This window comes from Thalassophryne amazonica, chromosome 9 (assembly GCF_902500255.1).
Source record: "Thalassophryne amazonica chromosome 9, fThaAma1.1, whole genome shotgun sequence".
NCBI lineage: Eukaryota > Metazoa > Chordata > Actinopteri > Batrachoidiformes > Batrachoididae > Thalassophryne > Thalassophryne amazonica.
In genome coordinates, this window is record NC_047111.1 from 153,055 (window position 1) to 225,143 (window position 72,089).

The following is a 72,089-nucleotide window of genomic DNA, read 5'->3' on the forward strand; positions in this document are numbered from 1 at the left end:
ATTTAAGCAATACCGTCTAATAATACTGCCTAAGGGAAGCATGTATAAAGTGAATAAAATTGGTCCTAGCACAGAACCTTGTGGAACTCCATAATTAACTTTAGTCTGTGAAGAAGATTCCCCATTTACATGAACAAATTGTAATCTATCAATCAACTTCAATCAACTTTTTTCTTGTATAGCGCCAAATCACAACAAACAGTTGCCCCAAGGCGCTCCACATTGCAAGGCAAGGCCATACAATAATTATGAAACACAGTCTACGTCTAAAGCAACATAACCAAGGGATGGTCCAGGGTCACCCGATCCAGCCCTAACTATAAGCCTTAGCGAAAAGGAAAGTTTTAAGCCTAATCTTAAAAGTAGAGAGGGTATCTGTCTCCCTGATCTGAATTGGGAGCTGGTTCCACAGGAGAGGAGCCTGAAAGCTGAAGGCTCTGCCTCCCATTCTACTCTTACAAACCCTAGGAACTACAAGTAAGCCCGCAGTCTGAGAGCGAAGCGCTCTAATGGGGTAATATGGTACTATGAGGTCCCTAAGATAAGATGGGACCTGATTATTCAAAACCTTATAAGTAAGAAGAAGAATTTTAAATTCTATTCTAGCATTAACAGGAAGCCAATGAAGGGAGGCCAACACGGGTGAGATATGCTCTCTCCTGCTAGTCCCCGTCAGTACTCTAGCTGCAGCATTCTGAACCAACTGAAGGCTTTTTAGGGAACTTTTAGGACAACCTGATAATAATGAATTACAATAGTCCAGCCTAGAGGAAACAAATGCATGAATTAGTTTTTCAGCATCACTCTGAGACAAGACCTTTCTGATTTTAGAGATATTGCGTAAATGCAAAAAGGCAGTCCTACATATTTGTTTAATATGCGCTTTGAATGACATATCCTGATCAAAAATAACTCCAAGATTTCTCACAGTATTACTAGAGATCAGGGAAATGCCATCCAGAGTAACGATCTGGTTAGACACCATGCTTCTAAGATTTGTGGGGCCAAGTACAATAACTTCAGTTTTATCTGAGTTTAAAAGCAGGAAATTAGAGGTCATCCATGTCTTTATGTCTGTAAGACAATCCTGCAGTTTAGCTAATTGGTGCGTATCCTCTGGCTTCATGGATAGATAAAGCTGGGTATCATCTGCGTAACAATGAAAATTTAAGCAATACCGTCTAATAATACTGCCCAAGGGAAGCATGTATAAAGTGAATAAAATTGGTCCTAGCACAGAACCTTGTGGAACTCCATAATTAACTTTAGTCTGTGAAGAAGATTCCCCATTTACATGAACAAACTGTAATCTATTAGACAAATATGATTCAAACCACCGCAGCGCAATGCCTTTAATACCTATGACATGCTCTAATCTCTGTAATAAAATTTTATGGTCAACAGTATCAAAAGCAGCACTGAGGTCCAACAGAACAAGCACAGAGATAAGTCCACTGTCCGAGGCCATAAGAAGATCATTTGTAACCTTCACTAATGCTGTTTCTGTACTATGATGAATTCTAAAACCTGACTGAAACTCTTCAAATAGACCATTCCTCTGCAGATGATCAGTTAGCTGTTTTACAACTACCCTTTCAAGAATTTTTGAGAGAAAAGGAAGGTTGGAGATTGGCCTATAATTAGCTAAGATAGCTGGGTCAAGTGATGGCTTTTTAAGTAATGGTTTAATTACTGCCACCTTAAAAGCCTGTGGTACATAGCCAACTAACAAAGATAGATTGATCATATTTAAGATCGAAGCATTAAATAATGGTAGGGCTTCCTTGAGCAGCCTGGTAGGAATGGGGTCTAATAAACATGTTGATGGTTTGGATGAAGTAACTAATGAAAATAACTCAGACAGAACAATCGGAGAGAAAGAGTCTAACCAAATACCGGCATCACTGAAAGCAGCCAAAGATAACGATACGTCTTTGGGATGGTTATGAGTAATTTTTTCTCTAATAGTTAAAATTTTGTTAGCAAAGAAAGTCATGAAGTCATTACTAGTTAAAGTTAATGGAATACTCAGCTCAATAGAGCTCTGACTCTTTGTCAGCCTGGCTACAGTGCTGAAAAGAAACCTGGGGTTGTTCTTATTTTCTTCAATTAGTGATGAGTAGTAAGATGTCCTAGCTTTACGGAGGGCTTTTTTATAGAGCAACAGACTCTTTTTCCAGGCTAAGTGAAGATCTTCTAAATTAGTGAGACGCCATTTCCTCTCCAACTTACGGGTTATCTGCTTTAAGCTACGAGTTTGTGAGTTATACCACGGAGTCAGGCACTTCTGATTTAAAGCTCTCTTTTTTAGAGGAGCTACAGCATCCAAAGTTGTCTTCAATGAGGATGTAAAACTATTGACGAGATACTCTATCTCACTTACAGAGTTTAGGTAGCTACTCTGCACTGTGTTGGTATATGGCATTAGAGAACATAAAGAAGGAATCATATCCTTAAACCTAGTTACAGCGCTTTCTGAAAGACTTCTAGTGTAATGAAACTTATTCCCCACTGCTGGGTAGTCCATCAGAGTAAATGTAAATGTTATTAAGAAATGATCAGACAGAAGGGAGTTTTCAGGGAACACTGTTAAGTCTTCTATTTCCATACCATAAGTCAGAACAAGATCTAAGATATGATTAAAGTGGTGGGGGGACTCATTTACTTTTTGAGCAAAGCCAATAGAGTCTAATAATAGATTAAATGCAGTGTTGAGGCTGTCATTCTCAGCATCTGTGTGGATGTTAAAATCGCCCACTATAATTATCTTATCTGAGCTAAGCACTAAGTCAGACAAAAGGTCTGAAAATTCACAGAGAAACTCACAGTAACGACCAGGTGGACGATAGATAATAACAAATAAAACTGGTTTTTGGGACTTCCAATTTGGATGGACAAGACTAAGAGTCAAGCTTTCAAATGAATTAAAGCTCTGTCTTGGTTTTTGATTAATTAATAAGCTGGAATGGAAGATTGCTGCTAATCCTCCGCCTCGGCCCGTGCTACGAGCATTCTGACAGTTAGTGTGACTCGGGGGTGTTGACTCATTTAAACTAACATATTCATCCTGCTGTAACCAGGTTTCTGTAAGGCAGAATAAATCAATATGTTGATCAATTATTATATCATTTACCAACAGGGACTTAGAAGAGAGAGACCTAATGTTTAATAGACCACATTTAACTGTTTTAGTCTGTGGTGCAGTTGAAGGTGCTATATTATTTTTTCTTTTTGAATTTTTATGCTTAAATAGATTTTTGCTGGTTATTGGTAGTCTGGGAGCAGGCACCGTCTCTACGGGGATGGGGTAATGAGGGGATGGCAGGGGGAGAGAAGCTGCAGAGAGGTGTGTAAGACTACAACTCTGCTTCCTGGTCCCAACCCTGGATAGTCACGGTTTGGAGGATTTAAGAAAATTGGCCAGATTTCTAGAAATGAGAGCTGCTCCATCCAAAGTGGGATGGATGCCGTCTCTCCTAACAAGACCAGGTTTTCCCCAGAAGCTTTGCCAATTATCTATGAAGCCCACCTCATTTTTTGGACACCACTCAGACAGCCAGCAATTCAAGGAGAACATGCGGCTAAACATGTCACTCCCGGTCTGATTGGGGAGGGGCCCAGAGAAAACTACAGAGTCCGACATTGTTTTTGCAAAGTTACACACTGATTTAATGTTAATTTTAGTGACCTCCGATTGGCGTAACCGGGTGTCATTACTGCCGACGTGAATTACAATCTTACCAAATTTACGCTTAGCCTTAGCCAGCAGTTTCAAATTTCCTTCAATGTCGCCTGCTCTGGCCCCCGGAAGACAATTGACTATGGTTGCTGGTGTTGCTAACTTCACATTTCGCAAAACAGAGTCGCCAATAACCAGAGTTTGATCCTCGGCGGGTGTGTTGTGGAGTGGGGAAAAACGGTTAGAGATGTGAACGGGTTGGTGGTGTACACAGGGCTTCTGTTTAGGGCTACGTTTCCTCCTCACAGTCACCCAGTCAGCCTGCTTTCCCGGCTGCTCGGGATCTGCCAGGGGGTAACTAACGGCAGCTAAGCTACCTTGGTTCGCACCGACTACAGGGGCCTGGTTAGCTGTAGAATTTTCCACGGTGCGGAGCCGAGTCTCCAATTCGCCCAGCCTGGCCTCCAAAGCTACGAATAAGCTACACTTATTACAAGTACCGTTACTGCTAAAGGAGGCCGAGGAATAACTAAACATTTCACACCCAGAGCAGAAAAGTGCGGGAGAGACAGGAGAAGCCGCCATGCTAAACTGGCTAAGAGCTAGTAGCTACGCTAAGCTAGCGGATTCCTAAAAACACACAGTGAATAATGTGTAAATAATTTAGTGGTGATTCAGCAGAAGGAGTGCTTTAGTTAAGGCACGTAAAGATTACACTGGGAAACAAATCGTAATCTAGATAACTAGATCAATCTAACTGCGCAGATTAAACAGCTAACAGATACAGAAAAACACCGCTGTGCTCCGGAACAGGAAGTGATACAATACCGCAGTGAGAGCCAACCACCAGTAGAGGCAAGCAAGAGGGGGGTGATCAAGGTGATCCAGCAACAAACTAAGTTTTTGCAATGTCTGAGAGTTCTTCAAATGACCTCTTAAAAGTTCGATCAACAGGAAACAGGACTTTTTACCTCGATCTGATACCAAGTAAGGATTGTATTGTACCAAGGCCAGTATCACAAATACTGATATTTTACTTCTAAATGCAGCATATTTACTTTGATAGGGGATAGCGGCGAGTCATGATATACAAGGTGAATGCATCTTTAATATGCTAAATCTGAAGACATTTTCATGGCCACTGAGTGATTTTGTCATTTTTGCTTTCCACTGTTAGTCAGCTCATCTTTGTGTGTGTGAAACCACCATTCAAATCCAGTCAGTCACACTTTCAGCAACAAAACACATCTGGCGTCGAAAACAACACGTTATCACCTCAGAAACTGCTTCTCAAACAGATATTAAAGGATATTGGTTGAGAAAATAGATTTGAGAGGCTTTTTTCTTTAATTCCTAAACTATTCACAGCTCAGTCCAGCGGAGGGCAGTAATGCACAAAGACTGCAAGCTGCCAATCAAATTAACAGAAGTTAATTTGCACTGTTGAGCAGACAGTGGAGTCCGATGTGTTTCTCTGGGCTTCCACCGACCCTTTGCTTTTTAAATTAAATATGCACCTTTGCTCAAGAAATATCAACTAATCTTCGTCGTAAGAACGTGTATATAAAAAAGAGGCCAAGTGGAACCCAAATGGTTACAAAGCACTGTAAAAACAAGAATGAGGAGCCGGCGGCTAAGCTACAACCTAGCATAGCTTCGATGCTAGCTACCACTCCTGTGGACTCTGGCCCAGAAATAAATGCTAAAACACGAAAATTGGACTTCTTGCTTTCACTTAAAGTTGACATTGCAGATGTTATAAAGACAGAGAAGAAAAACATAATTATGGCTGAGTGTAACTCCCTGAAAAATGAGCTAAGTGCACAGGTGAAACAGAAAATGCAGATTTTTTTGTACATTCTTTTAAAATGATTTCTATTGGTGCTCTGCTTGAGCTCCAGCTCCAAACTGTTCCACAAATCCACCCCACAGATTGATGTGCACATCCTTCTCTTACTAATTTGACTTCTATTCTTTTTGAAATTCAATTCTCCTCTCACATTATAGCCACCTTCTCCTTCCATTCATAGACTTTGTATTTTTTGACAGTAAATTGTTTCTGGTTTTGTACATGTTTTGTGATGTTTTAAATTTGATCAAATCCACAAATAGTGGGTTGGTGTGTTCTCTGTATCCCCCTTTATTTATGATCCTTATTCCTCTTTTCTGTAGTCTGCAGAGTGGCTGCAGGGTGCGTCTGTAGTTGTTTCCTCATCCTTCCACACAGTAAGACAGATATGGTAAAAATAATGAACAGTGGAGTCTGTGCGTAAGACTTTACAGTCCAGTATGTATTTTGTCCTCCCCAGAATTGCAGTGCATTTTTCCAGTTTTGATGTAACGTGGCTTTCATGAGGTTTCCAGCTGATTTTGCTGTCTATGATCACTCCAAGAAATTTATTTTGATATACTCTATGTGTGTATTGCTTCTAATCAGTTCTATTTGAACATTCATGGCATTTCTTCCAAACAGCATCATCTTTGTTTTCTCTAAATTCAATGATAATTTGTTTTTGTTCAACCGTAATTTTACTTTATTCATTTCTGTCATGGCCAGCTCCAAAATCTGCTGCAAACTCTCACCAGAACAAAAAGTATTTGTATCATGTGCAAACAGTACAAATCTCAATAACTTTGAAACATTACATATATCATTGATGTATAAAATAAACAGCTTAGGTCCTAATATTGACCCTTGTGGTACCCCGCAAGTGATATCCATGTAGTGTGATTTGTGTTCACCCATTTGTACATATCGTTTCCTGTTTCTTAGACAGCTCCTCAGCCAGCTCAACCCAATCCCTCGAATACCGTACCTTTCCATTTTATCTAATAATATTTTATGTTCAATAGTGTCAAAAAGCTTTGCTTTAATCAAGGAATATGTCCAGAGCAAGTTTTCTATTATCAACATTATTTGTGATTTCTTCTATTAGTTGTATGATCTGCCAATGCTGTTGATCTGCCTGCTCGGAATCCATATTGATTCTCGGTCAGTAAATGATATTTTCAATAAATATATCCAGTCTGTCAAAATAGAACATAGAATAAACACGTGATGAAAATAAACAACTAATAAATCAAAGTGGGAACAGAAGATGCAGCAAAGAAAAGGGCAAAAAAGGGATCAAAGCCTGGATCAGGGCTGGGCATGACAAATTTAATGACATCTTGAGTTTCTGAGAGCTCCAATGACAGATGACGACTTATCAATAGATCTGTCAGGGGAAGACCGTCAGAAAACATGTTCTGTCTCACAGCAGATCCATGAACATCTGCCTCCAACTGACACAGTTTAAGTGGCTGATGTGGATGAAGGTGACACCACCAAGATGTATGTTCAAAATGCAGAACACAGAGGGACACTGACACACCGTAAAAAAATAACACTGTTTTGGGAAGAGTTAAAAGACGTGATGGAATAGATTCTTTCCAAACGTGTGGTAATGGACCCGAAGTTATTTTTATTTGGCCTCGACCCTGAGAAGCAAAACTACATCATTTGAATGTGTTCACCCATAAAACATGATTCTGTATCGTATGTTTGACTTACGTTCATGTAACAAACACCAGCAGCACCCATGTAGGGTTTTTTTTTTTTTTTTTTTTTGAGTGCACTCTGGAAATCAAAATGTCATGTTTCTACACGCCGTCACGTCTGATCTCTTTTACAGACACCTTAAACTAATAGTTTGACATGTTGAAATGGTCAAATTAAATGAAGTGAAACAACGCAGAAGACAAAGGGAATGAGTTACTAGATATGAATCAAACTTACCCACTAACTGAACCTAAACAAAGAGCAGGCGTGTCAGTGAACAGAAAATGTGTTTGAATGAACGCGATCTGATCTGATCAAAGCATTTGGTAGCAGCACAGACTGTGGCCACTGGAAGGCGCCTTGTTGGAAAAAGCAGACGTCAGGGCGTTTTTTTTTCTGTTCTGACTCAGAACAGTCAGTGTGTTTTCTGACTTGCAGCCTCACGTGCTAGCTGGAAGCAGCAGACGGAAACCTTCCACCACCTCTGACGCTGTCCTGAGTGATGTCTGCTTATTTCCCCTCAGCTCTATTTATTGACACAGATGACCTCCTGCGTGACTCTGAGCACACTCAGGGGTCACATGTCATGTCTTCCTGCTCCTGTCCAGTTTGGACTCACTCAGAGGTATTTGAAACAGTTTTTCCCTCCAGGTCATCTGTGTGGCATCTTGACTTCTGGATGCTTGATCTCCGTGTTTGATGGATTCATGTCCTTTCAAAGCCCCTGAAAATGTCTTCAAAGTGCTGGATGGCAGCTTTTTCCCAGTGTTCACTGACCTGTGTGTTACTCTTAATTTTTAAATTTAATTTTACCTTTATTTAACCAGGTTAGTCCCATTGACATCAAAAGACCTCTTTTACAAGGCAAATCTGGACAATTTAAAGTTTCCAGTCCACCTGCAAACTAAAACAACAAACCAACAAAAGAAGCAACCAAAACATGCATAAAATTAGGCAAAACTCAGCCAAGGAGGAATAAACTCCGCACCCCACCATATTAATCACATCAGGCAAAGTCAATATCGTGTAGTGCACCAACCGCATCAGCAAGCAAGGAGCACAGCCGTTGATGGCCAACAAAAATGTGAACAAAGCAACGGGATCCGAGGGCATTTTTTGGCATTTAATCATTAGTGATTGATCTCTGCTCCCCTCCACAGCATGTCTTTCTCCTGGTTCTCTCCCTCAGCCCCAACCAGTCCCAGCAGAAGACTGCCCCTCCCTGAGCCTGGTTCTGCTGGAGGTTTCTTCCTGTTAAAAGGGAGTTTTTCCTTCCCACTGTCGCCAAGTGCTTGCTCACAGGGGGTCGTTTTGACCGTTGGGGTTTTTCCGTAATTATTGTATGGCTTTGCCTTACAATATAAAGTGCCTTGGGGCAACTGTTTGTTGTGATTTGGCGCTATATAAATAAAATTAATTTGATTTGATAGGTTACTCACCTGGCATAAATGTTTTATTACTGCTGTTAACAGCTCTCTCTGCATCCCACAATCAGGTTTTATGTCTCTTTTTTTCAGGACAACCTGTGCTTTCAGAATATATATGTTTTTGTTGTGTTTTATAAGTGTAATAAAGGTTTACAATCAAAAATAAGAAAGGAAAAAGTAAAGCGGAAAATAATTTTCACACATTTATTCAAAACACAGCAAACTATAATAAACAACTGTTTTGACACTTTATAAAGGTAATTTGAGGTCTTGTGTGAAAGAGTGTACAACAAAAAGGTTCAAACAATAAACACAAATGCACATTTTGAACAATATATACAAAATAGTCTATGCGCTTTGTTGTCCATTGATATGGTAAACAGTGCTTTACCATATCAAACAGTACAAGGGCCAGTGGTGAGCACAGATAACCAAAAATTAACTTCGATAACAGATAATCAGATAACTGAAAAGTTATGTTTGATGAAGATAAAATGATAAACCACCCAAAAATGTAACAGAAGTTACAGATAACCGATAAATTCCAATATTGTCTCTGGTACATTTGCAACTACTAATAAACTGAGTTTTAACACCACAATGGCTTCTACTAGAATTAAAAACGACAACAGACCCAAACAATGAGCCCACACTTCTGTCTTTGAACATCCTGTCCTCTGCTGGAAGCTCTTGTTTACTGCACAGCTTCCAGCACAGAAGCACTCTGAGAGCAGCCATAAACCAGCTCTCTATCAATCACAACGCTCTGGTCAGGCGGAGGTCTTGGAAAATAAAGCAGTGCTGACTTATGGTTTTGATTTATAAATAAAATGAATACTGATAGAATAACTCCATTAATGTCAATTCTGTCATTTGTACAAAGTTAAAATATAACATATCTTTTAATGTTGAATAATGCACTAATTCTGAGGTTTTGTAACAAACAGATCGCAAAGGATTCTGGGTAAAAGTGCCTCTGCTAAACACTGATTGGTTCAGTCATTCATTGTGTAAACCAACACGTTAATGTGACGTGTCGTGTGTTGGTGTTTACAGATAAATGTGCTTTTGTAAAATATTCCATTTTTTATTTGTAAAAACAGGCATTTCTACGGAGCCCTGCAAGTGTCATCGTAAAATGTTTTGCATGTGGAGAGAATGTACGCTGAATTTATTATATTGTGCTGTGCGCACGTTTTATGATGTTGTAAAACGTGCACTCAATATTGTCTTGACACATAAATGTTGGCTTTACACTGTGCGAGTTTTGGCCCTTTTTCAGATGATTTTTCATTCGTGTGACAATATTTTGGACCGAGTTTCAGGTTAATCGTGTGTCCTGCATTGTGTAGTGTACATGGAGTAACAAGCCTTGTTTAACTTCTGACGACCACCTCCTGATCGCCGATCGTATGGTTGAATGAAAATCAAACCTATTTGATATTATTCTGGTCAGCCATCGTGAGGTTATCTTGCTGCTGAGGGGCTACAAGCCGCTCGCGCTGTGCAAACACCGCAGAGCTGTCTTGTAATGTTTTTTTTTTTGTTGTTTTGTTTTTAAACTTAATTTGTAAAAAAAAAAAAAAAAAAAAAAATACTGCAAATACTGCCATGAACACTACTGGCCAGTAGATGGCAGTAGAGGCCTTGAAAACTTGCCAAAACAAAATTCCAGATAATCCATGTCTGCTACATTTAAGATGTGTGGAATTTAACAAACGCAAATACAATAAGTCTATAAACCCAAAGAACATATTCACGAGAATTTTAGGCACTAGAGTTTAATGCCGTTGTCCGTGGACTCTGAACAGTGTGTCTGAAATGCATTTGTCCTGTCGTGACGTACTGAGATTACCCTATCACCCATAATGCACTGCTGGGCACAGCATGTGCTCACTAAAACCTTAAAATTAGCACATTACTTTAAAACTAAAACATATCTGATATTTTCACTTTATAAAACTTCAGACATGACAGTAATTTTAAATAACTTGTCCAAAATTAGTTTGGTTAAAATTTGAACCACAAGTTAAAAATGTATGTCTCTGGATGACTTGGGTGATATTGCCAGTGTATCAGTATGGTGTTAAAGGAAATGTTTTTTTTGGTGACCAGTTCTCCTTTGCCTGCAGAGGATAGAGACATTTTTCATAGAACCAGCGCTGTTTGCAGAGGGTAGAACTGTACATCTGCTACAAAACTTTTAACAGGTAGGTGCTGAACTGATTTTAAATTTTAAAAATGCTTGTCGCTGTTCAGCTTTGTTAATCGGTCTAAAGGTTATCGGACAAAAATTAATCGGAAGATAATAGGTCTGATAATGGTTTTTAAAGTTATCTAAAAAGATAATCCGATAATAAAAACTATCTTCGATAATTATCTGTTATCGGATTATCGAAACTGTGCCCACCACTGACAAGGGCCCACTGCTGACCTTTATTCATTAGAATAGAGGATCCTCTGTTCAAATCCCTGTAAGGTCCCCCCCACCAAAAAAAGACACCCCAAGGGCCCTTGCTCAAACTCAAATCCTCAAGTTGCTCCTGATGTGCAGCTGAGCACACTAACAGTGGGTCTGTGTGTGAATGGCTGAAAGTGAGGCATCTTTGTGAAGTACACAATGCAGTCATTTTACCTGACCTTTGATCCTCACTGCTGACCTTTAATCCTGATCATGATGCTCTCATTCTGAGGACTTATCTTTGATCCTCATTGTTAAAGATTTTGTATATATGTTATCACTGTTAAACATTTGTACCTTTGTCTTCTTTCTCATGAGAACGGTGTTGTGCTGTTTTGCACCTAACCCTGAGAATGTACTAAACTGAGAACCTAACTGTCAAAAAGGTGGGGTCTGGACCAAAGAAGAACCCACTCAATTTTGATGTGGATCCAAATCAAAGGGTGAATCGTGTCTTTGATCCTTTAATCAGGGTTAAAGAACAAGATTAGGGATGAGTCAATGTGTTTTCTGTCAGTGAAACAGAGTCATTAGAAAATGAAAACCAAACACTCCTGGCATGTAAAGGAAGGTGAAGTTTACTGCTTCAGGTTCAGACACACAGCTGTTCACATGTACAGATTACTGTGGACATCAGCACCATGGAGAAGAGGCTGCAGGACATCTAGGCAGGGGGATGCCTCCACCTGAGGAAAGAAGTCCACAGCATGAGATTTACACACACAAACATTGCCCACCACCAGCTCAAGATTTATCTTTGCCAAGTTTTCTCTTCCAGAAGGCATCCCGAGGTTCTTGGTCAGAGGATCCAAGTAGGTCGACAAGTGGATCGGTTTCATTCCTTGAAGACATTTCCTCTTGCCAACCCCAGTCTGGCCGGGGTCTTGGAGGTCCACTTTATGGGTGGGGTGTGTCATGTACACAGCCCATCCAGAAAGTACTCACAGCACTACACTTTTTATGTTATAGCCTTATTCCAAAATGGTTGAAATTCATTTTTTTTTCCTCAAAATTCTACAAAAAAAGTTTTGAGATTTTTGCAAATTTATATATATATATATAAAAAAAAAAAAAAAAAGGTAAATGGACTGCATATTTATATAGCACTTTTCCATCTGCATGAGACCACCACCTCCCCTAAAAAACAAACAAACAAACAAAAAACAACAAAACTAAGAAGTCTTCACAGGCTTTACCATGAAGCTCAACACTGAGCTCAGGTGCCTCCTGTTTCCACTGATCATCCTTGAGATGTTTTTCCAGCTTAATTGGAGTCCACTTGGGGTAAATTCAGTTGATTGGACATGATTTGGAAAGACACACACCTGTCTACATATAAGGTCCCACAGTTGACAAGAGCACAAACCAAGCATGAAGTCAAAGGAACTGTCTGTTTCTGTTCTCATCTTGTGCTCATGTACTTCCTTTTGGGTTCGGCAGGTAGAACGGCGTTGTACATACACTCCATCACAACAGGCTACCCAGCGCACTTTAAAAGAAAACAGCAGTGGAGATGATTTTGGGTCATCAGTCATGAGACTCAGCAAATAATCTGCTTGGATTATTTTTCTTTGTGAAATAACAGAATGAGTCTGCTGTCAGTGGAGCTGAGCTGTGCAGCAGGGCTGCCACGACTAGTCAACTAGTCACAGCTACATCAACTACCGAAACCGTCGACAGCGAGCCGACCTGTCGTCAATTGGACATTCAAATTTTGAAAAAGACGGCTGATTAAAACAGTGGCTGTCTTGTTTATAGCTGTCTAAAATGTGCAGTTTACCGAAGGAGGTGTGTGTGTGTGTGTGTGTAGTCAACCGGCTGCAGACTGGGAGGGAGGGAGGGGGTGGAAGAGGGAGATTCCTGAACGGAGGCACGAGACGTTACATTCTGCTGAGAACCATCTGTGCACATGAGACAGCGCGCACAGAGCAGAGAAAGAGGATTTTAACCTGAGTCAACATGTTAAAAAAAAAAAAAAAAAACAAACCGTGGAGCTGCCTTTACTTCTCTTTCCACTTCCTCTACCGGTGTTTTTCTGATGGCACCGTCCTGTTCACACCATATGTGCATCATATACTGAATTTATGAGATCATGAGATGAAATAAAAGGTCAAATATCCTCAAAAAATCCTTAAAATGTTCAGAGGCACAGATCACATAAAGCAGGTGAGAACTCTGAACTTTAACAGGTATGTACTTGGTTAATCTTGAGCTTAATGTCATGTTCAAGCACAAAACTTGACTGATGAGAAGAAAAAAAAAGGATGACTTCATCACACTAAAATGAACTGGAGTCAGAATAAAAATACAAGCTGCTGATTTTTGTTATTTTTCATAGTTATTAAGCTGAAGCTATATGTTTTTTCCTCTTATTTTATTCTGATTTATTTATACAAAAATATGGGAGCGAATTTGCAGTGTGCAGTCACTTGTTCCATGTCTGTTGCAGCAATCCCAAACCAGTAACGAAACTTGCTCTTCATTAGCAGTTAGCCATGTTTGTTACTGTGTGAAGGAAACGGGATGGGGAGGGGGGAGCTATGGTAGGTCCTCGGAACAAAAAGGTGAGCTGCAGCAAGAGAAGAAAAAAACTTGAAATAAAGTCAATAAAGTCGATATATCGCCCAGGCCTAAATCCCAACCAGCATATCTAAACAACTACTGTAGAGGTACCACAGAGTTTACAGTCAGTGTTCAGAATGCACCACTCCACAGAGACAGCACTTAATAAAGTGCTGAAGAATCTGGTTGCTACAGACTCAAATACCACCACAGTGCTGCTATTGTTAGACGTTAGTGAGAGTTACGTTGGCATTACTAGGGATGGGTATTGATAAGATTTTATCTATCGATTCCGCTTATTGATCAGATTCCTTATCACATATTGATACCTCTTGTGAATTTTCTGTGTACTAAAAGTAGGCTTCACAGGTTTTCTATGTATTTTACTGAGTCTTAAAGTAAATAAATATGAAATTGGTCACTGGATCCTTGATCTCTGGACATAAATAAAAATAAAATCTGTAGTTTTTGTCAAAAGCATTTTCTTTCAGACATTTTGACATGAATATCTCTCCGTACCTCTGAGCTGAGCTCAGCCGGCTGCTGCACATCAGCGCAGGACGTCTCATTTTGGGAGGGGGGGAAAAAAAAAAAAAAAAAAAAATGTTTTGATCGATTGGAGTTTGTATTACAATGTCTGGAAAAAGGTGTCAATTGATTTAAACTGTGTTTTGCTTTGAAGTTATTAATTCCGACTGGACTATCATTCTAACTTGACTCAGCAGAGAGCCGCACAGCGTTTGGAGCTGTGTGAACACAACGGAGGACGATTCTCGTTTCTTTCTCCCAACAAGACAGGAGTCCCAGTTAGTAACTAATCTGCACAAAAGTGACTCACGATTGACATATTCAGGGATGAAAATGGTGAAAAACAAAAAAAACAAACCCAAAATTACCCCCAACACCACCTGCACGAAAATGTTTAAATTCTAGAAGCTCTGAAATGCAATCTGGGACTATTCCAGACAATAAACTGCAGTGAGTGCAGCATCCATTTAGTGAGAAGAAAAAAAAAAACAACTTTCCTTATTCAAATTCATTCCAGTTGTATTCTGCTCTTACAAGGATGCAGCACTTTTCGAGTTTGGCAGAAATTAACACATTGAAAATATGGAACAAACTGTCATTAAACTTAAATAAAACAGGGATGAAGTGAAGGTGTAAGAGTCAGTAGGTGTTCACAGGAAACACTTATTTCTATATTTATGTTCATTGTTAGTTCGTTTTATATTTTCCATTGTGTTTTAATCAGGTTCTTTTTGTCTCTCTCTAAAATTGTATTCTAGCATTAGTTATTATATTATTATTGTTGTTCTTCCTATTATTAATATATAAACAAAACATTTTTTTTTAAATATTACAATTTTAATACATTTGACTCATTCACGACAACAAACGCTGAGCCATTAATTATTATACAGAAAACAAATGCACACAAACGTGCTGAGATGCGAACTGCTTAATGCTAACTTTAACATTGAAAATGCCATAGACATGCTAACACATTAGCATCGGTCCCATTTTTAAGTTATAAAATACATCAACTGTTTCAGAAGACCATAACAGGTCGGTTTAACATAAAAAAAAGGTAAAGCAAAACAAAACAATGAATCAATGAAGCAGTAGATCGAAGCACTGCTTCGATCTGTGGATCACTGCTTCGCTTGGTTCAAGGTTCAAAGCAAAGCTGTGCTGCAGAAAAGTTGATTACAGACCCGCTACAGGGTCTGTAATCAATGTAAAGAAATGATCATTTCCCTGACAAACACCCCCAAAAACAACGGCCACTCTGAAGGACTGATAACAGAATCGTTACGCAAAAAGATTATAGATATGGGTGGATCGAATCATTTCTTAATGATACCCAAAAGGAACCGGTTCTCGATACCCATCCCTTGGTATTACTGGCAATACTGTCATGTGGTTGACATGTTCTTTATCTCGTCACTTTTATAGCGTGACTTGTATAACATTAATTCAAATCTTGTTCTAGTAAAATATGGGTACCGCAGGAGTCGGTATTAGGCCCTCTGCTCTTCTCTCTGCACATAGTGCCTCTTGCTCAGATACTGTGACATTACTCTTATATTCCGACAAAACTGAGATGATGGACATTGGTCCTGAGAGACCCAGACATCACTTTAACCAATGTTAACCTTAGACTCCTGTGTTATATGTAATGGTGATAAAGTGGAAAACCTTGGGGTGACCTTTGATCCTACACTGTCCTTTGATCTCCACAGAGAACTTAATACTTTCTTCCAGGGCTTTAGTGGTTAGCACTGTTGCCTCACAGCAAGAAGGTCACAGGATTGCGTTTCACCTGGTCCTTTCTGTGTGGAGTTTGCATGTTCTTGTTGCGTTTGTGTCGGTTTCCTTCCACAATCAAAAAAATGCTTTCTTTTCTCTGCCCCTGACCAAGGTAGCATCTCTACCTCAGCAGGCCATAAAAGGTTTCTCCTGCCATTGGTTTTCCCTATTGTATGACAAAGATATTGGTGTTATACTGAACCATTTCCCTCCCCAATCTTAATTTTAAGACTAATAATGGAGCAGATCTGTGTCATCATATCTAAATTCTGGCTCAGTCAGTGAAGCTAAAGGCTAGCAGACATTAGCATGCTGTGTGGTATTCTGTTTTACTGCTGAGAAAGTCTTGGGTGTGACTCTTGTGGTGGAGTGGAGCATGCTGCCCGTGGTTACCGTTAGTTTGGTCTAAGCAGTGGGCCACCCCTCTGAGTCTGGTCTGCTTGAGGTTTCTTCCTGAAACAACACCTGAGGGAGCGTTTCCCTTTTCACTCTCACCTGTGGGCTTGCTCAGGGAGTTGGTGAGGTTAGAACACCTTGGGGTGACTTGGGTTGTGATTTGGTGTTTTGTGATTGAACCGAACAGGGACGGCACCGGGTTCTGCACCTTGTCTGAAGTATTGTAATGGAGGCATGTCCAGTGCCGTTTCACCTGTACAGCACAGCTCACCTGTATGGAGTCGCCCAGAGAGCTGAGAGTGGGTTTGTAGGTCTGCATGGTGACGGAGTCGGTGCTGCTGATGTCACTGTAACACTGGTAAAGCACTGACGGGATGTGGTGGACCTGGCAGTGGCTGAGAACTGATAAAAACAAAAAACAATGAGCCAATCAGCAGAGATCAGCCGAGGTGCTATGTCTACAAGCTTGGTGGCGCTGCAGAGACACTCAAAGTGCAGAATGTACCAACAGCCTGAATAACAGACAGAGCTGGCGGCTCACAACTCCGCCCCCTTCATGCTGATTTTACCGCCACCAAGAAAGAAAGAGCAGGGAAATGTGGATGTGGACTGTGAAGGTGTGGGTAGATATTTTATCTCAGGAAACCCAAATTAAAGGATCAGTCTGCATTCAGAGTGTGATGTTCTTCACATTATGAAATGTGACGGACTGCACCTCAGGGAAGTCCTCTGTTAATCTCCTGAAGTTTGCAGACGACACCACCATCACTGGACTCATCCAGGATGGTGATGAGGCTCCATACAGACAGGAGGTGGAACAGCTGGTCCTCTGGGGTGGTCAGAACAACCGGGAGCTGAACCCACTCAAGACTGTGAAGATGACAGTAGACTTCAGGAGGAACCCACCATCGCTCCGCCATCCTCAACAGCACTGTGCCTACTGCAGACACTTTGTGGTTCCTGGGATTCACCATCTCCCGGGATCTGAAGTGGACCTCCCACATAGATCATCAGGAAAAAGGCACAGCCGAGGATGTACTTCCTCGGACAGCTCAGGAAGTTCAACCTGCCCAGAAACTGCTCATCATCTTCTACACATCCATCATCCAGTCTGTCCTGTGCATCTCCATCTCTGTTTGGTTTCCCTCTGCCTCCAAACATGACAGGCACAGAAAAAAAAAAAATCATCAGAGCCAGTCTGCCCTCTATCCAGGGCTTATTCTGCTCCAGGACCAGGAAACCAGCTGGCAACATCTCTGCAGACCCCTCCCATGCTGGACACACCCTGTTTAAACTCCTCCCCTCTGGTCAACATCAGAACAACCAGACACAGGAACAGTTTGTCCACAGGCCATCACACTGATGAACAATTTAACCTGACAAAAAACCCTCACTCATTCATTCATATACCTCATGTATAGCTTCAATCTGTTTGTCTATTTTTCCTTTGCACATTTTATTCCTGTGAATTATTCAGTGTTTATATGTCTACATGCCATACAGAGAGACTGCAGCCAAACCCAAGTCAGATTCCTTGTGTTCTGTGGATACTTGGTGAATAAAAGCCTTTCTGACTGTAGTTTGTAAACTAAGCTGTAAAAGTGGTTGAGATGTTTCAGATTTGAGTTATTTTCCAGGATTTGAGATGATTAAAGTCTTCAAAGGAAGCTGAGATTTTGCAGTTTGCAGCTCATTAGATCCTCCACATCTCAAACAGACACAAAAACAACACAACAAACATCATCCACTCAAAACCCGACAACTCCAACAGACAGGACCTTCAGAACTGACCCGCAGCTGGAAGTCCAGTCACGATGTTGGGCTGCTCCAGTGACCAGCACAAAGGGCGACCGCCAAAAGTACTGGTGCAGACAGCACGCAAGAAGGGGGCGGAGTTACTGTCCAGGTGGTCTGCAGTCTTGTAGTCAATAACAGAGCAGTCTGACAGCACCATCACATTTAGCTCCCTCTGCTGGAAACAGCCCAGCACCTACAGGGGACAGAAACCGGTTTAACACCATCCACCATGGGGCCGACGACCTGAAAGACCAATTTCATTTAAACATGATGCAAATTTCATTATTAACTTCATTATTTCATTATATCAAATTTCACATTTTGTTACCTCACTTGATGTTCTGCGTTAGGATACAAATAATGTTTAAAAGGTAAAAACACATCAACACTGGACGGACAGCATTTGGTCCAGTGTTCAAAGCTTATATACATTTAGTGAGATCAGTGAGATGATGAGACACAGACTCAACCCCCCACAGAGACCGTGTAGAGCAACACTTTTGGTTTTGCTCCCATTTTGTATGAGATGAACTCAAAGATCTAAAACTTTTTCCACATACACAATATCACCATTTCCCTCAAATATTGTTCACAAACCAGTCGAAATCTGTGATAGTGAGCACTTCTCCTTTGCTGAGATAATCCATCCCACCTCACAGGTGTGCCATATCAAGGTGCTGATTAGACACCATGATTAGTGCACAGGTGTGCCTTAGACTGCCCACAATAAAAGGCCACTCTGAAAGGTGCAGTTTTGTTTTATTGGGGGGGGATACCAGTCAGTATCTGGTGTGACCACCATTTGCCTCATGCAGTGCAACACATCTCCTTCGCATCATCCGTGAAGAGAACACCTCTCCAACGTGCCAAACGCCAGCGGATGTGAGCATTTGCCCACTCAAGTCGGTTACGACAACGAACTGGAGTCAGGTCGAGACCCCGATGAGGACGACGAGCATGCAGATGAGCTTCCCTGAGACGGTTTCTGACAGTTTGTGCAGAAATTCTTTGGTTATGCAAACCGATTGTTTCAGCAGCTGTCTGAGTGGCTGGTCTCAGACGATCTTGGAGGTGAACATGCTGGATGTGGAGGTCCTGGGCTGGTGTGGTTACACGTGGTCTGCGGTTGTGAGGCTGGTTGGATGTACTGCCAAATTCTCTGAAACGCCTTTGGAGACGGCTTATGGTAGAGAAATGAACATTCAATACACGAGCAACAGCTCTGGTTGACATTCCTGCTGTCAGCATGCCAATTGCACGCTCCCTCAAATCTTGCGACATCTGTGGCATTGTGCTGTGTGATAAAACTGCACCTTTCAGAGTGGCCTTTTATTGTGGGCAGTCTAAGGCACAGCTGTGCACTAATCATGGTGTCTAATCAGCATCTTGATATGGCACACCTGTGAGGTGGGATGGATTATCTCAGCAAAGGAGAAGTGCTCACTATCACAGATTTAGACTGGTTTGTGAACAATATTTGAGAGAAATGGTGATATTGTGTATGTGGAAAAAGTTTTAGATCTTTGAGTTCATCTCATACAAAATGGGAGCAAAACCAAAAGTGTTGCGTTTATATTTTTGTTGAGTATATTTCTCATGAAATGGGTTTTGAAGTGGATTACATCTCTTGTCCTTGGAGGTGGAAGAATGTACAACGTGTTTGTCTTTTGTTTTTGTCACGTCAGCCTTCAACATGCTCTCAAAGTTTATGACAGAAACCTGTTCAGATGTAGAATCAGAGGCAGCAAAGATCCAACGTCAACTTCTGCAATGAGCTCAGCTGCACTGTGTCCCCCTGCTGTGTCCCCTCGCGTCCCCCTGCTGTGTCCCCTCGCGTCCCCCTGCTGTGTCCCCTCGCGTCCCCCTGAGCTGATGTGACGTAATAAAATATGAACTTAACTGAATGTGTTCAGGTTGTGGCTCTTATGCTGCACCTTTGAAATCACTGATTTAGGGTATTTATTTATCACCCAATGATCATCAGCTCTACTTAGGAGCATCTGTGGACATTCACTGAGGAATGTGTTTCTATGGCAACACCTGTGTGGATGTCAGTGCAGTCAGGATGTGGGAGGAGTCTGAAGGACAAAAATCCAGACAGTCTGCATGACAAGGCCAGTAGGAGGTGCCCCATAACAGCCACAGATGGACAGCATCAAGCGGGTGTGATGGCGTAGTCATCATACAATTCTTGGAACATGGCAACACTGTTGACTCCGACCGATACATGGACACTGCAGAATCTGTGTGCACACTTGTCATGGAAAACCTAATTCATCAATGTGACAATGCTCGTCCACGCATGTTAACACACACAGGCATCATAGTGGTTTGAATCTTACAACACTCACTGTACCACCTGGACCTCACGCCCTCCAACTTTTTCCCTTTTTGCCACAATGAAAGCACATTTGCAGGGATGCCATTACACAGATTATGCACAGGTGCAAGATGGCTGATTGTGTCACAGATGGAATGGAAAAAAAACCTGTCTGCCATTGGCCTAAGTATGTGGAACGGGAAGGTGACTGTGGAAAAATATGACAGTGCGTGATAGAGACTGTTCCGAGCTACATAAGATTCATCCTTGCTTTTGAAATTTCAGGTCATAAACAGCAGAAAACGAAGGTTACATATGTAACCACGGTTCTATGAATCCCGAATGACCGCCAGAGGGTGGTGCTGAAAGCACTGAATGATCCCTTCGTGCATGCGCAGTTCGAGTAATAATACCAAAATAGTCACACCCGTGACACCACGGATGACCAATCACAGTGAATATAAGCAGACATCATCCGAGGCTCTGTTCCGACAAAATCTTCTCGCGCAACGCGGAGATTCCAAGTGACAGAGAATCTCTGGTGGTCATTCGGGATTCATAGAACCGTGGTTACATACGTAACCTTCGTTCCATTTCATCCCCCCTGACCGCCAGAGGGCGGTGCTGAAAGCACTGAATGAATAATACCAACAATGTCACGAGGAATCCTGAGCACCTACCTCAGAGAAGGGACCCAGAGGACCCCGACAGGAGCACATGACCCAAAGGATGAGGGTCAGCCACATTGACATTGTAGAAACGAGTGAACATACTCGCAAAGCCCATGATGCCACAGCGCAAATGGTATCCAACAGAACCCCACTCATAGCTGCCTAGGAAGCAGAGACAATCCTGGCAGAGTGAGTCCACACGCCGTCCGGCCAGAAACAGCCCCCTGCACGATAGGCATGGCAGATAGCAGCAATGAACCAATGAGAGAGCCGCTGCTTAGACAAAGGAAAGCCCAACTTAGGACCCCCATGACACAAAAACAGCTGGTCAGAGCGTCTCAGACCCCCGGTAGCCGTAAAACACGCTTCCAGTGCTCCCACTGGACCCATCCCCGACCACAGACGACCGGGGTCGAAATCGTGCCAATCTCAATGGCTGGTTACCATGAGCACGGGACAACACCCTAGGCAAAAATGCTGTGTTCAGCCACAGGGTAACATCAGCCCGAGAGGGACCCCATCTGAGACACGAGTGGCTGGCAAAAAGAGCATGTAACACACCCACTCATTCAGCGTAAACGATGCCAACAAAAACGCAGGCTTAGCCAAGAGCCATTTGAGGTCTGCCTCTGCCAAAGGCTCGAAAGGAGGATGACAAAGGGCTTTGAGAAACAGGGTCAGATCCCAGGCTGGTGCACGTGGGGCAGCGGGTGGATGCAACCTTCAGTGTTGAGGGAGCGCAGTCCCCATCAAGGACAATTTGGAGAAAATCCAGAATAGCAGATATGGAACAGGTGACTGGAGCCGCACTGCAGGCAGAACACCACTAACAAAATAGTTGCCACCTGTTGTCATATTGCTGCTGGGTAGAAGGTGCCCTGGCAGACAAAATGGTACGCCGACAGGAACGTGAGGCCAGGCAGTCTTGACCCCTGGCAGCCAGCAGCCACACCCACAAGTTCAGGCTTTGAGGATCGGGGTGCCATATGGGACTCCCCAAATGAGAGAGAAGATCTCTCCCCCCAGGGTGGAAGACACCATGGGTCGCCTTGACATCAACTCTGCAGCAATGTGAACCATGGACGCGCGGGTCCGGACTGAGCCACCAGCAACAGTCTGTGGCCCTCCCTAAGAATCCTCTGTAGAGTGGGCCAAACCAACGGAAGAGGAGGAAAAGTGCACAGGAGCACCATGGGCCACAGATGAGTAAACGCATCCCAACCCAACGCAACCAACACCAATGTAAGGGAAAACCACAGAGGGCAATGACTCAATACTCCCGCCGTAAACACATCCATCCCTGCGCGACCACAGACGTCCCAGATCATGCTCACCACATCGGCGTGAAGACACCACTCCACTGGAGCAGGTGCCTGACGAGAGAGAGCATCCGCAGCTCAGTTCTGCTCTCCCAGTAGATACTCTGCCCGCAGAGTGGACAGATGAGGAAAGGCCACTCCAGCAGACCTCTGGAGACTTCTGCGGATCTGGTGCCCCCCTGATGGTCGATGTGATAGATGAGAGGTGTTCTCCTACCGTACCAGAATGCGTCTCCCCTCCAGGTGGGGAAGAAAGTGCCTCAGAGCTAGATGTACTACCCGTAGCTCCAGCACACTGATATGTCACAAGCGATCCTGCCGGCTCCAGAGCCCATGAACAGCTTGGTGCTGCCAGACCACTCCCCAAGCCGTGGAACTGACACCCATGGTGACCACCTCCCTGCGGTACACCACTAGCCCCACCGGGACACCCCTGGACAAACAAGCCCTGTTCCACCAGGGAGCCAAGGCCCGGAGGCACAACCATGTCCTCATGAGCTCACGATGGCTGTGCAGTCGGGGGTCCAGACGAAAGAGGTTGAGCCACCTCTGCACAGGGAGTAACGAAAGAAGCCCAGCGGCACGACACGAGTGACTGACGCCAGTTTGCCGAGAAGTTGCACGTAGGCGATGTATGGAAACCACCTGCCTAATTTGAACTGACTGACCAACTGGAGGATATCGTCTATCCTGCGGTTGGATGTACGAGCCTCCATGGAAGTCGAATCCAAGGTCACCCTGAGAAAAACAGTGGGCTGAGAAAGATTAAGGCAACTCTGCTCCAGGTCGACCGTAAGATCCAACCAGGATGTGTGGTGAGCAAGTAGCCGATGCGTAACCTGAGATGCATGTGCTTGAGATGGGGCGCACAGAAGCCAATCATCGAGATATGGCAGAAACTGCCTTCCACATGCTTGCAGCGGGGCGAGAGCTGCCCGTACACACCGAGTAAACACCCTTGGAGAAAGGGAGAGGCCAAACGGAAGTACCCGAAACTGCCAATGATGACCATGAGAGGCAAACCCCAGAAAGCGGCGGTGGTCTGCCGCAATGGGGACATGAAAATAGGCATCGGTCAGACCTACTGATGTAAACCACTCTCCCCTTGCCACAGTTTGAAGGACCTCCGCCGTGGTCAACATGTGAAACGGCAGCACCTTCAAATAATGATTGAGTTCCCGAAGATCTAAAATTGGACGAAACCCGCCAGGCCCCTTTGGCATGAGGAAATATGTTGAATAGTAGCCTCAGGGTTGCTGCAGAGGATCCACCTCCTCGATAGTACCCTTGGTCAAGAGGGTGGAGAGCTCCTGGTCTAGTGCTTGGGCCGTCACCGGGTCGGCAAACAAAATCACCTTAACCTGGTCCGAGATGTGTGGCCGGCGTCGGAATTGCAACCCATAGCCACGGGTCAAGTAGCAACCACCCACAGATCCACAGCGTGAGGAGCCCAGTAGGCGAGCCGCAGATGGGAAAACCATCCGACTACTGGCCCGGTGGCCACACCTCCTACCCCCATGACCACCAGGGACCCTGGGGGGTTGGCGGCCACCATCCAAAGCTCGGGACTGCCTGGTCGGGTGGCGGACTGGCTCATGAAAACCACTACCCGGCCTCCGCCGAGAGCCCCGCTGATAACCCTCAGACTGGTAATGAGGTGGGTGTGGCTGCACCTCACGGCCAACAGACGAACGCCCCGAACGCTGCGGGGGCACCGTTCCATTAAGGCCAGAGAGGTGCCTAGTCTTTCGTGCCTGGATGGTCTGCTCCAGTGCCTCCAGGGCAGCCGGGCCAAACAGCTCACCTTGCTCCACAGGAACACCACAGAGGGCCCTCTGACATGCCTCAGTCAGGGTAGATTGCGCCAGCCAAACTTGCCAACGAGCCTGAACAAGGAAAGACATAACTCGGCCAAGCTCCCTTGACATCAGGGCAAAAGCCTGCCACGCAGTATCATTAAATCCTACCACACTCACTGCAGCACCAGTGTTCTGCAGAGATGCAGAAACTGCAAACAGGAGGTGCGCCAGGGAATTAGCCAACCGGCCAGCACACGCTCCTGCAACATAAGCCCTGCGAAGGAGGCCGTCAGTCACACAGTACTGAGTTCCTGGGCACTGAGCCTCGCTGTGTAGAGCCTCCTCAGGAGACACAATAAGCGAGGCCACCGCCGGGTCAACCACTGGCATGCGATCCAAACCGGCCCTGGCGGACTCATTCATAGAGGACGATGCTCAACCGTCCGCCGAGACGCGATAAGGCTCGAGGGTCCCGCCAACATGCGTGCAATTCCCGCAAATAGTCCACTGATGGGGGAACAGAAAAAGCAGTGGACGCACGCCCACGTCTGAAAAAAGCTCTCCCAGAGGCAACCTCCTCCACCACTGGAATATCTAATCGGAGGAGATTTAAGGCCCTACGCATAACATCCTGCACAGCGGCATCGCTTGACTCACTGACTACACTTCGAGATGAGCCTAATGAACCCATTTCAGAAGCAAGAGATGACCAAGGCTCTGCTTCCACCCCAAAATGAGAGGCCAAGGCAGCGAGAGACAATACATCCTCCTCCACTGCCAACTCAGGCATAGGCGTAGAAGACCCCATCTCAGGCAAGGTAGCTTCCAGCTACCGGACTTGAAACAATGACTTCACCTCAGCCAATTCTGTAGACAGCTGCTCTATCCGTGCGGCAAGGCCATGACCGGCTTTGACCCGCTTCGTCTGAGGAAGCGCCGCGGTAGCAGTGACCTCACTCCGACGCTTTGAACGTCTGGGCGCAGTCACCTGCACCGAAGGTGGGAGCTGGTCGGCCTCCTGTTGAGGGTGCACCTGTGCCAGCCGAGCCACTCTCACATCACGAGGCATGTAACTGCAATTCATACAGGGATGGCCTGACAGCGCCTCTGTCAGGTGGTCAAGCCCGAGACAAGCTGGGCAGAGGACATGACCGACATCTGCGTGGAGTGCAAGCCCACAAGCAGCACAGCAGTGGGAGCCGTCCATAATCCAGACTGCTCCACAGGCGAATCCACACGGCTAGCAGTGGCCAGAATACATGCCAGCAGTGGGAGAGGGGGTGCGAATGCTGCCGTTACCAGTAATAGCGAAACAGGAGACCAACTCCGTTTGCTGTGACAAAATGCAAGCCAAAAAACAAAACAAAACTGGGATAGGGGCACGTGCACGCCGCCGTCTCCAGACGTAGCCAAAGACACAAACCAAAGAAAGGCTAATAAGCATAGTCGTGAACACCACCAGGGCCAAAACCAGGAGAGGGGCTGCTCACCCTGCCATCACAGGTAATGGCAAAAATCAGTCAAACAAAAAAAAAAAAAAAAAAAGAGGCAGACACAGTTAGCTTTCAATGCAAAACCAGGTCCATATAAAGCCTGTGTCACCTAAATTGTTTATGCAATAAGGAATTTATCAATTATGCTGTACACATGATGTGAATAAAAAATATTTTGCAGATTTGGCACACTGATGACCATGACTGACTTTCATCAATAAGGTGAGAAATAAGACCTGTTTTTCACCCAAATATTGCAGAATGAAGTGAAGACTGTATTACCCAATGAGTAATGATAATGTTACATTAAACAATGATATCAGTCATATTTGGTGAGCAGTCTTGTGTTGTTTGAACTCAGACTTCATGTGGTTGTGCCTTTGTGTGTCTCTGTGTCACAGACTCTTAGACACTCCTTTAAGCAGCGGATAACTGAAAAAAATGCTTCAAATGGTGGTGCAAGCACCAAATTTGGCACACATACTCCTTAGACATTACTCTTTTAAAAATGCCGAGTGGCCAGATAAACTTTCAATAGGTGGCCAAGAAGGGGTCAATTGAAGAATTACACAGTTGAGTACATTGAGTACATTAGTTGAGTGAATATGGTTTTAAAAAGGAATAGTTTGCATCATGTATCATGCTTAGTTATCATGTTACAGGGTAGCATATGTCACATGTCATAGAATTCAATGGATGCTGATATTGTTTAACCTTTACTTTGCAAACCAAGCATGCAACACAGTCAAAACGATTCCATTTATTAGTCCTATTAGCTCAACCAGTAATTTGCAACACTTTTTACCAAAATTGGAACAACTTTAACTTTTGACACCTGTACAAACTGAAACTGACCTTTCTCAGTGTTTTTGCTGTCTTTACCCCATAACTCCACAACATTCATTCACAGATAGTCCAAACTATACCTTTTTGGAATATTTATGATCAGACAAATAATATGGAATACCTTTCTATATGATTGGAGCATTTTTAAATTTTAACCCGTGTAATTCTTCAATTGACCCCTTCTTGGCCGCCTATTGAAAGTTCATGTGGCCACTTGGCATTTTTAAAAGAGTAATGTCTAAGGAATATGTGTGCCAAATTTGGTGCTTGCATCACCATTTGAAGTATCCCTCAGTAAATATTTACTTATCCGCTGCACTAATTAGGATGCAGAATACAAAGCATCCTTTTAAATGGCAGTGAATGAGCGTTCAGTACACTGGACTCACCTATACTTTATCTTAGGGGAGGTGACTTGAGACCAGAGGATCCTCTGTTCAAATCCCAGCGTGCTGCTCCTGGTGTGCATGACAGCAGCCTGACGTCGGGCGGAATGTGAGGCACTGATCTGTAAAGCGCTTTGAGTGTCTGATGCAGATGGAAAAAGCGTGCTATAAATGCACTCCATTTACCATTTATCTGTTGGTCAAATTTGACCAAGTCAGGTCAGACTGGCTCCCGCCATGACTCAGAGTGCTCAGTCAAACAAACCAGACTTTGCAGGCCAAACGCTCTCAGTGTGGCCCAGACTATGACACGTCTATGAGACAAATACGCCAGGGTGATCTACTGGCAGAGATCTCTGACTATTTGTCAGTTTCAAATCTCAATATACAGTGCATCCGGAAAGTATTCACAGTATTCACTTTTCCCACATTGCATGTGGCAGCCTTGTTTTAAAATGGAAGAAATAATTTTTTTTCCTCAAAATTCTACACACAAACCCCAATAATGACAATATGGAAAAAAATTGTGAGATTTTTGCAAATGTATAAAAATAATAATAATAATAAAAAAAAAAAAAAAGAAATATTCACATCCTCTGCCATGAGGCTCAAACATGAGCTCAGGAGCCTCCTGTTTGCACTGACCATCCTTGAGATGTTTCTAGGGCTGCAGCTATCGATTATTTGAGTAATCCAGCATTCTATCGATTGAGTAATCCAGCATTCTATCGATTGAGTAATCCAGCATTCAATCGATTGAGTAATCCAGCATTCAATCGATTGAGTAATCCAGCATTCAATCGATTGAGTAATCCAGCATTCAATCGATTGAGTAATCCAGCATTCAATCGATTGAATAATCCAGCATTCAATCGATTGAATAATCCAGCATTCAATCGATTGAGTAATCCAGCATTCAATCGATTGAGTAATCCAGCATTCAATCGATTGAATAATCCAGCATTCAATCGATTGAGTAATCCAGCATTCAATCGATTGAATAATCCAGCATTCAATCGATTGAGTAATCCAGCATTCAATCGATTGTTTGAATAATCTGATAAAAAGTACTTTTGCATTTTTAAACAACATCAACAGTCCATGTCTCTCCCTAAGCAATGGCACAATGTCACTGCGCCAACACAGAGATTGTCAAATTTAGTGTTTCCCTTTCTGTCTTCCTGGGTAATTATTTATTTTTTCACATCTTGCCAAGTTTTGGATCTTTCCTGGTGTCAGGAGCTCAGCTCTCCCCCAACACCGGACCGTGAGCACAGGGGCTCGGTGTGATCATCAGTCAGTCAGGCTGACAAATAGTCTATTTGCCCTTTTTTTTTTTTTTAAAATCACCCTTTCTCTGCAGTTCAGCAGATGCATCTCAGCTGGAGGTTGAACATGCAAGCCTCGCACTCACCGTTTTTTAAATTTTTTTTAGTTCTTATTTAAGTGACCGTGTTTGTGAAGCGTTGTGTGTTGCTCAAAAAGTGAAAATTAAGGGTGTCTGTGGATGAGGTGTGGACGCAGCAGCATGATGTCTGACATGCCAGTTGTTCTCACAGCAGCTTGTTTCCACTGTACTGGCTCCAGGTGAAACAGAAAGAAAGTAAAAGCACCAACGCCAAGGGGAACACATCCATGTGATTCCTTCATTTTTATTTTTAATAAATATGCAAAAAAAAAAAAATAATAATTATGGGGTGTTGTGAGTAGAGTTGAGGGAAAAATTAATTTACTCCATTTTGGAACAAGGCTGTAACATTACAGCACACCGTATTTGCACTGAACTGCAACCGCAGGTTTTCATTTTAACTCAAAGCGCCACAGCTGATTTGGATCAGGTTTTAAGCCACAAATCAGATTTTTTTTTTTTTGGCCAGAAAATAAATAAAATAATTAATTTGCTATTTTTAAAAACAACTGGTCATGAAAATAAAGAACTTATCTCTGTGGTCCTGAATGAGAACAACGTGTCCAACATTTTAGAGAATATTTCAAAAGAAAAAACTTGTTGGATAACAAACTGGTAACTTTTGGTTACTGTTCAACTGCAACATGAACGGTATCTGTGAATTAAAGAATACAAGAGAGAGAGAGGGTTAGGGTTAGGGTTAGAGAAAAGGAGCCAGTCTGAGCCGAATTAAAAGGTGACTTAAAAAAAAGAAATCTGGATGTCCACATGGTCTCTACAGATCAACTGATCCTCACACGACTGGTGCAGGAAATCCACCATTCTGTGGAAGTATTAGTGCCTCCCTCTGACACAAAACCTATAAACACTGACAAAAACCACAAAGTACTTCACAAGAAACACGAAAACAAAATCTGAAACAATGTAAGACATGATAAAAGTAGAAAAAACATAAACTAGGACTGCAAGCAGTCATATACGGGCCCTCGTTCAATGCGACCGCCTACCCAGGCCAGTGGGTGCCCTTGTGACCACATGTGGGCATGTGCATACAAGAGCAACCACTCATCACACAGTTAAAATTTTAAACAAATCACACAATGCATCAAGAAGTTATGACATGTTGATGATTCATCCATTCGGGGGCACTCAGTGTACAAAAAGAGGGGCCAGGTGTGTTGAGGCATCAACCGTCATCATACATGTGAAGTTTCAAGTCAATCAGGCAAAGCATGAAGGTGTTATCATGACTTGATGTTCCATGGCGAAGGGTCAAAATGGCGGCACCATAGCGGCCACACCCTTCAACATAGAGAAAAGCTTTCGATAACTTTTGGTCAGTATCATCTCTGGATGCTGTGAAAGACATTTGAAGTGCATTGGAAAAAATCCCAAGGAGGAGTTCGTTCAAATACAACATGTGGAAATCATGGCAAAATGACAAGAAAATTCAAAATGGCCGACTTCCTGTTTGGACTAGACCCATGGCGCAAGAGACTTTTTTGTGCGTCTATGGAAGTCACACGTAACAATTTTCATCTCCCAACAACAAAAAAAACCCCTATGGGGAGGGGTTTTTGAAAGCTTCAAGGGGGTGCTATTGAGGCATTTTGCCCCACCCATGGGCGCCGCCCCTATGAATTGTAAGAGGCGGCTGTGCTCGACCTGTGTATCAATTTTCATGATGATATGACAAAATTAAAGCTGTCAAAAGGAAGAACGTAATTTCATGGCGAAGGGGCGATATTCAGTATGCCGCCACACAGACGCCGTTACTCATAACTTCACGGCGTTCATCGCCTACGTTCACCAATTTGTTCTGCATGTTTTAGAAGTGGAATTTCTCGCCACCACCAAGGGGCGCTATGGCGGAGGTGGGAACTTAAGATATGCAGACGTTCAGGGCGGAGCCCTCATCATGTCCAGCAAGTTTGAAGGATCTACGATGAAATATGTGGGAGTGACAGCCGGTCGAAGTGAAATGGCGTGCTCGGAAAAGCTCGCCAAAGTTTGACGACCCCTAGCAGCCACGCCTTTTGACTTAATTAGAATCTTTTGATAACTTTTAATCACCATTGTGTTGTGATGATTTTGACCAAATTTGAAGACGATCGGATAAAATCCCTAGGACGGGTTCGTTCAAATGTAAGTAGTGGAAATTGGCAAAACTGGCAAAAATTTGCTCAAAATCGAAACTTATAATCAAAATGGCCGACTTCCTGTCGATATTTCACCATGACAGTAAGAGACTTTTTCATGCGTCCTGGCATGGTAAATATGTGTACCGAATTTCGTGAGGCTATGACGAAAAAAGCCCAATGTGGAGGGGTTTTTGAAAATTTCTAGTGGGCGCTATTTTGCGATTTTTGTGCGACCATGTGCGACGCCCCCAAAATATCGAATTTCGGATCCGGCCGGAAGACTGTGGGAAGTTTGGTGAGTTTTTGAGCATGGGAAGTGGCCGAAATTTCGATTTCAAAAGTGGCAAGAATAATAATAATAATAAATAATAATAATAATAATAAACAGTGCAATTACAATAGGGTCCTCGTAGGATGTTGCCTACTCGGGCCCTAATAATAATAATAATAATAATAAACAGTGCAATTACAATAGGGTCCTCGTAGGACGTTGCCTACTCGGGCCCTAATATTAATAATAATAAATAATAATAAACAGCGCAATTACAATAGGGTCCTCGTAGGACGTTGCCTACTCGGGCCCTAATAATAATAATAATAAACAGCGCAATTACAATAGGGTCCTCGTAGGATGTTGCCTACTCGGGCCCTAATAATAATAATAATAAAGAGCGCAATTACAATAGGGTCCTCGTAGGACGTTGCCTACTCGGGCCCTAATAATAATAATAATAAACAGCGCAATTACAATAGGGTCCTCGTAGGATGTTGCCTACTCGGGCCCTAATAATAATAATAATAAATAATAATAAACAGCGCAATTACAATAGGGTCCTCGTAGGACGTTGCCTACTCGGGCCCTAATAATAATAATAATAATAAATAATAATAAACAGCGCAATTACAATAGGGTCCTCGTAGGACGTTGCCTACTCGGACCCTAATAATAATAATAATAATAAATAATAATAAACAGCGCAATTACAATAGGGTCCTCGTAAGACGTTGCCTACTCGGGCCCTAAAAATAACAAGCCTAACTAAAAGCTTGTCTTCAGCTGCTTTTTAAACGAGTCCAGAGAGTCTGTGCAGCTCAGAGACAGGGGACAGGTGTTCCAGAGTCCAGGTGTGACTGCTTGAAACAATCGACCCCTTACAGTTTTAAAAGGAGCGCCCGGGATCCATCAGCGACCTCTGACCTGATGACATCATTTACCAGCTAACACAAGCTGCAGCAGGACATGTCAAGATGTAGGATGGACTCAGAGGACAACTGCTCCAGCAACTCCACTTATACAATCAGAATGTTTTTTTTATGAGTCCTGAACAACTGGACAATAATGTCCTGGACAGTAATGCTGAGACGTGAACATGTTGCAATAAGTTTGCAGCTGGAGGAAAGAAAGACGACCAACTACTATAATCATCCACGAGAAGCAGCTTCACTGGGTCACGTGTGCAGAGACGGTTCAGCTTTGTCCTCACAGTAAACGACATGAGAGCGAACACAGGGTTAAAAACAGACTGAGGATAACCTCCAGAAGGACATGTGCATGTCGTAACGTGTTCTTTACGGCGTCTCGCACACTGAGCGGGAGCCACAGAATCAAACCTTACCTTTTCTGTCCACTGGAACAGCTGGTCTTCTGCAATGAAGCAACTCACTTGGCAAATCCAAACCTTCAAAAGGAGAAAAATGTGTCAATTTAAAGCCAGCTTCACTGGTTCAGACAAATAGAGGTGAGACGAGTGGATGTGCGTGGAACGTGTCCAAACACAAAGCTGCAGACACAGAACGCTCGGCTTCATCCAACGTCTGGCTGAAGATGCTGCAGAACAGCCAAGGAAGCCAAGGAGGAGCTGTGAGAAATGGGTGAAAAAACCCCTCAAGACACAGGGCACACAACCCTCCCCCCCACCCCCCAATAAATAAATCAATAAACACACACATTTACTTTGTAATAACAGACATCATGAGAACTACTGAGTGTGTATTTAGCACGGCTGCATCATTATTTAGGAAAAATACGGCCATGATCGCTGTGTGCAGAAAGACAGAGCAGTGAAACGCTCAGATGAAGTGAGACGTTCAGACCGCAGCACGTGGCATTGGGTTAACAGTCACATCGGGGACATCACGGGACTGACCGTGTCGTGATTCACCACAGACGTGGGTTTGTGTGACAGACATGGGGGACAACCTGAGACAGGGCGTGTCACACCTCAAATTTTACTGGAGTAGGCAGCAGCTGGCACGGTGTTTCGGGTCCTCCTGGTCAGTTTGTCCCCTGATGTCTCTCTCTGTGTTTTGGGTCCTCCTGGTCAGCTTGTCCCCTGACGTCTCTCTCTGTGTTTCGGGTCCTCCTGGTCAGCTTGTCCCCTGATGTCTCTCTCTGTGTTTCGGGTCCTCCTGGTCAGCTTGTCCCCCGATGTCTCAGCTGTCTGCTGCGGCCCGGTGAAAAGTGGGTGTGTTTTTGGTCTTCTCCAGTTACTAGGGTCCTCAACACTCAAAGCAGCCCTCGTCTGTCCCCGGCAGAAACACAGCATTTTTTGGGCAAATTACAAAGTGAAAATGCAAAGAAAAAGTGAGGATGCAGTGGAAAGTGGACACGTGTTGTGGTTTGTTTATGACCTGGAGCTCAAACGTGGCGAGGCGGTTGTACAGGCGACAAAACGTAGCTACTCTGGTTAGCTGTGTAGAGAGCGTGCGCGGAGCCGAGAGTGAAGCAACACGTTAAGAAAAACAAAACTGCAAAATTGCGCTTCATTTCTCCCTGCACAGTTCTGACGCTGCGTCCTGTTCACACCAAGTGCGCGTGTTGGTGACATACTGAAATTAATAAATGGTCAAAATTCCTTTAAAAATGAGAATATAGGAATGAACTGAATAAAAATCACACACACACACACACACACACACACACACACACACACACACACACACACACACACACACACACACACACACACACACACACACACACACACACCTTAAAAAAAAAAAAACCTGACGTGGAGAAACTCTGCAGTGATCTTCAGAAGCAAATCAAATAAAACAAATTTATTCATTTCTATAGCACCAATTTGCGATGAGGTCCGATCAAGGTGCTTCACACAACACAATACCAGAAAACATGGAAACCTGAATTTAAAAAAATTTAAGAACACAATAAAAAGACAAAACCATAAAAGAGCACAAGAATAAAAACATCAGAACACAATAACACTAATGACAAAACAGGGAAAACAAAGGGGCCTTTAGACGTGACTTAAAAGTCTCCACAGTATCTGACTGCTGAATTTGTGCCGGGAGATCGTTCCACGGTCAGAGAAAGATCTGTGCCCCACAGACTTTTTATTCACCCTGGGAACACACAAAAGTAGTCCTGCACCCTGTAAACGCAGGGCCTGAGCTGGTACATAGGGCTTCACCAGGTCAGCCAGATAGGGAGGTGCAAGTCCATGAACAATTTTATAAACTAATAACAAAACCTCAAAATCTGATCTTGCAGTGACAGGAAGCCAGTGAAGAGATACCAAAACGGGCGTGATGTGGTCAAATGTTCTACTTTGTGTCAAAATTCTGGCAGCAGCATTTTCAATCAATTGGTTACTAAAATATCAATCAATTTTATTTATATAGCGCCAAATCACAACAGTTGCCCCAAGGCGCTTTATATTGTAAGGCAAAAGCCATACAATAATTACAGAAAAAGCCCAACAGTCAAAACGACCCCCTGTGAGCAAGCACTTGGCGACAGTGGGAAGGAAAAACTCCCTTTTAACAGGAAGAAACCTCCAGCAGAACCAGGCTCAGGGAGGGGCAGTCTTCTGCTGGGACTGGTTGGGGCTGAGGGAGAGAACCAGGAAAAAGACATGCTGTGGAGGGAAGCAGAGATCAACCACTAATGATTAAATGCAGAGTGGTGCATACAGAGCAAAAAGAGAAAGAAACATGCAGTGCATCATGGGAACCCCCCAGCAGTCTAAGTCTATAGCAGCATAACTAAGGGATGGTTCAGGGTCACCTGATCCAGCCCTAACTATAAGCTTTAGCAAAAAGGAAAGTTTTAAGCCTAATCTTAAAAGTAGAGAGGGTGTCTGTCTCCCTGATCTGAATTGGGAGCTGGTTCCACAGGAGAGGAGCCTGAAAGCTGAAGGCTCTGCCTCCCATTCTACTCTTACAAACCCTAGGAACTACAAGTAAGCCTGCAGTCTGAGAGCGAAGCGCTCTATTGGGGTGATATGGTACTATGAGGTCCCTAAGATAAGATGGGACCTGATTATTCAAAACCTTATAAGTAAGAAGAAGAATTTTAAATTCTATTCTAGAATTAACAGGAAGCCAATGAAGAGAGGCCAATATGGGTGAGATATGCTCTCTCCTTCTAGTCCCCGTCAGTACTCTAGCTGCAGCATTTTGAATTAACTGAAGGCTTTTTAGGGAACTTTTAGGACAACCTGATAATAATGAATTACAATAGTCCAGCCTAGAGGAAATAAATGCATGAATTAGTTTTTCAGCATCACTCTGAGACAAGACCTTTCTGATTTTAGAGATATTGCGTAAATGCAAAAAAGCAGTCCTACATATTTGTTTAATATGCGCTTTGAATGACATATCCTGATCAAAAATGACTCCAAGATTTCTCACAGTATTACTAGAGGTCAGGGTAATGCCATCCAGAGTAAGGATCTGGTTAGACACCATGTTTCTAAGATTTGAGGGGCCAAGTACAATAACTTCAGCTTTATCTGAATTTAAAAGCAGGAAATTACAGGTCATCCATGTCTTTATGTCTGTAAGACAATCCTGCAGTTTAGCTAATTGGTGTGTGTCCTCTGGCTTCATGGATAGATAAAGCTGGGTATCATCTGCGTAACAATGAAAATTTAAGCAATGCTTTCTAATAATACTGCCTAAGGGAAGCATGTATAAAGTGAATAAAATTGGTCCTAGCACAGAACCTTGTGGAACCTTAGTCTGTGAAGAAGACTCCCCATTTACATGAACAAATTGTAATTTATTAGATAAATATGATTCAAACCACCGCAGCGCAGTGCCTTTAATACCTTTAATACCTGAAGCAGAGCCTTCAGCTTTCAGGCTCCTCTCCTGTGGAACCAGCTCCCAATTCAGATCAGGGAGACAGACACCCTCTCTACTTTTAAGATTAGGCTTAAAACTTTCCTTTTTGCTAAAGCTTATAGTTAGGGCTGGATCAGGTGACCCTGAACCATCCCTTAGTTATGCTGCTATAGACGTAGACTGCTGGGGGGTTCCCATGATGCACTGTTTCTTTTTCTTTTTGCTCTGTATGCACCACTCTGCATTTAATCATTAGTGATCGATCTCTGCTCCCCTCCACAGCATGTCTTTTTCCTGGTTCTCTCCCTCAGCCCCAACCAGTCCCAGCAGAAGACTGCCCCTCCCTGAGCCTGGTTCTGCTGGAGGTTTCTTCCTGTTAAAAGGGAGTTTTTCCTTCCCACTGTAGCCAAGTGCTTGCTCACAGGGGGTCGTTTTGACCGTTGGGGTTTTACATAATTATTGTATGGCCTTGCCTTACAATATAAAGCGCCTTGGGGCAACTGTTTGTTGTGATTTGGCGCTATATAAAAAAAATTGATTGATTGATTGATATGGCATGCTCTAATCTCTGTAATAAAATTTTTACGGTCAACAGTATCAAAAGCAGCACTGAGGTCTAACAGAACAAGCACAGAGATGAGTCCACTGTCTGAGGCCATAAGAAGATCATTTGTAACCTTCACTAATGCTGTTTCTGTACTATGATGAATTCTAAAACCTGACTGAAACTCTTCAAATAGACCATTCCTCTGCAGATGATCAGTTAGCTGTTTTACAACTACCCTTTCAAGAATTTTTGAGAGAAAAGGAAGGTTGAAGATTGGCCTATAATTAGCTAAGATAGCTGGGTCAAGTGATGGCTTTTTAAGTAATGGTTTAATTACTGCCACCTTAAAAGCCTGTGGTACATAGCCAACTAACAAAGACAGATGGATCATATTTAAGATCAAAGCATTAATTAATGGTAGGGCTTCCTTGAGCAGCCTGGTAGGAATGGGGTCTAATAGACATGTTGATGGTTTGGAGGAAGTAACTAATGAAAATAACTCAGACAGAACAATCGGAGAGAAAGAGTCTAACCAAATACCAGCATTACTGAAAGCAGCCAAAGATAACGATACGTCTTTGGGATGGTTATGAGTAATTTTTTCTCTAGTAGTTAAAATTTTATTAGCAAAGAAAGTCATGAAGTCATTACTAGTTAAAGTTAAAGGACTACTCGGCTCAATAGAGCTCTGACTCTGTCAGCCTGGCTACAGTGCTGAAAAGAAACCTGGGGTTGTCCTTATTTTCTTCAATTAGTGATGAGTAGTAAGATGTCCTAGCTTTACGGAGGGCTTTTTATAGAGCAACAGACTTTTTCCAGGCTAAGTGAAGATCTTCTAAATTAGTGAGACGCCATTTCCTCTCCAACTTATGGGTTATCTGCTTTAAGCTGCGAGTTTGTGGGTTAAACTACGGAGTCAGGCACTTCTGATTTAAAGCTCTCTTTTTCAGAGGAGCTACAGCATCCAAAGTTGTGCTCAATGAGGATGTAAAACTACTGACGAGATAATCTATCTCACTCACAGAGTTTAGGTAGCTACTCTGCACTGTGTTGGTATATGGCATTAGAGAACATAAAGAAGGAATCATATCCTTAAACCTAGTTACAGCACTTTCTGAAAGACTTCTACTGTAATGAAACTTATTCCCCACTGCTGGGTAGTCCATCAGAGTAAATGTAAATGTTAAGAAATGATCAGACAGAAGGGGGTTTTCAGGGAATACTGTTAAGTCTTCAATTTCCATACCATAAGTCAGAACAAGATCTAAGATATGATTAAAGTGGTGGGTGGACTCATTTACTTTTTGAGCAAAGCCAATAGAGTCTAATAATAGATTAAATGCAGTGCTGAGGCTGTCATTCTCAGCATCTACGTGGATGTTAAAATCGCCCACTATAATTATCTTATCTGAGCTAAGCACTAAGTCAGACAAAAGGTCTGAAAATTCACAGAGAAACTCACAGTAACGACCAGGTGGACGATAGATAATAACAAATAAAACTGGTTTTTGGGACTTCCAATTTGGATGGACAAGACTAAGAGTCAAACTTTCAAATGAATTAAAGCTCTGTCTGGGTTTTTGATTAATTAATAAGCTGGAATGGAAGATTGCTGCTAATCCTCCGCCACGGCCCGTGCTACGAGCATTCTGGCAGTTAGTGTGACTCGGGGGTGTTGACTCATTTAAACTAACATATTCATCCTGCTGTAACCAGGTTTCTGTAAGGAAGAATAAATCAATATGTTGATCAATTATTATATCATTTACTAACAGGGACTTAGAAGAGAGAGACCTAATGTTTAATAGACCACATTTAACTGTTTTAGTCTGTGGTGCAGTTGAAGGTGATATATTATTTTTTTCTTTTTGAATTTTTATGCTTAAATAGATTTTTGCTGGTTATTGGTGGTCTGGGAGCAGGCACCGTCTCTACGGGGATGGGGTAATGAGGGGATGGCAGGGGGAGAGAAGCTGCAGAGAGGTGTGTAAGACTACAACTCTGCTTCCTGGTCCCAACGCTAGACAGTCACAGTTTGGAGGATTTAAGAAAATTGGCCAGATTTCTAGAAATGAGAGCTGCTCCATCCAAAGTGGGATGGATGCCGTCTCTCCTAACAAGACCAGGTTTTCCCCAGAAGCTTTGCCAATTATCTATGAAGCCCACCTCATTTTAAAATAGAACATAACATTGCAGTAGTCCAATCCAGAAGAGACAAATGCATGAATCAGGGCAGAGAGAACATAGAGACGGCCGACTCCCACAAAATTATGTAATCTGGACGCCATTTTGATTGTGTGTAACTGGGGCAGCTTGGTTGCTACAGTGGACTGAGGTTTTGGAAACAAAACTTCTCTTGAGTGGAGTACAAGCTACTGTAATGCACTATTTGACTTTAGAACACAAGGAACTACTATTACAAACGTTTATTTAAACAGCTGTTATGATTGTGGAGTGTAGAGTGGAAAATAAGGTGCTGTAAGTATATTATAACCAAGACAGCCTGAGCTTTTATATTTTGAGTTTTATGTTTTATATTTAGTTTTATATTTTCTGTTGTTTTTTGCCTACCTGACACAGATTTACCATAAAGTACCACACTGTTTGTATTTCTGAATGATTGATGTAAATGAAGTCTAAAAAATATTCAGTGAGTTGGAAATGTTCATGTTTTCATCCTCTGACATTTCTCAAGAAAACTGGCTGGAAAAATGATGAATTAATTCTCATATTTAGAATAAATTGTCCTGTCCCAACCTTTTCCCCCCCTTGGAAAATGCTGCAGGCCTTAAATGTAGGAATGGATATATATTAACAAAAAACATAAAGCTGACCTCACAAAACATGAAATATGTCAGTTTCATACAGTAAATTGAAGTCAAAGAAAATGTCAGGATCATTATGGGTCCCCCACCACCACATTTTTTATATCCTCCAAGCTTTTATGATTTAGGATTGTACAAAACAAAGAAACAAGCAAAAAAAAAAAAAAAAAAAAAATATATATATATATATATATATATATAGTTGAACTGTATATAGAAAAAAACTTTATAAGCTGTATTATCTTTATTCATTCGTTTTAAAGGCCAAATATGTTTTGTGGCTCCAGAAGAGTTTTATTCATTGAAGATGAGACAAAAACGTCTCTTGACACTAAAGGCTGCAGACCCCTGAACCAGACTGACTCCTAATATGAGTAAATTAAGTACTTTTATTTATTTTTTGCTGATTTTTGTGATATTTTGGAAGTGCGGACATGCACGCCGTCTTTAAAACGGTACATGCACTCGGGGCACTATTTTTTTTTTATTTTCATGGAGGAGGGCCCCTCCCCCCGACCCCCCCCCCCCCTCCCCCCGTGGGTTGGGTGTGCGTGATGCTGGTCGACGCCTAAAATTTTGGACACGTTTTTTTTTTGTTTTTTTTGTTTTTTTGGCCACCCAAAAGTTACAATTTCTGACTAATGGTATCAGCACAAACCTTGGAGGACGGGCTTTTCAGTGCAAACCATTTTAAACCGGCCTGTTTGCTGGGTTGGGCCTGGCCAAATAGGCCTAGTTTGTGCTGAAACTCCCACACTCCATTAGTCTCTCCCGTGTCCGTGCAGGTTGTTGCCGTCCCTGAATGTGGTCAAATCCTGCAATATCGTGCAGGGGTTCAAACGAGACAGCGCTGCCCTATTAGCTGGTGAAGTTGAGTGAACTCAGCTCATGTTCTATATCTATATCTCAGCAATAAATGACTCCACTGAAGTCAGGCTTGGTGGTCAGTACCACAAAAGACTTCTGGAAAAAAAAGACCTGACTTGATGGGGGTGCTAAATCCACCTCAGTAGACTTTTGGAATGAATTACAGGTCTTTCTTCTGTTCTTTGGCTCAGGTGCATGGATCCATGTCGCCCAGGCCCACCTGGAGCTTTGTGGATATTTTGAATTGTTCTCATGGAGCTCAGGAAACATTAATGTCAACTGCAGTTTTCTCCCTTTTCCCTTTGATTCATTTGGAGCTGATCACCTTTATTTTTGATTGTCCAGGAAGCCTGTTATTCTGACTTTATTTACATGTCCACTAAAAGCCGGTCTCTGGTTCCCAGCCTCACAGAATCAGAGACCAGTTCCTATGGCTGTTACATGGTGACATGATCCAACAAAATGAAGGCCCAGTCACATGGCACTTAAAGGACAACGAAGTCCAAACAAAAGAAATCTGGACTTTTGTTGAGATTGTTTAACCTTCACACAGCTTTGTTCCTGCAGCTGGCACTTTGTCAGGATTGTTTAACTGTTGAAAAGTTTGAACAAATGCCACCAAAAACCTGAATTCATCTGTATTTTGGTTTGCTGTCGTTCTTGGCGGTTTGTTATCGTTTGCTTAGTTTTTGGAACCTGAGCGTTTATTTTGACTTAGTTCGAGCAGCTGAATGTTTTCACACAGTGCAGAAGCCGGTTAGTGAGCACTGCAGTGGAGGAGAGATGCAGCTCCTCTGTGGCGGTGCTGCTGGGTGTTATGGGGCTTCTGCCGCTGCGTGTGATGGGGCGAGTGTGGCTGCTGTTATGCAATGCTGGCTGGCCAGGAAGAGTTTCTAGGTCTCCTCCGCGAGCACATGGCAGTCCGTGATCGTGGTGCTGTTCCATGACTGCACATACCTGAGGAGAGAGTTGCTGCCCAAAAAAAATGGCTGGTGTCCTGCCAGGAGCTGCAGCATTCTGCTGATGAACTCTGAAAGACTTGCTGTCCTGCTGCCCGTGCAGACAGAAGAGCCTGCTGGCCCTTTCACTCTGACAGTTCAAAAGGTTGGAGGAGGTGATCCTTGATCACTTTGTATTTGTTCAGAGCAGGGAGGGCTTCTCAGGAGTGCGATCAGCTTCATTTCCGTGGAGCTGAGGGCCGTCACAACATAATATTTCATGTCATCTGCAGTAATTTCTCTGAGCGGTGATCTCTCTGAGCGAACTGCACCTCCATTTGTGCAAACCAGGTGGCAGTTTACAGAAGCGAGACTTTAAGCCATGGGTTAAAGCAACACATTTTCATCTGACTGAAATTTTTTCTTGGCAAAAATCAATGCCAGCAATTCCCTAAAATGTGGCGTAGTGGGGGCACACACTTTTTTTCCTCAATAAATACAATAAACACATTATACAGCATACAAATCTATTCTAAATAGCCTCTAAGGAGAGACAAAGCATAAAAAGAACGCAAAACTTGAACATAAAGGTACATAAAAGGGTGGTGGGGGCGGGGTGTAGTCTTGATTCTGGGGGGTCTGGGGGTGCTCCCCCAGAACATTTTTTTAAAGAGCAAGTCAAATTTTGTATATTCTGGTGAATTTTAGTGAGTATGAAGCCCTCTGAAACAAAGAAAACACACTTCAAACTGTGGGGGTCCGGGGATCTCCCCCAGAATTTTTTAAAAGAGCAAGTCAAATTTTGTATATTCTGGTGAATTTTAATGAGTATGAAGCCCACTGAAACAAAGAAAACACACTACAAACTGTCTTGTTGTACATGCAAATTACAATGACAAAGGTGATTCTGATTCTTCTGATTATTATTATTAATATATAAATAAAAAATAAATAAAAAATTACAATTCGTAATACATTTGATGCTTTTACGACAACAAATGCTAAGCCATTATTTATTATACAGAAAACATGCACACAAACTGTACATGTTTTCTGTAACAGAAAATACGAACAGCTTAATGCTAACTTTAACATTGAAAACGCCATAGACATGCTAAGGCGTTAGCATCGGTCCCGTTTTTAAGTTATAAAATACATCTATCAACTGTTTCAGAAGAACAGGTCGGGTCAAAATATCCATCCATCCATTTTCTTCCGCTTTATCTGGACGTGGGGAAAAATTAAGAAAAAGCGAAATAATACGAGGGCTGTCCGTAAAGTATAGGTCCTTTTTATTTTTTTCAAAAACTATATGGATTTCATTCATATGTTTTTACGTCAGACATGCTTGAACCCTCGTGCGCATGCGTGAGTTTTTCCACGCCTGTCGGTGACGTCATTCGCCTGTGAGCACTCCTTGTGGGAGGAGTCGTCCAGCCTCTCGTCGGAATTCCTTTGTCTGAGAAGTTGCTGAGAGACTGGCGCTTTGTTTGATCAAAATTTTTTCTAAACCTGTGAGACACATCGAAGTGGACATGGTTCGAAAAATTAAGCTGGTTTTCAGTGAAAATTTTAACAGCTGATGAGAGATTTTGAGGTGATTTTGTCGCTTTAAGGACTTTTCACGGTGCGAGACGTCGCGCTGCGCTCTCAGGCAGCGTCATCAGCCTGTTCAAGCTGAAAACCTCCACATTTCAGGCTCTATTGATCCAGGACGTCGTGAGAGAACAGAGAAGTTTCAGAAGAAGTCGGTTTCAGCATTTTATCCGGATATTCCACTGTTAAAGGAGATTTTTTTAATGAAAGACGTGCGGACGGGTCCGCGCATCGGGACGCAGCCGACGCGGCGGCACAGGAAAAACACCTCCGTGTTGATAACCATTTGTTAAAATCCAGTTGGCTTTTGATGGCTTTCAGTGGAGTGAGTATATGAGAAATTGTTTATCAGCTGGAGATGTTCCAACTTGTCCTTAAGGCTTCCAGCAGAGGTGTTTTTCCTGTGGCGGAGCGTCGCGGCGGCTGCGAGCCGACGCTGCAATCCGCCCGCAAGTCTTTCATTAAAAAAAATCTCCTTTAACAGTGGAACATCCGGATAAAATGCTGAAACCGACTTCTTCTGAAACTTCTCTGTTCTCTCACGACGTCCTGGATCAATAGAGCCTGAAATGTGGAGGTTTTAAGCTTGAAACAGGCTGACGACGGCAGCTGAGAGCGCTGCGCAACGTCTCGCACCGTGAAAAGTCCTTAAAGCGACAGAATCACCTCAAAATCTCTCATCAGCTGTTAAAATTTTCACTGAAAACCAGCTTAATTTTTCGAACCGTGTCCACTTCGATGTGTCTCACAGGTTTAGAAAAAACAAAGCGCCAGTCTCTCAGCAACTTCTCAGACAAAGGAATTCCGACGAGGGGCTGGACGACTCCTCCCACAAGGCGTGCTCACAGGCGAATGACGTCACCGACAGGCGTGGAAAAACTCACGCATGCGCACGAGGGTTCAAGCATGTCTGACGTAAAAACATATGAATGAAATCCATATAGTTTTTGAAAAAAATAAAAAGGACCTATACTTTACGGACAGACCTCGTACAACAAACCATCGAAGCAGTGATTCGAATTAATGCTTCATTGGTTCGAAGCAAAGCCACGCCCTGCTCTACTTGGGGGGTGTCTGCCAATGTTCCCATGAAGACAGGGAGGAGAAGGACCGTGGCTCATGGCAAGCAGTAAACAGAGCAGAGAGGAGTGAAAATTCACAGTCCCTTCCTCCGCAGTCCATGCTGACATTGCTGCTGCTCTGATTAGGTGTACAGACAGAGATGTGAGAAATATTTGGTGTGTTTGGAGTGTGTATTATTTGGTGGAGTACTTAGCGTGTGGCTAGTGTGGTGGTGTTTTTCTTTTGTAAAAATGAGGTGTCTTATGAATGTTTAGTGCTTCAGTTTTTTTTTTTTTAACACTGGAGCAAGACGGAGTGCGCAGCGCATTGTCAGAGTCTGAACAAGACAGTGAGGATTCTGATGATGAAGGAGATGATCCCTCTTTTGTTCTGGACGAGGAACAAGAGCAGGTGGATCCACCGATGTGCACACAGACCTCCACAGTGGGTCGGATCATGCGCTTCCTGGAAGGCAGAGCAGGATGCAGACACACTGCTCCAGTGGTGGCTCCAGGCGTGTTTTGTTTAAAGCCTCAACGTTAGCTTCGGTTCATTTTGTTCTTTCATCCCTTTTGCGCTGATTTCGCAGGATATTCAGTGGTGGGAAATGTTAAACGCTCATTTGTCCACTTTTTCTTGATGATTCGTGTCTTTTTACTTTTTTCCCTTCATTCAGGAATCATCGTACGTGTCACCAGGCCATAAGGAAAGTTTAGCCAACATATTACAACATAATTTATCTGATCACAACACTGACACACTAACGTGTGACATGCCGCTTACCAGAGCCCACTGTGGCCTGATTAAAAATAAATAAATCCAGAAATTTGCTTTATTTTCTTGTAAATTTTCCCCCTGGAGCAAACCTGCACCTTTATCATTTCAGAGAATATTCAAGTCAGTTTCCCCTCATTAACCAAATTTACCACATTAATCTCTGACAGACAATCTTTTAGTCCTAATAAACCATGACATCACCACGAGGACACGAACACAAGCTGTTACAGCTGATCCGCTAACAATGCTAACAATACTTCACTTCAGAAACATTCACTGAATAGGTTCTGAGAACATGTCTGGCGAGCGCACACAGTGCACAGGTCCTTCTGGTCCAAAGGGCCAGACTGCAGCCTGCAGCTTCTATGTTCACCTCATTGTGATGCACGTGCACACTGGCTGAGGTGCACTCATGCACTTTGTACTCATGTCAGAATAATTAAAATGGGCACGTGCATGCTACCACAATACGTCGCCTGGTGTCTTTGACACGGTGCATCTGTACAAGCACACTTGAAGCAAGGAGAGAAAGAAATTCTCTGAAAATTCAAAGGAATGTCTCAGCAGAGAACAGTTTTTAAGTCGTGCACGTGGTCGTTCAAGGGCAGCCATGCTGTGAAAGGACGTCCAGACTCACCAAAGGCTTGTCCTTGTGTCTGTAGAACACACATCTGCAGTCGAGGTCAGCTGGTCCGGCACAGGCGCGACTCCTCTCATTCCAAACTGTTGCATGTCCTACTTTGGTCCAACGTGCTGGCGTGAGCACGTACATGGACAAAAACCCTGGAAAAGGCAGACATGAATACTTCCTGTGAAAGAGTTGAAGGTTTGGCTCCAGCATGAACAAATAGACCCAAAGGTCAACTCAAAGGTCAAGTCTGCTCCCACCCACTGACTCAGATGGACCACGATGACGAGGACAGGGCAGGTAGTTCAGTGGTTCAGGAGCTCCTGACCTGGGTTTGATTCCTGCTCATGCTGTCATCTGTACCTTTGGACACGAACCTGTTTAGTCTCAGTCCACCCAGCTGTGAACGGGTATCGGGTTTGGACAGGCAGGTAACCTGACTTCAGACCAGTATCCCGTCCAGGCGCGGTGCTAGACTCATCTACTTTTATAAACCCCCAACAGAGGCGCTGCACACAAAAATTCTGAACATTCAAACGAAACAGAACTGTTTCCCGTTACTGTGAAGCATTCAAAAACAGACAGGAGCATCAAGATTTCAGCCAAGAAGACACCCCCCCCATCAGGCGGCGCGAAGCGTGGGGTCGTCATGGTGCAGATGTGGGGTAACACCTGTGTTCTTTCCTGTTCATGCACACAGACTGTCCATCAATGTTCAACAGACTGCAATAAACTCAAAGACTCAGAGACCTGCATCGATCCACACCCGCCCTCCCCAGGGCTGAAACAATTCACCCAATAACTCAAATCATTCAATTACAAAAAATGTTCTTTGCTTCCAGGTTTTGTTTAACGCTGTAGTACATACACCAGGCCTGTATGTGGTGCTGTAATGCTCCCACAAAAAACGGGGAAGAAGACCATAGCGCATAACTAATGTAAGAGCTAATCAACATAGCAGGCAACGCTACAACATTACAAAGCAGAGTAAAATAAAGCCTCAACAGAAAGGGTCCGCGCGCGTCGTCTGAAACGCACTTACTGTGTGGGTATATTTTTTATAACCACAGTCTGGCCCACTGGCTGCTCTCCACCTCCGCAGATGAAGCGAAAGGAAGCGCACTTTAAAAGAATCATGTTGAATTACTCCAGAAAAGAAAATGCCTTTATTCAGATTTGATCAGAGGTTTTGTGGAAACGCTGAAGTATCGACAGAAAAGAAGGAATCTGACTTGGGTTTGAGCTGCACTCTGTACAGCACGTATAAATATACACTAAACACTGAATAAACCACAGCAATAAAAAGTGCAAATGAAATGTACAATAAGAAAAAAAAAGAAAGTCCTGTCTGCAGTCTGGAGTTTTCACAGACCGCCTGGGCTTATGGTTCAGCAAAGCTCCAAAACTCTTAATGACCCAGGAAAAGAGAGAAAGGGAACACCCTAAATTTAAAAATCTGCATGGTGGCACAGCAGCATTGTGCCACTGCTTAGGGAGATATTGATGTTGTTTAAAAACACAAAAGGACTTTTTATCGAATTACTCAAAGAAAAAACTAATAGATAGAATACTCGATTCCAAATATACTGGATAGCTGCAGCCCGAACCCTCCCGGAATGAAGCTGTAATCTTGACAAAAGCAAAAACCACCTGGCACTGCCCTGGGCCCACTGTCTTTACAGTCAGGTCATTGTTCATGTAGCACCGGCTTTCAGACTCGCTAACCTACCGGTAGCATTGTGGCCCACAGCAAGGATGAACTGTGAACATGGCAGCTTGGTTCCACACCTCAGAGACTCAGCGACGTCAGGGATCCAGTGCAGATGAACCTCCCTGTTGAAGGCAACAGAGAACAGGTTTCTGGTTCAGGCATACAGGTGCTCACAGCTCAAACTGAAAAGAGGGCACAGTCAGAGCTAACATCTCCCACAGCGCTCTTCTCAAGTTTGGAATCACTTTGCTTTTTCTCTACTATATTTAATGTGTGTGTTAACGTGTGCCGTTAGCTCCGTGTGTGAGAGCTGTTAACAGCAATACTAAAACATTTATGCCAGGCGAGTCAATTGTCCAAAAAATGCCCTCAGACCCCAGAGGGTTAATGTGCGCTGTTAGCTCCGTGTGTGTGTGGTAATGTGCGCTGTTAGCTCCGTGTGTGTGTGGTAATGTGCGCTGTTAGCTCCGTGTGTGTGTGGTAATGTGCGCTGTTAGCTCCGTGTGTGTGTGTGTGTGTGTGGTAATGTGCGCTGTTAGCTCCGTGTGTGTGGTAATGTGCGCTGTTAGCTCCGTGTGTGTGGTAATGTGCGCTGTTAGCTCCGTGTGTGTGGTAATGTGCGCTGTTAGCTCCGTGTGTGTGTGTGTGTGTGTGAGGTAATGTGCGCTGTTAGCTCCGTGTGTGTGTGTGTGTGTGTGAGGTAATGTGCGCTGTTAGCTCCGTGTGTGTGTGTGTGTGTGTGTGTGAGGTAATGTGCGCTGTTAGCTCCGTGTGTGTGGTAATGCGCGCTGTTAGCTCCGTGTGTGTGGTAATGTGCGCTGTTAGCTCCGTGTGTGTGGTAATGTGCGCTGTTAGCTCCGTGTGTGTGGTAATGCGCGCTGTTAGCTCCGTGTGTGTGGTAATGTGCGCTGTTAGCTCCGTGTGTGTGGTAATGTGCGCTGTTACCTCCGTGTGTGTGTGTGTGTGGTAATGTGCGCTGTTACCTCCGTGTGTGTGTGTGTGTGGTAATGTGCGCTGTTAGCTCCGTGTGTGTGTGTGTGTGGTAATGTGCGCTGTTAGCTCCGTGTGTGTGTGTGTGTGTGTGTGGTAATGCGCGCTGTTAGCTCCGTGTGTGTGTTAATGCACGCTGTTAGCTCCGTGTGTGTGTGTTAATATGCGCTGTTAGCTCCGTGTGTGTGGTAATGTGCGCTGTTAGCTCCGTGTGTGTGGTAATGTGCGCTGTTAGCTCCGTGTGTGTGTGTGTGTGTGTGAGGTAATGTGCGCTGTTAGCTCCGTGTGTGTGGTAATGCGCGCTGTTAGCTCCGTGTGTGTGGTAATGTGCGCTGTTAGCTCCGTGTGTGTGGTAATGTGCGCTGTTAGCTCCGTGTGTGTGGTAATGCGCGCTGTTAGCTCCGTGTGTGTGGTAATGTGCGCTGTTAGCTCCGTGTGTGTGGTAATGTGCGCTGTTACCTCCGTGTGTGTGTTAATGCGCGCTGTTAGCTCCGTGTGTGTGTGTTAATATGCGCTGTTAGCTCCGTGTGTGTGTGTGTGTGTGTGTGTGTGGTAATGTGCGCTGTTAGCTCCGTGTGTGTGTGTGTGTGGTAATGTGCGCTGTTAGCTCCGTGTGTGTGTGTGTGTGGTAATGTGCGCTGTTAGCTCCGTGTGTGTGTGTGTGTGGTAATGTGCGCTGTTAGCTCCGTGTGTGTGTGTGTGTGTGGTAATGTGCGCTGTTAGCTCCGTGTGTGTGTGTGTGTGTGTGGTAATGTGCGCTGTTAGCTCCGTGTGTGTGTGTGTGTGTGGTAATGTGCGCTGTTAGCTCCGTGTGTGTGTGTGGTAATGCACGCTGTTAGCTCCGTGTGTGTGTGTTAATATGCGCTGTTAGCTCCGTGTGTGTGTGTTAATATGCGCTGTTAGCTCCGTGTGTGTGTGTTAATATGCGCTGTTAGCTCCGTGTGTGTGTGTGTGGTAATGTGCGCTGTTAGCTCCGTGTGTGTGTGTGTGGTAATGCACGCTGTTAGCTCCGTGTGTGTGTGTTAATATGCGCTGTTAGCTCCGTGTGTGTGTGTGGTAATGTGCGCTGTTAGCTCCGTGTGTGTGTGTGTGTGTGTGTGGTAATGTGCGCTGTTAGCTCCGTGTGTGTGTGTGTGTGTGTGGTAATGTGCGCTGTTAGCTCCGTGTGTGTGTGGTAATATGCGCTGTTAGCTCCGTGTGTGTGTGGTAATATGCGCTGTTAGCTCCGTGTGTGTGTGTGTGGTAATATGCGCTGTTAGCTCCGTGTGTGTGTGTGTGGTAATGTGCGCTGTTAGCTCCGTGTGTGTGTGTGTGGTAATGCACGCTGTTAGCTCCGTGTGTGTGTGTTAATATGCGCTGTTAGCTCCGTGTGTGTGTGGTAATGTGCGCTGTTAGCTCCGTGTGTGTGTGTTAATATGCGCTGTTAGCTCCGTGTGTGTGTGTGTGGTAATGTGCGCTGTTAGCTCCGTGTGTGTGTGTGTGGTAATGCACGCTGTTAGCTCCGTGTGTGTGTGTGTGGTAATGTGCGCTGTTAGCTCCGTGTGTGTGGTAATGTGCGCTGTTAGCTCCGTGTGTGTGTGTGTGGTAATGCGCGCTGTTAGCTCCGTGTGTGTGTGTTAATATGCGCTGTTAGCTCCGTGTGTGTGTGTGTGGTAATGTGCGCTGTTAGCTCCGTGTGTGTGTGTGTGGTAATGTGCGCTGTTAGCTCCGTGTGTGTGTGTGTGTGGTAATGTGCGCTGTTAGCTCCGTGTGTGTGTGTGTGTGGTAATGTGCGCTGTTAGCTCCGTGTGTGTGTGTGTGGTAATGTGCGCTGTTAGCTCCGTGTGTGTGTGTGTGTGGTAATGTGCGCTGTTAGCTCCGTGTGTGTGTGTGTGGTAATGTGCGCTGTTAGCTCCGTGTGTGTGTGTGTGTGTGTGTTAATATGCGCTGTTAGCTCCGTGTGTGTGTGTGTGGTAATGTGCGCTGTTAGCTCCGTGTGTGTGTGTGTGTTAATATGCGCTGTTAGCTCCGTGTGTGTGTGTGTGGTAATGTGCGCTGTTAGCTCCGTGTGTGTGTGTGTGTGGTAATGTGCGCTGTTAGCTCCGTGTGTGTGTGTGTGTGGTAATGTGCGCTGTTAGCTCCGTGTGTGTGTGTGTGGTAATGCACGCTGTTAGCTCCGTGTGTGTGTGTTAATATGCGCTGTTAGCTCCGTGTGTGTGTGTGTGGTAATGTGCGCTGTTAGCTCCGTGTGTGTGTGTGTGTGGTAATGTGCGCTGTTAGCTCCGTGTGTGTGTGTGTGTGGTAATGTGCGCTGTTAGCTCCGTGTGTGTGTTAATATGCGCTGTTAGCTCCGTGTGTGTGTGTGTGGTAATGTGCGCTGTTAGCTCCGTGTGTGTGTGTGTGTGGTAATGTGCGCTGTTAGCTCCGTGTGTGTGTGTTAATATGCGCTGTTAGCTCCGTGTGTGTGTGTGTGGTAATGCACGCTGTTAGCTCCGTGTGTGTGTGTTAATATGCGCTGTTAGCTCCGTGTGTGTGTGTTAATATGCGCTGTTAGCTCCGTGTGTGTGTGTGTGGTAATGTGCGCTGTTAGCTCCGTGTGTGTGTGTGTGGTAATGTGCGCTGTTAGCTCCGTGTGTGTGTGTGTGTGGTAATGTGCGCTGTTAGCTCCGTGTGTGTGTGTGTGGTAATGCACGCTGTTAGCTCCGTGTGTGTGTGTTAATATGCGCTGTTAGCTCCGTGTGTGTGTGTTAATGTGCGCTGTTAGCTCCGTGTGTGTGTGTGTGTGGTAATGTGCGCTGTTAGCTCCGTGTGTGTGTGTGTGGTAATGCACGCTGTTAGCTCCGTGTGTGTGTGTTAATATGCGCTGTTAGCTCCGTGTGTGTTACCGTTCGTCCTCCAGCTCTCTGTAGATTTCTTCATCTTCTTCCTGAACGGCTCGAGAAAAAACCGACAGAACTTCTCCAAAAAACGTCGCCATCATCCGCGTCTAAACAACTACATTTCACAATAAGAGTCCGCAGCCACCTCTCTCCTTCACAATAAGAGTCTGCATCCACAGCTCTGCTTCACAATAAGAGTCCACATCCATCTCTCAACTTCACAATAAGAGTCTGCATCCACATCTCTGCTTCACAATAAGAGTCCACATCCATCTCTCTTCTTCACAATAAGAGTCTGCATCCACATCTCTGCTTCACAATAAGGCTGAGTCTCAATTCTTCCTCTCTTACCCCTTCCCCTCCGTTTTGCACGAGGGACAGAGGGGTGTCTCAATTCTCTTTTTGGAGCGAGGCGGAGGGGAAGGCGAAGAGCTTCAAACCCCTCCGTTTGGAGGTGTAGGAGGAGCTTACTGCTCTCTCCGAAAAACAAACATTGCGCCAAAAGAGCCGCACAAATGAAGCGGCTTTCATTACAAATTACGCTGTTTAGAAAGTTATAACTTGCCAAAAAACTTTACAGACTGTTGTCTATGACAGTAACGTGTCTGCTGCTGGATGTATGTTGTGTATATTGTCGTTCTGAAGAATATCGTAACTTCACTCGTGCGCTGAGGCGTTATAATGCACATAAACACAAACGCTACGATAAGACTCTTTTATATCTCACAATGGAGAAAATCATGATAAAAGATAAGCAGGTTAATTTGTCTGTTCATAAATCTTTGGATAATAGCGCCCCCTGCTGTTGGATTTCAAGGTCTGTAACACGTGTGTGTATTTAGTAAACAAACAGGAGCCCTGAACACACTCGACTCCTAATAAACTTTCAGGCAGAAAATGAGAAGTTTCATCAATGGAAATAAGTTGGAAAATATATACAGACGCACATGTACATGTGTAACACATAACCTGACGTCCTGACAGACTGATATTATTTGTCAAGGAACTTTCTAAAGGAAATAGAGCTGGATGCAAAAAATGGGAGAATTTGAAAAAGAAATATTAACTGAACTAGATGCAGCCCAAAACATACATACAGGTGCTGGTCATATAATTAGAATATCATGAAAAAGTGGATTTATTTCAGTAATTCCAGTCAAAAAGTCAAACTTGTATAATGTATACATTCATTGCACACAGACTGATATAGTTCGTGTTTATTTTAAATAAATAAATTGTTTTCCTGTTTTATCATTAGTATTTTATATGATTGTGTGTCTTATTATTTTTATTATTTTACTTCTTTTACTTATTTATGTTTAAATTTTTTTTATTGTGTTTTAATCTTATTTCATTTTATTCTGCTTTTAAATGATGTTTGTAAAGCGCCTTGAGGCGATTAGTCGTGATTTGTCGCTATATAAATTGATAAATTATTATCATAAATTATTTTAATTACTAATTCATTAATTACTAATCAATCAATTAATGATTAATCAAAGAATATTAATTATTATTATTGATTAATTACTAGTATCATTAACATTAATAAATTACTAATCAATTAATTATTAATACTATTAATTATTATTATTATTATTATTATAAATTCCAAATTAATTAAATTAATTAAAATTACATGATTGCAATGCGTCAAAGAAATCTGCGACTTCTATTTCTTTGCATTTATGCAGAAAGGCAAGAAAATAAAAAGAGCAAACAGGCTACTGCAACAAGTTGCATTTCGGTTGCCATGGTAACAAACAGTGAAGATGGCAGATTGACACGGGCAGTTTTTTTGTTCTCCTAAGGTGGAGGGGTGTCTCAGTTCATAGGATTACAGGCATACCCCTTCACCTTACCCCTTGTTTTAAAGGGGTAGGGGTATGGCCAAGGGGAAGGGGTACAAAAGAGAATTGAGATTGGGGGTAAGAGTCCGCATCCACATCTCTACTTCACAATAAGAGTCCGCATCCACATCTCTACTTTACAATGACTCCCCATTCACCTCTTTCCTTCACAATAAGAGTCCTCATCCACCTCTCTCCTTCACAATAAGAGTCAGCATCCACATCTCTACTTCACAATAAGAGTCCGCATTCACCTCTTTCCTTCACAATAAGAGTCCGCATCCACATCTCTACTTCACAATAAGAGTCCGCATCCACATCTCTACTTCACAATAAGAGTCTGCATCCACATCTCTACTTCACAATAAGAGTCCGCATCCACATCTCTACTTCACAATAAGAGTCCGCATCCACATCTCTACTTCACAATAAGAGTCCACACCAACAATGCCTTCAGAGCCACACATTCTTTTCTTTCTTTCTTTTTTTCTTTGGAATTTTCCTGCAGCCAACATCCTTTTGGTGCTTTGCTGTCACCTGTTGCATCAGTCCATTATAGTATTTAAAAAACACGACTCCCCCCACTTGACCTCATGTCCAAAATACTGCCCACAGAAACTCTGTTCTACGGAGCCCTGGAAGTGTCATGGCAAAATGTTTTGCATGTGGAGAGAATGTGTGCACGTTTTATGATTATTGTACAGACCTTTAATTGTATTGTGCACTCGTTTTATAATATTGTGTGCACGTTTTAAGCATCGTTTGAGTAAAACAAGGGCACGATCTACTTAAACGTGGCCACAATTTGTAAAATGTGCACTCAGTTATTCAATATTGTCTTGACACATAAATGTTGGGTATTAGTCAACAAACCAGCAGACAGTGTGATACATTTCGCCATTAGAAATGGATCTGATCAGAGTGTATCATCATGGTTTAGGTGCGCACATTTTATTCATTTGCATGCTCAGTTAAAGGAAAACGTGTGCACGAATTATCACGGCCAAGAAAACGTGCCCACATTTATTCATTCGAGTGCTCAATTAAAGGAAAATGTGTGCACGAATTATCACGGCCAGGAAAACGTGCGCACATTTTATTAATTCGAGTGCTCAATTAAAGGAAAATGTGTGCACGAATTATCACGGCCAAGAAAACGTGCCCACATTTATTCATTCGAGTGCTCAATTAAAGGAAAATGTGTGCACGAATTATCACGGCCAAGAAAACGTGCCCACATTTATTCATTCGAGTGCTCAATTAAAGGAAAATGTGTGCACGAATTATCACGGCCAGGAAAACGTGCGCACATTTTATTAATTCGAGTGCTCAATTAAAGGAAAATGTGTGCACGAATTATCACGGCCAAGAAAACGTGCCCACATTTATTCATTCGAGTGCTCAATTAAAGGAAAACGTGTGCACGAATTATCACGGCCAAGAAAACGTGCCCACATTTATTCATTCGAGTGCCCAATTAAAGGAAAATGTGTGCACGAATTATCACGGCCAGGAAAACGTGCGCACATTTTATTCATTCGAGGGCTCAATTAAAGGAAAACGTGCGCACATTTTATTAATTCGAGGGCTCAATTAAAGGAAAACGTGCGCACATTTTATTCATTCGAGTGCTCAATTAAAGGAAAACGTGTGCTTGAATTATCACGGCCAGGAAAACATGTGCACGTTTTATTTATTCAAGGGCTAAATTAAAGGAAAACGTGCGCACGAATTATCACGGCCAAGAAAACGTGCCCACGTTTATTCATTCGAGTGCTCAAATAAAGGAAAACGTGTGCTTGAATTATCACGGCCAAGAAAACGTGTGCACGAATTATCACGGCCAGGAAAACGTGCGCAGGTTTTATTAATTCGAGGGCTCAATTAAAGGAAAATGTGTGCACATTTTATTCATTCGAGTGCTCAATTAAAGGAAAATGTGTGCACGAATTATCACGGCCAAGAAAACGTGCCCACATTTATTCATTCGAGTGCTCAATTAAAGGAAAATGTGTGCACGAATTATCACGGCCAAGAAAACGTGCCCACATTTATTCATTCGAGTGCCCAATTAAAGGAAAATGTGTGCACGAATTATCACGGCCAGGAAAACGTGCGCACATTTTATTAATTCGAGGGCTCAATTAAAGGAAAACGTGCGCACATTTTATTCATTCGAGTGCTCAATTAAAGGAAAACGTGTGCTTGAATTATCACGGCCAGGAAAACATGTGCACGTTTTATTTATTCAAGGGCTAAATTAAAGGAAAACGTGCGCACGAATTATCACGGCCAAGAAAACGTGCCCACGTTTATTCATTCGAGTGCTCAAATAAAGGAAAACGTGTGCTTGAATTATCACGGCCAAGAAAACGTGTGCACGAATTATCACGGCCAGGAAAACGTGCGCAGGTTTTATTAATTCGAGGGCTCAATTAAAGGAAAACGTGTGCACGAATTATCACGGCCAAGAAAACGTGTGAACATTTTATTAATTTGAGGGCTCAATTAAAGGAAAACGTGTGCTTGAATTATCACGGCCAAGAAAACGTGTGCACGTTTTATTAATTCAAGGGCTAAATTAAAGGAAAACGTGTGCACAAATTATCACGGTCAAGAAAACGTGCGGCACATTTTATTAATTCAAGGGCTAAATTAAAGGAAAACGTGCGGCACATTTTATTAATTCAAGGGCTAAATTAAAGGAAAACGTGCGGCACATTTTATTAATTCAAGGGCTAAATTAAAGGAAAACGTGCGCACATTTTATTCATTCGAGTGCTCAATTAAAGGAAAACGTGTGCTTGAATTATCACGGCCAGGAAAACATGCGCACGTTTTATTTATTCAAGGGCTAAATTAAAGGAAAACGTGCGCACGAATTATCACGGCCAAGAAAACGTGCCCACGTTTATTCATTCGAGTGCTCAAATAAAGGAAAACGTGTGCTTGAATTATCACGGCCAAGAAAACGTGTGCACGAATTATCACGGCCAGGAAAACGTGCGCAGGTTTTATTAATTCGAGGGCTCAATTAAAGGAAAACGTGTGCACGAATTATCACGGCCAAGAAAACGTGTGAACATTTTATTAATTTGAGGGCTCAATTAAAGGAAAACGTGTGCTTGAATTATCACGGCCAAGAAAACGTGTGCACGTTTTATTAATTCAAGGGCTAAATTAAAGGAAAACGTGTGCACAAATTATCACGGCCAGGAAAACGTGCGGCACATTTTATTAATTCAAGGGCTAAATTAAAGGAAAACGTCCGGCACATTTTATTAATTCAAGGGCTCAATTAAAGGAAAACGTGCGCACGAATTATCATGGCCAGGAAAACGTGCCCACGTTTTATTCATTTGAGGGCTCAATTAAAGGAAAACGTGCGCACATTTTATTCATTTGCGTGCTCAGTTAAAGGAAAACGTGTGCTTGAATTATCACGGCCAAGAAAACGTGTGCACGTTTTATTAATTCAAGGGCTAAATTAAAGGAAAACGTGTGCACAAATTATCACGGCCAAGAAAACGTGTGCACGTTTTATTAATTCAAGGGCTAAATTAAAGGAAAACGTGTGCACAAATTATCACGGCCAGGAAAACGTGCGGCACATTTTATTAATTCGAGGGCTCAATTAAAGGAAAACGTGCGCACGAATTATCATGGCCAGGAAAACGTGCCCACGTTTTATTCATTTGAGGGCTCAATTAAAGGAAAACGTGCGCACATTTTATTCATTTGCGTGCTCAGTTAAAGGAAAACGTGTGCACGAATTATCACGGCCAGGAAAATGTGCACACACTTTATTAATTTGAGGGCTCAATTAAAGGAAAACATGCGCACATTTTATTCATTCGAGTGCTCAGTTAAAGGAAAATGTGTGCACGAATGATCATGGCCAGGAAAACGTGCGCACGTTTTATTAATTTGAGGGCTCAATTAAAGGAAAACTGTTGTGTGGGCCGCTGAAGATGAGGTACTGCTGGCCCACCACCACTAGAGGGCGCCCTGCCTGGAGTGCGGGCTCCAGGCACCGGAGGGCGCTGCCGCCTTACAGGAGCAGCCAGGATGACAGCTGTCACCCATCACTGGAGACAGCTGATCCCAATCAATAAGGAGGTATATCAGCAGGACGGCATCTCCACCTCATTCGCCAAGATATCGCCTTACCAAAGAGGTAACAATCTCAGCCTACACATACGTGTGACTTTAAGTGTATTCTTGTTGATTATCTGTAGGACAGCTGACTACCAGACAGCATTTGGATAAGTACTCACCTTCCTACACTTCTTGATTGTTGTTGACGAGAGGTGGAGGTGGACTCTCCACCCTCCGTGTTGCTGGGTGCAGCCGCATCCACACCTGACTGTTTCTGTTTCCTGCCAGCAGTACCGGATCCGACGAGTGGAGGCAGTGGCCACCTGGGAATTCGGGACTTGGCGGCTCCAGTATTCCCGGGGTTCGGTGGCAGAGGAAATCGGGTTGGTTCCGGTTCGACTTGGACAGACGTCTCCTATCGTCGAGCCTGCCCACACGACACCGTTGTAATTAAGCTCAATCTCCATATTGTAATCGGTTGTATTTGTTGTGCCTGTTTCACAACAGTAAAAACAGTGTTATTTGACTCCTCCATTGTCCGTTCATTTGCGCCCCCTGTTGTGGGTCCGTGTTCCTACACTTTCACAACAGAAAACGTGTGAACATTTTATTAATTTGAGTGCTCAATTAAAGGAAAACGGGTGCACGAATGATCATGGCCAGGAAAACGTGCGCACGTTTTATTAATTTGAGGGCTCAATTAATGGAAAACGTGTGAACATTTTATTAATTTGAGTGCTCAATTAAAGGAAAACGGGTGCACGAATGATCATGGCCAGGAAAACGTGCGCACGTTTTATTAATTTGAGGGCTCAATTAATGGAAAACGTGTGAACATTTTATTAATTTGAGGGCTCAGTTAAAGACAAACGTGTGAACATTTTATTAATTTGGGGGCTCAATTAAAGGAAAACATGTGAACATTTTATTAATTTGAGGACTCAATTAATGGAAAACGTGTGAACATTTTATTAATTTGAGGACTCAATTAAAGGAAAACGTGTGAACATTTTATTAATTTGGGGGCTCAATTAAAGGAAAACATGTGAACATTTTATTAATTTGAGGGCTCAGTTAAAGACAAACGTGTGAACATTTTATTAATTTGAGGGCTCAGTTAAACGTGTGAACATTTTATTAATTTGAGGGCTCAGTTAATGGAAAACGTGTGAACATTTTATTAATTTGAGGACTCAATTAAAGGAAAACGTGTGAACATTTTATTAATTTGGGGGCTCAATTAAAGGAAAACATGTGAACATTTTATTAATTTGAGGGCTCAGTTAAAGACAAACGTGTGAACATTTTATTAATTTGAGGGCTCAGTTAAAGACAAACGTGTGAACATTTTATTAATTTGAGGGCTCAATTAATGGAAAACGTGTGAACATTTTATTAATTTGAGGACTCAATTAAAGGAAAACGTGTGAACATTTTATTAATTTGGGGGCTCAATTAAAGGAAAACATGTGAACATTTTATTAATTTGAGGGCTCAGTTAAAGACAAACGTGTGAACATTTTATTAATTTGAGGGCTCAGTTAAAGACAAACGTGTGAACATTTTATTAATTTGAGGGCTCAGTTAAAGACAAACGTGTGAACATTTTATTAATTTGAGGGCTCAATTAAAGGAAAACGGGTGCACGAATGATCATGGCCAGGAAAACGTGCACACGTTTTATTAATTTGAGGGCTCAATTAAAGGAAAACGTGTGAACATTTTATTCATTTGAGTGCTCAATTAAAGGAAAACGTGTGCTTGAATTATCACGGCCAAGAAAACGTGTGCACGTTTTATTAATTCAAGGGCTAAATTAAAGGAAAACGTGTGCACAAATTATCACGGTCAAGAAAACGTGTGCCCGTTTTATTCATTCGAGGGCTCAATTAAAGGAAAACGTGTGCACGAATTATCACGGCCAGGAAAACGTGCGGCACATTTTATTAATTCGAGGGCTCAATTATAGGAAAACGTGTGCACGTTTTATTCATTCGAGGGCTCAATTAAAGGAAAACGTGTGCACGAATTATCATGGCCAGGAAAACGTGCCCACGTTTTATTCATTTGAGGGCTCAATTAAAGGAAAACGTGCGCACATTTTATTCATTTGCGTGCTCAGTTAAAGGAAAACGTGTGCACGAATTATCACGGCCAGGAAAACGTGCGCACGTTTTATTAATTTGAGGGCTCAATTAAAGGAAAACGTGTGCACGAATTATCATGGCCAGGAAAATGTGCGCACACTTTATTAATTTGAGGGCTCAATTAAAGGAAAACGTGCGCACATTTTATTCATTCGAGTGCTCAATTAAAGGAAAATGTGTGCACGAATTACCATGGCCAGGAAAACGTGCGCACGTTTTATTAATTTGAGGGCTCAATTAAAGGAAAACGTGTGAACATTTTATTAATTCGAGGGCTCAATTAAGTGAAAACGTGTGCACGAATTATCACGGCCAGGAAAACGTGTGAACATTTTATGAATTCGAGGGCTCAATTAAGGGAAAACGCGTGCACGAATTATCACGGCCAGGAAAACTTGTGAACATTTTATGAATTCGAGGGCTCAATTAAGGGAAAACGTGTGCACGAATTATCACGGCCAGGAAAACGTGCGCAGGTTTTATTAATTCGAGGGCTCAATTAAAGGAAAACGTGTGCACGAATTATCACGGCCAAGAAAACGTGCGCAGGTTTTATTAATTCCAGGGCTCAATTAAAGGAAAACGTGTGCACGAATGATCACGGCCAAGAAAACGTGTGCAGGTTTTATTAATTCCAGGGCTCAATTAAAGGAAAACGTGTGCACGAATTATCACGGCCAAGAAAACGTGCGCACGTTTTATTAATTCGAGGGCTCAATTAAAGGAAAACGTGTGCACGAATTATCACGGCCAGGAAAATGTGCACACATTTTATTAATTCGAGGGCTAAATTAAAGGAAAACGTGTGCACGAAGTATCACGGCCAAGAAAACGTGCGCACATTGTATTCATTCAAATGCTCAATTAAAGGAAAACGTGCGCACATTTTATTAATTCGAGTGATCAATTAAAGGAAAACGTGTGCACGAATTATCATGGCCAGGAAAACGTGCACACATTTTATTAATTTGAGGGCTCAATTAAAGGAAAACGTGTGCACGAAGTATCACGGCCAAGAAAACGTGCCCACGTTTATTCATTCAAGTGCTCAATTAAAGGAAAACGTGCGCACATTTTATTCATTTGCGTGCTCAGTTAAAGGAAAACGTGTGCACGAATTATCACGGCCAAGAAAACGTGCCCACGTTTATTCATTCGAGTGCTCAATTAAAGGAAAACGTGTGCTTGAATTATCACGGCCAGGAAAACGTGTGCACGTTTTATTAATTCAAGGGCTAAATTAAAGGAAAACGTATGCACGAATTATCACGGCCAGGAAAACGTGCGCACGTTTTATTAATTTGAGGGCTCAATTAAAGTTAAACGTGTGCACGAATTATCATGGCCAGGAAAACGTGCGCACGTTTTATTAATTTGAGGGCTCAATTAAAGGAAAACGTTTGCACGAATTATCATGGCCAGGAAAACGTGCACACACTTTATTAGTTCGAGGGCTCAATTAAAGGAAAACGTGCGCACATTTTATTCACTTGAGTGCTCAATTAAAGGAAAACGTGTGCACGAATTATCATGGCCAGGAAAACGTGTGCACGTTTTATTAATTTGAGGGCTCAATTAAAGGAAAACGTGTGAACATTTTATTAATTCGAGGGCTCAATTAAGGGAAAACGTGTGCACGAATTATCACGGCCAGCAAAACGTGCGCAGGTTTTATTAATTCCAGGGCTCAATTAAAGGAAAACGTGTGCACGAATGATCACGGCCAAGAAAACATGCGCACGTTTTATTAATTCCAGGGCTCAATTAAAGGAAAACGTGTGCATGAATTATCACTGCCAGGAAAATGTATGAACATTTTATTAATTTGAGTGCTCAGTTAAAGGAAAACGTGTGCACGAATGATCATGGCCAGGAAAACGTGCGCACGTTTTATTAATTCCAGGGCTCAATTAAAGGAAAACGTGCGCACATTTTATTCATTTGCGTGCTCAGTTAAAGGAAAACGTGTGCACGAATTATCACGGCCAAGAAAACGTGCCCACGTTTATTCATTCGAGTGCTCAATTAAAGGAAAACGTGTGCTTGTATTATCACGGCCAGGAAAACGTGTGCACGTTTTATTAATTCAAGGGCTAAATTAAAGGAAAACGTGTGCACGAATTATCACGGCCAGGAAAACGTGCGCACATTTTATTAATTGGAGGGCTCAATTAAAGGAAAACGTGTTTCTGAAAAAAATCTGATGGAAAAAAAGCCCAAATCATTCCACCATTTCCTGACAATGAAAATCCGCCGAGGGGGTGGACCACTCCTCACTCAAAGCCTGCTCACAGGCGAATGATGCAACCGACAGGCGTGGAAAAACTCACGCATGCGCACGAGGGTTCAAGCTTGTCTGACGCAATCACACGTGATTCAAATCCATATGGTTGTTGAAAAAAATAATAAGGTCGGATACTTTTCTAATAGACCTCATATTTATATAGCGCCAAATCACAACAAACAGTTGCCCCAAGGCACTTTATATTGTAAGGCAAAAGCCATACAATAATTACAGAAAAACCCCAACGGTCAAAACGACCCCTTATGAGCAAGCACTTGGCGACAGTAACAGGCAGAAACCTCCAGCAGAACCAGGCTCAGGGAGGGGCAGTCTTCTGCTGGGACTGGTTGGGGCTGAGGGAGAGAACCAGGAAAAAGACATGCTGTGGAGGGGAGCAGAGATCGATCACTAATGATTAAATGCAGAGTGGTGCATACAGAGCAAAAAGAGAAAGAAACACTCAGTGCATCATGGGAACCCCCCAGCAGTCTAAGTCTATAGCAGCATAACTAAGGGATGGTTCAGGGTCACCTGATCCAGCCCTAACTATAAGCTTTAGCAAAAAGGAAAGTTTTAAGTCTAATCTTAAAAGTAGAGAGGGTGTCTGTCTCCCTGATCTGAATTGGGAGCTGGTTCCACAGGAGAGGAGCCTGAAAGCTGAAGGCTCTGCCTCCCATTCTACTCTTACAAACCCTAGGAACTACAAGTAAGCCTGCAGTCTGAGAGCCAAGCGCTCTATTGGGGTGATATGGTACTATGAGGTCCCTAAGATAAGATGGGACCTGATTATTCAAAACCTTATAAGTAAGAAGAAGAATTTTAAATTCTGTTCTAGAATTAACAGGAAGCCAATGAAGAGAGGCCAATATGGGTGAGATATGCTCTCTCCTTCTAGTCCCCGTCAGTACTCTAGCTGCAAAAAAACAGGAAATTAGAGGTCATCCATGTCTTTATGTCTGTAATGTTGTGTGGGCTGCTGAAGAGGAGGTACTGCTGGCCCACCACCACCAGATGGCGCCCTGCTTGAAGTGCGGGCTTCAAGCAGAGAGGGCGACATAGCAACCGGGAGTGACAGCTGTCACTCGTCATCAGCACCAGCTGTCACTCATCCACATCACATCACCACCACCATGAAGGCCGGACTGCAACTCCACCTCCCCGCCGAGAAATCAGCTACCAGAAGAGGTAATTTTCTCTGCTGAAGTAAAACATTGAGTAATAATCTGAACTTCTTTGCAGCCGTTTTCCTGTGGTGTTGCCTTATCTGTGGGATTGGCGTTTGGTGTGATCAGCGACGGCTTCGCTTCACACCCCAACCAGATAAGTGGTTAGACAGGAGCTGCACGAGTGTGTGATTGGAGGTGGAGGTGCTCCCTCCCAAAAGAACACAGACTGTGGGATTACTGAGTGTGCGAACTCACACTCATCTATACTGTTTCTGTTCTCTGCCAGCAGTACCAGGTCTGACAGCTGGAGACGGTGGCCACCTGGGGATCCAGGACTTGGCGGCTCCAGTGTTCTTCAGAGCCGTTGGCGGTGAGGGCCGTGTGGGATCCGGCTCGGTTCTGGACAGACGTCTCCTATCCTCAAGCCTGCCCACACGTCACTCAACATATAATTGTTTCTAGTACCAAAACTGTATTTGTCTGTATTCCGTTGTGCACTTCACAACATTAAAATTGTTACTGTTTGGCTTATCCATTGCCCGTTCATTTAACGCCCCCTGTTGTGGGTCCGTGTTCCTACATCTTCACAACAGGATTTCTCGGCCAGCGTCATGGATCCTGAGGGACGTCAACCATCGCTTGAACAGCCAATGGAAGAGCGAGGTGCACAGGCGTCAGCAGGAGGCGTGTTAGGTGAGCTGCAGCAAATCTTAACCGCTTTCACTGCTTGGTTGGACTTAGTCACCGAGCAGAGCGTTATTCTCAATCGGAGGATGGAGGCTCTCACCACCCAGGTGGAAGCGCGTGCTCAGGGCGCTGCTGCAGCACCTCCTCCTGCTGACCGAATGCCAGACACAGACGTTCCACTGGTCGTTCAACGAACCCCCCCACCTTCCCCTGAAGCATACATAAGCCCTCCGGAGCCATACGGAGGCTGTGTTGAGATGTGCGCGGACTTCTTGATGCAGTGCTCGCTCATCTTTTCACAGCATCCCGTCATGTACGCGTCAGACGCTAGCCGGGTGGCTTACGTTATAAATTTGCTTCGAGGAGAGGCACGCGCCTGGGCTACGGTGCTCTGGGAGCAGAATTCACGGCTCCTAACGACATATACTGGGTTGGTGAGGGAGTTCCGACAGGTGTTCGACCACCCTCATAGAGGCGAGACCGCTTCAAGCGTGCTGCTGTCGATAAGACAGGGGTGTCGGAGCGCAGCGAAGTATGCAGTCAACTTCCGCATTGCGGCAGCGTGAGCTGGCTGGAATGCTGTTGCGCTCCGCGCCGCCTTTGTAAACTGACTGTCTCTGGTCCTTAAGGAGCACCTGGTGGCGAAGGACGAGCCGCGGGATTTAGACGGGCTTATCGACCTGGTTATACGGTTAGACAACCGATTAAGAGAACACCGACAGGAGCGAGACGAAGGGCGTGGTCAGGCACAAGCCGTCCCTCTTCCTCCCGGGTCCGAAAAGGAGCCGTCTTCCCCACGCTCCACAGCCAGGGCACTCCACGTGACGACAGCTCCCCCTGCTGATGTTGCTATGGAAACGAGCAGGGCCAAAAGGCGATCAGATCAGAGACAAAGGAGGCTGGTCCGTGTGGAGTGTTTTCTCTGCAGCTCAACCGAGCACACACAGAAAAAATGCCCCAAACGGTCAATACAGCAGCACTCGTCCTTAGAGACTGGGCTAAGGGTGGGTCACAATACCCACGTGGGGAGACCCCGAAAATCTGCACGCATCCCAGTCACGATCCTGAGTGGGGATCTAACCCTTCACGCCCCAGCACTGGTGGACACGGGGTCGGAGGGGAATCTGATGGACAGCAGATGGGCAAAGGAAGCCGGGCTCCCTCTAGTGGCTGTACCTTCACCTTTGAAGGTACGGGCACTAGATGGCACCCTTCTTCCATTAATCACACACCAGACACAGCCAGTGACATTGGTGGTGTCTGGTAATCACAGGGAGGAGATTGTGTTTTATGTAACACCTTGTACCTCCCGTGTGATATTGGGTTATCCTTGGATGATAAAACACAATCCCCGGATTGATTGGCCGTCTGGGGTTGTGGCTCAGTGGAGTGAAACCTGCCACTGGGACTGTCTCAAATCCTCGGTTCCGCCTGGTGTGACAGCTAGTGAGGAGGTTAAAGTCCCCCCCCAATCTGACGGCGGTGCCAAGTGAGTACCACGATCTTGCTGACGTTTTCAGCAAAGATCTGGCGCTCACCCTTCCCCCGCACCGTTTGTACAATTGTGCCATTGATTTGATCCTGGGCGTTGAGTACCCGTCCAGCAGGCTGTACAACCTCTCACGTCCTGAGCGAGAATCAATGGAGACCTACATCCGGGACTCATTAACTGCCGGGCTGATCCAGAACTCCACCTCCCCGATGGGTGCAGGTTTCTTTTTCGTGGGCAAAAAGGACGGCGGACTCCGTCCATGCATTGATTACAGGGGGCTGAATGAGAACACGGTTCACAACCGATACCCTCTGCCCCTGTTAGTATCAGTGTTCACGCCCCTGCATGGAGCCCAAATTTTCACAAAACTGGATTTTAGGAATGCGTACCACCTGGTTGGGATCCGGAAGGGAGACGAATGGAAGACAGCATTTAACACCCCGTTAGGTCACTTTGAGTACCTGGTCATGCCGTTCGGCCTCACTAACACCCCTGCGATGTTCCAAGCTTTGGTTAATGACGTCTTGCGGGACTTCCTGTATCGGTTTGTCTTCGTATATCTAGACGATATACTCATCTTTTCCCCGGATCCTGAGACTCATGTTACGCATGTACGTCAGGTCCTGCAGCGGTTGTTGGAGAACCGGCTGTTTGTGAAGGGCGACAAGTGCAAGTTCCACCGTACTTCTTTCTCCTTCCTGGGGTTCATCATCTCCTCAAACTCCGTTGCACCCGATCCGGCCAAGGTAGCGGTGGTGAGAGATTGGCCCCAACTAACAAACCGTAGGAAACTACAACAGTTCCTCAGTTTTGCTAATTTTTACCGGAGGTTCATCAAGGGCTATAGTCAGGTGGTGAGCCCCCTGACAGCCCTGACCTCCACTAAAGTCCCCTTCACCTGGTCGGATCGGTGCGAAGCCGCGTTTAGGGAGTTGAAACGCCGGTTCTCGACTGCACCTGTTCTGGTGCAGCCCGATCCAAATCGCCAGTTTATAGTTGAAGTGGACGCCTCTGACTCAGGGATAGGAGCCGTGCTATCCCAGAGCGGGGAGTCCGACAAGGTTCTCCACCCATGTGCCTATTTTTCCCGCAGGTTGACCCTGGCTGAAAGGAATTATGACGTTGGCAATCAGGAACTTCTTGCGGTGAAGGAGGCTCTGGAGGAGTGGAGACACCTGTTGGAGGGAGCTTCGGTACCATTCACGGTTTTCACAGACCATCGGAACCTGGAGTACATCTGGACTGCCAAGCGTCTGAACCCCAGGCAAGCCCGCTGGTCACTGTTCTTCGGGCGTTTTGAATTTCGGATCACATACCGCCCCGGGACGAAGAACCCACGGTCTGACGCCCTGTCCCGGGTGCACGAGGAGGAAGTCAGGACCGAGCTGTCAGACCCAACAGAAACCATCATCCCCGAGTCCACTGTCGTGGCCACCCTCACCTGGGACGTGGAGAAGACCGTCTGGGAGGCCCTGACATGGAACCCGGACCCGGGGACTGGACCGAAGAGCAAAATGTACGTCCCACCAGAGGCCAGGGCTTCCGTTGTGTACTTCACAACATTAAAATTGTTACTGTTTGGCTTATCCATTGCCCATTCATTTAACGCCCCCTGTTGTGGGTCCGTGTTCCTACATCTTCACAACATGTAAGACATGACTGCAGTTTAACTAATTGGTGTATGTCTTCTGGCTTCATGGATAGATAAAGCTGGGTATCATCTGCATAACAATGAAAATTTAAGCAATGCTTTCTAATAACACTGCCTAAGGGAAGCATGTATAAAGTGAATAAAACTGGTCCTAGCACAGAACTCTGTGGAACTCCATAATTAACCTTAGTCTGTGAAGAAGACTCCCCATTTACATGAACAAATTGTAATCTATTAGATAAATATGATTCAAACCACTGCAGTGCAGTGCCTTTAATACCTATGGCATGCTATAATCTCTGTAATAAAATTTTATGGTCAATAGTATCAAAAGCAGCACTGAGGTCTAACAGAACAAGCACAGAGATGAGTCCACTGTCTGAGGCCATAAGAAGATCATTTGTAACCTTCACTAATGCTGTTTCTGTAGTATGATTAATTCTGAAACCTGACTGAAACTCTTCAAATAGACCATTCCTCTGCAGATGATCAGTTAGCTGTTTTACAACTACCCTTTCAAGAATTTTTGAGAGAAAAGGAAGGTTGGAGATTGGCTTATAATTAGCTAAGATAGCTGGGTCAAGTGATGGCTTTTTAAGTAATGGTTTAATTACTGCCACCTTAAAAGCCTGTGGTACATAGCCAACTAATAAAGATAGACTGATCATATTTAAGATCGAAGCATTAATTAATGGTAGGGCTTCCTTGAGCAGCCTGGTAGGAATGGGGTCTAATAGACATGTTGATGGTTTGGAGGAAGTGACTAATGAAAATAACAGACAGAACAATCGGAGAGAAAGAGTCTAGCCAAATACCGGCATCACTGAAAGCAGCCGAACATAAAGATATGTCTTTGGGATGGTTATGAATAATTTTTTCTCTAATAGTTAAAATTTTATTAGCAAAGAAAGTCATGAAGTCATTACTAGTTAAAGTTAAAGGAATACTCGGCTCAATAGAGCTCTGACTCTTTGTCAGCCTGGCTACAGTGCTGAAAAGAAACCTGGGGTTGTTCTTATTTTCTTCAATTAGTGATGAATAGTAAGATGTCCTAGCTTTACGGAGGGCTTTTTTATAGAGCAACAGACTCTTTTTCCAGGCTAAATGAAGATCTTCTAAATTAGTGAGACGCCATTTCCTCTCCAGCTTACGGGTTATCTGCTTTAAGCTGCGAGTTTGTAGGTTATACCATGGAGTCAGGCACTTCTGATTTAAGGCTCTCTTTTTCAGAGGAGCTACAGCATCCAAAGTTGTGCTCAATGAGGATGTAAAACTATTGATGAGATAATCTATCTCACTCACAGAGTTTAGGTAGCTACTCTGCACTGTGTTGGTATATGGCATTGAAGAACATAACAAAGAAGGAATCATATCCTTAAACCAAGTTACAGCGCTTTCAGAAAGACTTCTACTGTAATGAAACTTATTCCCCACTGCTGGGTAGTCCATTAAAGTAAATGTAAATGTTATTAAGAAATGATCAGACAACAGGGGGTTTTCAGGGAATACTGTTAAGTCTTCAATTTCTATGCCATATTGTCAGAACAAGATCTAAAGTATGGTTAAAGTGGTTGGTGGGCTCATTTACATTTTGAGCGAAGCCAACTGAGTCTAATAATAGATTAAATGCAGTGTTGAGGCTGTCATTCTCAGCATCTATGTGGATGTTAAAATTGCCCACTATAATTATCTTATCTGAGCTAAGCACTAAGTCAGACAAAAGGTCTGAAAAATCACAGAGAAACTCACAGAAACGACCAGGTGGACGATAGATAATAACAAATAAAACTGGTTTTTGGGACTTCCAATTTGGATGGACAAGACTAAGAGTCAAGCTTTCAAATTAATTAAAGCTCTGTCTGGGTTTTTGATTAATTAATAAGCTGGAGTGGAAGATTGCTGCTAATCCTCCTCCTCGACCCGTGATTCGAGCATTCTGACAGTGTGACTCGGGGGTGTTGACTCATTTAAACTAACATATTCATCCTGCTGTAACCAGGCTTCTGTAAGGTAGAATAAATCAATATGTTGATCAATTATTATATCATTTACTAAAGACATGGATGACCTCTAATTTCCTGCTTTTAAACGCAGATAAAACTGAAGTTATTGTACTTGGCCCCACAAATCTTAGAAACATGGTGTATAACCAGATCCTTACTCTGGATGGCATTACTCTGACCTCTAGTAATACTGTGAGAAATCTTGGAGTCATTTTTGATCAGGATATGTCATTCAATGCGCATATTAAGCAAATATGTAGGACTGCTTTTTTGCATTTGCGCAATATCTCCATAATTAGAAAGGTCTTGTCTCAGAGTGATGCTGAAAAACTAATTCATGCATTTATTTCCTCTAGGCTGGACTATTGTAATTCATTATTATCAGGTTGTCCTAAACGTTCCCTAAAAAGCCTTCAGTTAATTCAAAATGCTGCAGCTAGAGTACTGACGGGGACTAGAAGGAGAGAGCATATCTCACCCATATTGGCCTCTCTTCATTGGCTTCCTGTTAATTCTAGAATAGAATTTAAAATTCTTCTTCTTACTTATAAGGTTTTGAATAATCAGGTCCCATCTTATCTTAGGGACCTCGTAGTACCATATCACCCCAATAGAGCGCTTCGCTCTCAGACTGCAGGCTTACTTGTAGTTCCTAGGGTTTGTAAGAGTAGAATGGGAGGCAGAGCCTTCAGCTTTCAGGCTCCTCTCCTGTGGAACCAGCTCCCAATTCAGATCAGGGAGACAGACACCCTCTCTACTTTTAAGATTAGGCTTAAAACTTTCCTTTTTGCTAAAGCTTATAGTTAGGGCTGGATCAGGTGACCCTGAACCATCCCTTAGTTATGCTGCTATAGACGTAGACTGCTGGGGGGTTCCCATGATGCACTGTTTCTTTCTCTTTTTGCTCTGTATGCACCACTCTGCATTTAATCATTAGTGATTGATCTCTGCTCCCCTCCACAGCATGTCTTTTTCCTGGTTCTCTCCCTCAGCCCCAACTAGTCCCAGCAGAAGACTGCCCCTCCCTGAGCCTGGTTCTGCTGGAGGTTTCTTCCTGTTAAAAGGGAGTTTTTCCTTCCCACTGTCGCCAAGTGCTTGCTCACAGGGGGTCGTTTTGACCATTGGGGTTTTTCCGTAATTATTGTATGGCTTTGCCTTACAATATAAAGCGCCTTGGGGCAACTGTTTGTTGTGATTTGGTGCTGTATAAATAAAATTGATTTGATTTGATTTAGACAGCCAGCAGAAGGCAGAAAAGTGCTTCAAAAATGTTTTTTTCTGCATTTTTTGTTACAAGCAGGCATCTATGCTAGATCAAGTCCTTATATAGTAAGGTTTCACATCAGGGGCGATGCCAAAAATAAAAATCATTTTTTTGGCCATTTTTGGGCCGAAAAAAAACATTTTTGGGTCAAAATTCAAAAATGGTCCAATCCTTTTGTTGTGTGGGCCGCTGAAGCGGAGGTACTGCTGGCCCACCACCACAAGATGGCGCCCTGCTTGAAGTGCGGGCTTCAAGCACGAGAGGGCGTCGGAGCGACCGGGAGTGACAGCTGTCACTCATCATCCGTACCAGCTGTCACTCATCCACCACTCAACACCATCACCATAAAGGCCGGACTGCAACTCCACCTCCCCGCCGAGAAATCAGCTACCAAGCAAGGTAATTTTCTCTGCTGTGATTATCATTGTCTAAAAACATTGGTCTGTGTGCAGCCGTGTTCCTGTGGGCTCTATCGGAGGCTGGATTGGTGGACAGTGAAAGGACGACGTTCTTCGCCTCTCACTCCATCCAGGAAGGAAACCAACAGGAGCTGCACGGGTGACATTGTTTCTGGAGGTGGAGGTTCTCCCTCCCGGAGGAACTACTCAGGGAACGATTACTGGGTGTGTCTTCACACACCCACTACTAACTGTTTCTGTTTCTGCCAGCAGTACCTGGTCTGCCAGCTGGAGACAGTGGCCACCTGGGACCCAGGACTTGGCGGCTCCGGTGTTCTTCAGATCCGTTGGCGGTGGAAGCCGTGTGGGATCCAGCTCTTCTATGGACAGACGTCTTCTATCCTCGAGCCTGCCCACACGTCACCTTGTGTATGATTGACTGTACTCCTCAACTGCAATTGTCTGTATTCCGTTGGGCAATTCACAACATTAAATAGTTACTTTTTGGCTTAATCCATTGTCCATTCACTTACGCCCCCTGTTGTGGGTCCGTGTCACTACACCTTCCCAACACCTTTTGATATGCATATCAAATTACTCATCTTGATGAGTAGAGTTCAAAAATATATAGTTTGCCCTATTTTTGACCTTGCGTTATGTCACAATGACTGAAAATGTGGAAAGGTCAATGCACTTTTCGTGAAGGGTCAAATTCATAAAATCTGTTACGATGGTCCGATTATGACAATTTTGGTGTCTAATTATATGTTTTCTTAGAATCACATTTTCTGATTCATTAACTTTACACATCATAATTTGCAAGTTCAAGCATCAGAGCCATGAGCTATAAATTGTGTTGTTAATGTAAGTTCCAAGAGGTACCTTTTTTCTCTTGTAATAAATGTAGATCCAAAACTGCATAATTCTGAAATTAGATTACAAATAAACACATTCAAAGGACATTCTATATAAATTCCAAACTGAAAATACTGCATTTTAAGTGTTTTGTTGTGTTCGCTACTTAAAGCAATCAACCTGGGTTTAAACAGCCTTCTGCACGGCACCCACAGGCACCCAACACTGCAACACTGACCACTCTTAAAGCACTTACAGGCTGCAGTCTTGCATTCAACATACCCCATTTTAATTTTTAGTCATGGATTGATGTAGGTAATATAGTATTAAAATACTATTTCTGTAGTATATAATGTTTGCAATTATTACCGTAGTTATAAATAGACTGCACAGAAGTAAGTCAGTAAGCTTATGGAATGTGATACTTGTCAATTATATACCTTGAAGCTATCCAGATGACCATGTGCTTGGAACAATCTTGACTACATTTTCCTATTGAGTTCCACTTTACTTTTCTATATGCAACAACATATTACTGGAAATGAGCAAAATATGTGAAACTTACCTAACAACAGCTACAAAGGGTTGACTTTTATCTCCTCAAACTTCTGAGCAATGGGAGAAAGTTCTTTTCATATGCAAATGTTTACATCCAGCCTGTCACCCATGCATCATGCTGCTTCTTGTATGGAAAGCCACATGGAACATGTTTTACATTTTAAATTGCTTTTTCATGCACTTTTTCTCTCGTAATTGAAATCAATGTTAAATAACCTGTGAATTTTGTAATTTTACGCAGGCAACCTAGTCCGAATATGATTCTGATAAATTGACCATTATCATATACTCTAAAATGTCTTTGTTTTCTTTATTTTGTTTTCTTCATATTCACCAAAATATACATAAATATTAAGTATTTTTGATCTACAATAAATGTGCTCGAGGTGAAATAGGCCTGTTAATATGTATGTCCATAGACCCTAAAGTTCTAGGGTCTATGGACACACCCATTTCAGAACTTCGATTTTCTGACATAATTGTATTTTCATAGCTAAGACTGGCATAATGGTCTATGAAAGTTGTGTTATTGTTTTTCTCATGCAAGAAAACATATAATTAGACACCAAAATTGTCAAAATCGGACCATCATAACAGATTTTATGAATTTGACCCTTCACGAAAAGTGCATTGACCTTTCCGCATTTTCGGTCACTGTGATGTAACACAAGGTCAAAAATAGGTCAAACTATATATTTTTGAACTCTACTCATCAAGATGAGTAATTTGATATGCATATGAAAAGGATTGGACCATTTTTAAATTTTGACCCAAAAATGGGGGGTTTTGGCCCAAAAATGGCCAAAAAATGATTTTTATTTTTGGCATCACTCCTGATGTGAAACCTTACTATATAAGGACTTGATCAAGCATAGATGCCTGCTTGTAACAAAAAAATGCAGAAATTTTTTTTTAAGAACTTTCCTGCCTTCTGCTGGCTGTCTGCTTTACAACACTGTTTGTCCTCTTTGTTCCAGACTAATAAAACAGGTTTGACTTACTACCGGCAATGCGAACCAAGCTCCTGTTGTGGTCGTACAGGGACCGGATAGCCCTTAGCAAAGGACCTCGGGTGTCCTTTGCTAAGGGCTATCGGGTGTCCTTTGCTATCGGGCACTCCCCACAGGGTGCCCCGAGGGACACAGTCGAACGCCTTCTCCAGATCCACAAAACATGTGGACTAGTTGGGCGAA

The 72,089-nt window shown here is 43.4% G+C and overlaps 1 protein-coding gene across 1 annotated transcript; it reads right to left on the bottom strand.

Moving 5' to 3' along the window:
• Positions 1-11,556: 11,556 nt before the first annotated feature.
• On the bottom strand, positions 11,557-50,604 carry psmg1 (proteasome (prosome, macropain) assembly chaperone 1). Its single transcript, XM_034177476.1, has 7 exons — positions 50,450-50,604; positions 46,614-46,717; positions 44,894-45,039; positions 32,173-32,235; positions 18,168-18,366; positions 16,648-16,778; positions 11,557-11,794 (listed from the first exon to the last, which is right to left on the bottom strand). Exons 1-7 carry the CDS (start codon positions 50,542-50,544, stop codon positions 11,717-11,719), a joined length of 816 nt encoding a protein of 271 aa, XP_034033367.1. The 5' UTR covers positions 50,545-50,604; the 3' UTR covers positions 11,557-11,716.
• Positions 50,605-72,089: the final 21,485 nt, after the last annotated feature.

Coding starts and splice junctions, on each gene's coding strand:
- psmg1 (XM_034177476.1), bottom strand. CDS start 50,544: ATGATGGCGACGTTTTTTGGAGAAGTTCTGTCGGTTTTTTCTCGAGCC. Junction 32,236..44,893: donor GACACAAGGACAAGCCTTTG/GTGAGTCTGGAC, acceptor CTCCTTTTGAAG/GTTTGGATTTGCCAAGTGAG. Junction 11,795..16,647: donor CTCTGGGCGACTCCATACAG/GTGAGCTGTGCT, acceptor TTCTTTCCTCAG/GTGGAGGCATCCCCCTGCCT.